The sequence below is a fragment of the Triticum aestivum genome, chromosome 1D, assembly GCF_018294505.1.
Source record: "Triticum aestivum cultivar Chinese Spring chromosome 1D, IWGSC CS RefSeq v2.1, whole genome shotgun sequence".
In the NCBI taxonomy this organism is placed as follows: Eukaryota; Viridiplantae; Streptophyta; class Magnoliopsida; order Poales; family Poaceae; genus Triticum; species Triticum aestivum.
Window position 1 is genome coordinate 52,600,236 of NC_057796.1, and position 72,089 is coordinate 52,672,324.

The 72,089-nt window shown below is 45.7% G+C and overlaps 2 protein-coding genes and 1 pseudogene across 2 annotated transcripts; 2 read left to right on the forward strand and 1 right to left on the reverse strand.

The window, feature by feature from the left end:
- The first annotated feature begins 24,356 nt into the window (after window positions 1–24,356).
- LOC123180226 (hydroxyproline O-galactosyltransferase GALT3) lies at window positions 24,357–29,960 on the forward strand. Its single transcript, XM_044592208.1, has 7 exons — window positions 24,357–25,053; window positions 26,990–27,239; window positions 27,324–27,599; window positions 28,568–28,696; window positions 29,018–29,194; window positions 29,271–29,378; window positions 29,474–29,960. The coding sequence occupies exons 1-7, from the start codon at window positions 24,422–24,424 to the stop codon at window positions 29,678–29,680; spliced, it is 1,779 nt and encodes a 592-aa protein (XP_044448143.1). The 5' UTR covers window positions 24,357–24,421; the 3' UTR covers window positions 29,681–29,960.
- Window positions 29,961–30,269: 309 nt separating this feature from the next.
- On the forward strand, window positions 30,270–34,213 carry LOC123180227 (dihydrolipoyl dehydrogenase 1, mitochondrial). The gene is made up of 2 exons (XM_044592209.1): window positions 30,270–30,639; window positions 32,750–34,213. The coding sequence occupies exons 1-2, from the start codon at window positions 30,373–30,375 to the stop codon at window positions 33,998–34,000; spliced, it is 1,518 nt and encodes a 505-aa protein (XP_044448144.1). The 5' UTR covers window positions 30,270–30,372; the 3' UTR covers window positions 34,001–34,213.
- A 617-nt stretch (window positions 34,214–34,830) lies between these two features.
- Window positions 34,831–38,175, reverse strand: LOC123157724 (protein Rf1, mitochondrial-like; annotated as a pseudogene).
- Between the last annotated feature and the right edge of the window lie 33,914 nt (window positions 38,176–72,089).

Genomic DNA, 72,089 nt, shown 5'->3' on the forward strand with positions numbered 1-72,089 from the left:
AGCATTCCTACGGTATCCGAGAGTTGCACAATCTCATGGTCTAAGGAAATGATACTTGACATTAGAAAAGCTCTTAGCAAGCGAACTACACGATCTTGTGCTAGGCTTAGGATTGGGTCTTGTCCATCACATCATTCTCCTAATGATGTGATCCCGTTATCAACGACATCCAATGTCCATGGTCAGGAAACCATAACCATCTATTGATCAACAAGCTAGTCAACTAGAGGCTTACTAGGGACATGGTGTTGTCTATGTATCCACACATGTATCTGAGTTTCCTATCAATACAATTTTAGCATGGATAATAAACGATTATCATGAACAAGGAAATATAATAATAACCAATTTATTATTGCCTCTAGGGCATATTTCCAACAGCAGGAATCAAAGCTTTCTTAAGTATTTCAAATGCTTCTACACAATCATCATCAAAGATAAATGGAACATCTTTTTGTAAAAGATAAGTCAGAGGCCTGGAAATTTAGAGAAGTCCTTAATGAACCTCCTATAAAAACCGGCATGACCAAGGAAACTTCTTATACCTTTAATGCCCTCGGGACACGACATCTTTTCAATAGCATCAACCTTAGCTTTATCAACCTCAATACCTCTTTCAGAAATTTTATGCCCCAAGACAATGCCTTCATTAACCATAAAGTGGCACTTGTCCCAATTCAAGACAAGATTAGTTTCTTCACATCTCTGCAAAACTCAACCAAGGTTGCTTAAGCAATCATCAAAAGAAGTTCCATAAACAGAGAAATCATCCATGAATACCTCAACAATCTTTTCACAAAAATCAGAGAATATAGCAGTCATACATCATTGAAAGGTAGCAGGTGCATTACATAAACCAAAAGGCATACGTCTATAAGCAAAGGTACCAAAAGGGCAACTAAAAGTTGTCTTTTCTTGACCCTCTTTTGACACAGGTATTTGAGAGAAATCAGAATAACCATCTAGAAAGCAAAAATGTGTATGTTTGGATAATCTCTCTAGCATTTGATCAATAAAAGGTAACGGGTAATGATCCTTTTTAGTAGCTTTATTTAGTTTACGGAAATCAATTACCGTTCTAGAACCTGTAACAATTCTTTGAGGGATCAATTCATCTTTATCATTAGGAACAACAGTAATACCTCCCTTCTTAGGGACACAATGGACATGACTTACCCACTGACTATCAGCAACGGGATAAATTATACCTGCCTCCAGAAGCTTTAGTATTTCTTTTCTTACCACTTCTTTCATCTTAGGATTTAACCGTCGTTGGTGATCAACAACTGGTTTAGCGTCTTTCTCCAATTTTATTTTGTGCTGACATAGAGTGGGACAAATGCCCTTAAGATCATCAAGAGTATATCCAATAGCAGCACGGTGCTTCTTCAGAGTTTTCAATAATTTCCCCTCTTCCTTCTCTGAAAGGTTAGCACTGATAATAACAGGATATATCTTCTTTTCATCAAAATAAGCATATTTAAGAGTATCAGGTAAAGGTTTAAGCTTAAACACGGGATCACCCTTGGGTGGAGGAGGATCCCCTAGAATTTCAACAGACAAGTTGTGTTTCAAAATACGTCCCTGATTAAAGAATACTTCATCTATTTCCCTTCTTCATTCATAAACATATCATTCTCACGGTATAGCAAATATTGTTCTAAAGGATCATTAGGAGGCCAGCAATAGAAGCAAGACCAATAATTTCATCTTTACTAGGCAATTCTTTATCATGGGGTTGTCTATGAAATTTAGCAAAATTAAACTCATGAGTCATATTGTCAGGACCCCGATTCCAAGTCACATCGATCTAGCCGGTAACACCTCATATCACTTTGCGGCCTCACGCACGGTATTCCCACGGGTGTCGCCTTACCATGGCCCAGGACCGTTTGCGCCTTTTGTCTCACGTATATGATAGTGTCACTAGCATCCATATGATAGAGAACCTGGGACGACATGACTAGTCGTGAACCCAAAGTGGCACTAACTTACGGGGACAGGCATACATGAATCAACATCGAGCATGTTAGTCAGTAGCGTGCGAATCCGGGCTATAGCACTGGGCTAACAGGACTCCGGTGAACCGGGCTGTAGCGGGCTAGGCAGGACTCTGGATGTCACCGCGTGACATTTCCCCGAAGGGACAGACACAGGAACGAAGTGAATCACATGTCGGCCAGACAAGTGTTCCGGAGCAGTAGTGCTGGGCTAGCAGGACTACGGTGAACCGGGTTGTAGCGGACTACTATGGCTCATGGAAGCATAAGACTACATTTCCCCATAAGAGAGGCTACCAAGGATAAACAACTAGGTTGTCGGATCCCACACATACCAAGCATTTCAATCATACACACAATATGCTCGATATGTGTAAATACAACATGGCATCACAACAAAACTCTACGACTCAAAGTATTTATTCATTAGGCTCCGAGGAGCGAGATATTACAAACATGGGTCTCATGACCCAACATTCAGAGCATACAAGGCAAAGCACATGCGGAAGCTTAACATGTCTGAGTATAGACATCTACAAATGAAAAAGGCTAAGAAGCCTGACTATCTACCAGATCCTGCCGAGGGCACAAGATCGTAGCTGAGGTATCAAGCTAAATGTCAAAGTCCACACGGAACTACTAGCGAGACTGACGTCTCTCTACAAAACATAAAATAGGCAAACGTGAGTACAAATGTACCCAGCAAGACTTACATCAGAACTATCTACATATGCATCGGTGTCAATAAAGGGGGTGGCGGAGTTTAACTGCAGCAAGCCAGCTTTGACTCAGTGGCTAACCTGAACTACGACTGCGAGTAACTCCTTTGAGGTGGCGCACACGAGTCCACATATTCACCATATCAAAACACCACTATGGATCCGCTCCCATCTACCTACGAGAACGCCATCCATAGCACTCACGCTTATCTTGCGAGTTTTAGAGTATCGACTTCAAGTTATCTATGAACTGTACAGGCAACCCAGAAGTCCTTTTCCGAGGACACGGCTATTCGAATAGATGATGTTAACCCTGCAGGGGTGTACTTCTTCACACACGCTCTCGCCACTTACCACCATGTACACATCGTGTATCTCGGCAACCTTCAAGCGGAAGCCTGGCGAGGGAGTCGGCCACGACCTGACTAACCACACAAGTCTCTAGTCCAGGTTTATCGCCTATTCGGGTTCCATCCGCAAGGAGATCCGGCCGGGGTGTCGCTCACGGCCCCAAACGATGTGTGCAGGGTTCCCAAGCCAACCTCGACGGATGGATCTACGCTTGGTACACCGTGCCACGGTGCCTAGTCTGTCCCAAGCCCACCTGTACCGGGTGCCACTTGGTAGACTACTAACACAACCTACAAACACCAGAAACTAGTTGCAACTCCTGGACAGAGATCAGGTTGATTAATAAGTCGAGAGAGCTTGGAGTGCTCGGAGCCCAATGTGTGGTAGTAGTTGTTCATGGATCATAAACACAGAACTCAGTTCCTGAGGACGGTTTCAATGATACAACCCACCATGTACTCCTACATGGCCTCTCCCCGCTACCTTTACCAAATCGTGTTCACACACTTAGCTCTCAACAGTAGTACATGTTCACAACTCTCCAATTCATCCCCGATGAATCAGACCTGACACAACTCTAAGCAATAGTAGGCATGACAAACAAGCATGAATGAGTAGGCACATCAGGGCTCAAACAACTCCTACTCATGCTAGTGGGTTTCATCTATTTACTGTGGCAATGACAGGTCATGCAGAGGAAAGGGGTTCAGCTACCGCAACATGTAACAGTTGAAGCGTTTTTGTCCTAATGCAGTAAAAGAGAGCAGGAGCGAGAGAGTGGGATTGTATCGGAATGAACAAGGGGGTTTTGCTTGCCTGGCACTTCTAAAGATAGTATAGCTCTTCATCGGTGTCGTCGATCACATCACCGGAACAACGTCTACTGAGAGGGAACAAACACCGGCAAACAAGAGGGAACACAATCAATGCGATGCGACAATATGATGCATGATCATGACATGGAAATATGCTGTTGATTGAGCTAATGCAACTAGCAACCAGATTAAATGAAGTTGGTTTGAACCAAAGGTTCAAATTCAAACTCCATATGTGGAAATTCAAATGCCATTTACATGATTTGTCCTAAACAGTAGCTATAAGTTGTTCTAACATGCATGAAAATGGTACAGATGGATAGATTGGATTTTTCTGATCATTTTTCATATATAATTTATCTTATTTGGAGTTACGGTTGAATTTCTATGAATTTTAGAAGTTTTAAGCATCTTCTGGAATTTCCTGGATTATTTTAAATCCAGAAAATCAATTACTGCATCAGCATTGCGTCTGGGTGACGTCAGCAGGGTCAACAGGCCGGTCCAGGTCAAACCTGACCAGTGTGTCCCACTGGTCAGAGACTCAGGACAGGTTAGTGTCACAAACAGGTGGGGTCCGGTCAACAGGTGACGTGGCCAGGTCAAACTGACCTGTGGGGCCCTTGTGGTTAGTTAAACCTAAACAGAAACTAAACCAGGTTAATTGGACAGTGGGGCCCGGCTGCCAGCGTCACTGGGTTAAACTAACCACGGGGTTAGTGGCTAACCTAATCTGCCACGTCACCTAACCGGCGTTTAGCCGCCGGTGCTAATCAGAACGCGACGGCGCTCCTCATCCGGCCATCTCCGGTGACGACAGCTCGCGTGGCTGGGCTCTACGGACGCGTCGTGGTGAGGCGCGTCATTTGGTAGCAGTGGGAGGTGCTGGGGTGGTCGGAATCTGCAACGGTGGCGAGCGAGGCGGCGGCGGGAGCTCGGGTGGGTGCGGGGTTAGCGCTGCGGCTTGCAAACGAGCTGGCTGTCGCGCTAGCGTTGCTCCACGGGGCGTTGCGAGTGCAACAGACGCACGCGCGGGGCCATTTGGTCACCGGGGCTTCGCCGGCGACGAGCCCGTGCGGCGATGGCTATGGTAAGCAAGGGGGCGACGACTACGGCGACCAAACGGGGGCAGGGTTAGGGGGAAATGACCGGGGGCTCACCGCGGTCACGAAGAGCTTCTCGCCGAGCTCGGGGAGGCACGGACGGCGACGGATTTGACGGTGGCGATGCACGGCCGTGCGCGGAGACGACGGGTCGATGGCGAGGCGACAGGGCATCCGGCGATGCTCGCGTTGAGGGGGAGCTTCAAGGCGTCGAGGCGGACATAGGGGACAGCACTGGGAGGCGATGGAATGGCTGTGGCTGCGCGTACGGCGGTCGGCGTCGACGACGCGCTCGGTGGATGCGCGTGAGAGAGACAGGGAAGGGGAGAGAGGGCGAGGAGTGCTCGAGGGGACTCTGCGGGGATGGCGTGGCGTCTCCAAGCGCATCGGGGCAGCGGTGGGAAGCAGGAGGTGGCGCAGCGCGTGTGCGCGCACGGCGGCCACACGCCCTCGTCCTTCTGGCGCAAGGAGGAGGAGGACTGGCATGGCCAGATGGGCCGGCTGGGCTGCACAGGTAAGTGGGCTGCCAGGTTAGGCCAGGTAACTCTCTCTCTCTTCTATTTCTATTTTTCTATTTTCTGTACTTGTGTTTGTCTTTATTAAAAATGCGAGAGCATTTCCAAAAATCATGCAACTGACTGTGGCCACTGTTTGGAATATTTCCAACAATAAACATTTCAGTTTGTGATTATTTGGGTAATTAATATATTTTATAGGATTTAAATGCCCAAATGCAAATACTATATGATTTAAGTCAGTGACCCCCAATTGACCTAGAAAAATGTGCAATATTTTTGGCAGAGGTCCAAGACCAATCCAAAGATGATGAACATTTTTGGGAAGGCATTTTGGGTTCATTGAAAATATTTTTATTTGAACCTAGTTGAATTCTTTCTGATGCTAGGGTTTGGTCAATCCCCATTTCAACTTAAATAGAATTTAAACATGATGCAACAAGATGCAAAACACCAGGCAGTACCAGAAGCTAGGGATGTGATAACTCACCCCCACTAAACAAGAATCTTGTCCCGAGATTCAAGACGTGAGGTAAGTAGAAAGAGGGGACACAAGGATAACACGATCTCATGATCCAAACTGTCCTTCTCGATGATGTTGATTCATTCCTTCAAATTGATCTTGACGTCCTTGCTTTTTAGATCTTCTTCCAACTATGATGACGGAACAGAGGAAACTCGACAGAATTCGATCTTCACAAAGATCAAGCGATACACGATCAACTCATGGAATGAGGCGAAAGAACGTCTCTTGAGCCGAGACACAAGTCACACATCAGGAGGGTGATGGAGAAGCAGATGGCGAAGGTTCAATTTGGTAGGCAACAATCCCACGCTTAAAGGATGGTGGATGCATTTCAAAGTAGCGAGGAGCTAAATTGCCATGATTCCATAACGGGGCACCTTAGAGTAGGTGGCTCGTTGAATTATTCCCCTAAGTGGCAAAAAGAATTACTTTTGATCCATAGACCATTGGAACTCTTCATACCAGCCCGAGGCAATTCACAATTGATCGTTTGGCGGAGTAAGAAGGGATGGCATACCCAGACTAGAATGGATGATGTGGACTACCTTGTTGAAGACAACGCAAGGGATTATTTTGCTTACGCGTGCTCTCAAGAACTTGAGCATTTCCATATTCATCAAGGTTCTACCAACATCCGTGCCGAGGATCCTGGCAACACATCTTACTACCATGATGAATAGTGATGGTCAATGCAGATACAAAGGAGGACAATACTTTCTTAGATTCACCCTAGCGATGCCAAGGAAACGAAATCTGGATGTTTGACCGAGAGACATTTAGCACTCCGCTTCTAATGTTCTCCTTGATGTGCTAGCGTAACCATTTATAGATATGGTTTGGTATCTAGAACATCAAGTAAAAGGTCGGACTTCGCGAGCACAAGAATCCATAAGGAATAACTATTGGAGTAAACCCTACGAAATCCTTATGGGGAGGTGGCCAACTTCCTCAATCAAGATACTACAATGATAGGTCTTCCGGCTGGGTGTGTTGGCCACGACATCCACCTTACCGGTTTAGAAAGACCAACATTATAATTCCTGGGAAAAGGTCCAACCATCATATCTGCCTGAGATTCAGATCTGGTTGGTGTCAGGATATTCCAGATTCATCAAGTCTAGAGAGAAAAATGAAAGTTTGCAACACAAGTCGACGAGATGACGTTGCAAGATTCTCGGGAAATGGACTACGGTGGTAAGCTCCAAAACATGAGATGGTTCTGCTACAAACATGTGCACACGCTGTCCCAGACAATCATGACCACGTAGTAGTCTTACAACGAAACACTACCGAGTTCAGGTGGGAACCATCATTGCGGATAACAAAGTCCTTGATTAAGCCCGGGTTAGCTCTTAAGAAGGAACTTCTTATCCTTGAACAAATCAATCAGTGGCTTGGTGTGCTAGGAACACCTATGGAGTGGAGGTAATTAATCTACCAAACCATAGAGTACTTCGCACGAATGCATGACTGACTTGGGACGATTCCAGGGGAAGCAAAACTAACTTTCTGAAATTCACAGCGGCAACTTGCACCTAATGCACGTGAACTTGGAGAAAGTCACTTCTTACACCAAACATGTATTTCATAAACGGGACATGAAGATAATGCTTACAAAAGTTTCCAACACTAGCTTGATGTTCAACATGAATCAAGGAGGAGACAAGATGCTGCTGATGGGCTCAATAGCAACTCATTGGAATTTGCATATCACTGGACTTTCACCATCATGTGAACACAGTGATAGTATTTGTCAGACCAAAAGATGTAATGGTGTATGCTTGAGGGATCAACCACGAGTAAGACAACATTACGAACATCGTTGGTTCTGATTTGACTTGACGATAGCCCATACTCAAGTCAAAGTTTTGACAAGACAATAGATCCAACAACTGATCACGAGGACCAATCGATGGAGATATCATCTTTCTTCAACACACACACAAAAAGATATCCCTTAACATGAACTAAGTCAGACAAGCTTTTATCTTCAACTCTCCAAGTTGTTGTTTGGCTTAACCAACTAGCTCAGGGGTATCCAACACAGATTCTTGGAGAATGGGTGGTTTGGAGGAAAACCAACATGATCACAAACTCAACATAGCGGTCAGGTGACAACCTTGTAATACTTTCGAGAAGATATTCGGAACATCACGAACCACCGATATGTTACTAAGCTCGAGAACAATCTTGCTTTTTAGAGCACGATATGATCAAATAAGCAAGGGATTGAATAATCCTAACTCATTGATCGAAGAGTGTACCAGAAATAAGGACTAGGTAGCACGATCAATCTTAGGATGATGATTCAATAACCAGCATGCTAAGAATGAGAGTATTGTCCATTTACTACCAAGCAACTAGTTGCTAGGAGTATTGATTTCACACATCACGCTTCACTTGTCGGTATTCCGGTTGCAACAACACGGAACCGAGGAGCGAATGATGATGGCAAGAAGTATCACTGCATCAATAATTCATAAGAGTTGGTGCAATTATCATGACATTCCTGACATCAAGAGGGCAATACTTCAGGGTAGAACAGAATCAAAGATGGATTGGCATTTGATCTGCGGAATACAACTACTTTGACCCAATCCTAGATATGGATAAGGTACCGGAGTTTGTTTCTCCTAGTCATTCCGGGATAGAATGGCTTCACGGAACGCAAGAGTAAAGGCAACGATGAACGAATGCACACATACTCTTGACTAACAATTGACAGACGAAGGTCAGATAACAACTAAAGAGGGAAAACTCAAAGGGACATATATCTTTCTGAGTTGTGGATGCATAGATTAGTATGTCGAGCAAAGCTCAACATTTCTTCCGGATAACCCATGCAGAAAGGTAGAACTGGCAGAATCACAATGTAGAATGGAGAACCCATTAAGAGCACTCTGATTGTGATCTTTTGGTTCGGAAGAACTTCTGCCATAAGCAGTTCATGGTATTTGGAAAAAGGAAATACCACAGACCTCGAGGACTACCGCAAAGGTTACTAATATCCTAAAGGAACTAGCAAACACTATCAACATGAATGAGTAGAGGGAATCTCGGGTTCAAGAACCCACGAATAGATTACCTACTAACTAATAACATCACGGGATGCTTTCGAGAATGATGGCCAGAATCATCACACTGGGAGTACAAAACATTGCTAGATTACTAGGTGACTCCCTAAGACACCTAGGGTCATAATAATAGCTCCAACATATATGTCGAGGCAATAGAGTACCTCAACTCACCGATTAGTGTGGTTGAACTGGCCCAAAGGAACAACGGGAACGGGAAGAAGGGATTTGCAAATGCATCAGACCAATTAGAAACCTGGGATTACTCGGACAACATAACGGCTGTAAATGCTCGAAATTATTTGAGACATCCAGCAAAATGGTGGCATAACCACTCAACATCACAATATCAAGGTTCTGAGACCAACTGTCAACACACAGAAGTACTAGTAACTGAACTGAGGCTTGAATCCATCAATCCTATAAGTCTACGGATTAGTAACACGTGATCCTGATAGAAAGACGAGAAGCCTAGTTCTTAACCCCCGTAGAAAAGAAGAGGTTGGCTCAGATCAGAAGGGCATAAGATAAAGGAGTAAAAAGAGCCTTACGTTCCCATCCACAATCAATTCCCTTATATAACTAAAGCATTTCTAGACTCAACTTCCACCTGTTTGGCTTGGTAATCCTACAGGCAGTCAGGCTCTGATACCAAAGCTGTCAGGACCTCGATTCCAAGTCACATCGATCTAGCCGGTAACACCTCATATCACTTTGCGGCCTCACGCACGGTATTCCCACGGGTGTCGCCTTACCATGGCCCGGGACCGTTTGCGCCTTTCGGCTCACGTATATGATAGTGTCGCTAGCATCCATATGATAGAGAACCCGGGCCGACATGACTAGTCGTGAACCCAAAGTGGCACTAACTTACGGGGACAGGCATACATGAATCAACATCGAGCATGTCGGTCAGCAGCGTGCGAATCCGGGCTGTAGCACTGGGCTAACAGGACTCCGGTGAACCGGGCTGTAGCGGGCTAGGCAGGACTCTGGATGTCACCGCGTGACATTTCCCCGAAGGGACAGACATAGGAATGAAGTGAATCACATGCCGGCCAGTCAAGTGTTCCGGAGCAGTAGTGCTGGGCTAGCAGGACTCCGGTGAACCGGGCTGTAGCGGACTACTATGGCTCATGGAAGCACAAGACTACATTTCCCCATAAGAGAGGCTACCAAGGATAAAAACCTAGGTTGTCGAATCCCACACATACCAAGCATTTCAATCATACACACAATATGCTCGATATGTGTAAATACAACATGGCATCACAACAAAACTCTACGACTCAAAGTATTTATTCATTAGGCTCCGAGGAGCGAGATATTACAAACATGGGTCTCATGACCCAACATTCAGAGCATACAAGGCTAAGCACATGCGGAAGCTTAACATGTCTGAGTACAGACATCTACAAATGAAAAAGGCTGAGAAGCCTAACTATCTACCAGATCCTGCCGAGGGCACAAGATCGTAGCTGAGGTATCAAGCTAAACGTCAAAGTCCACACGGAACTACTAACGAGACTGACGTCTCTCTGCAAAACAAAAAATAGGCAAACGTGAGTACAAATGTACCCAGCAAGACTTACATCAGAACTATCTACATATGCATCGGTATCAATAAAGGGGATGGTGGAGTTTAACTGCAGCAAGCTAGCTTTGACTCAGTGGCTAACCTGAACTACGACTGCAAGTAACTCTTTTGAGGTGGCGCACACGAGTCCACATATTCACCATATCAAAACACCACTATGCATCCGCTCCCGTCTACCTACGAGAACGCCATCCATAGCACTCACGCTTATCTTGCAAGTTTTCGAGTATCCACTTCAAGTTATCTATGAACTGTACAGGCAACCCAGAAGTCCTTTTCCGAGGACACGGCTATTCAAATAGATGATGTTAACCCTGCAGGGGTGTACTTCATCACACACGCTCTCGCCACTTACCACCATGTACACGTCGTGTATCTCGGCAACCTTCAAGCGGAAGCCTAGCGAGGGAGTCGGCCACGACCTGACTAACCACACAAGTCTCTAGTCCAGGTTAATCGCCTATTCGGGTTCCATCCGCAAGGAGATCCGACGGGGTTGTCGCTCACGGCCCCGAACGATGTGTGCAGGGTTCCCAAGCCCACCTCGACGGATGGATCTACGCTTGGTACACCGTGCCACGGTGCCTAGTCTGTCCCAAGCCCACCTGTACCGGGTGCCACTTGGTAGACTACTAATACAACCTACAAACACCAGAAACTAGTTGCAACTCCTGGACAGAGATCAGGTTGATTAATAAGTCGAGAGAGCTTGGAGTGCTCGGAGCCCAATGTGTGATAGTAGCTGTTCATGGATCATAAACACAGAACTCAGTTCCTGAGGACGGTTTCAATGATACAACCCACCATGTACTCCTACATGGCCTCTCACCGCTACCTTTACCAAATCGTGTTCACACACTTAGCTCTCAACAGTAGTACATGTTCACAACTCTCCAATTCATCCCCGATGAATCAGACCTGACACAACTCTAAGCAATATCAGGCATGACAAACAAGCATGAATGAGTAGGCACAACAGGGCTCAAACAACTCCTACCCATGCTAGTGGGTTTCATCTATTTGTTGTGGCAATGACAGGTCATGCAGAGGAAAGGGGTTCAGCTACCGCAACATGTAACAGTTGAAGCGTTGTTGTTCTAATGCAGTAAAAGAGTGCAGGAGCGAGAGGGTGGGATTGTATCGGAATGAACAAGGGGGTTTTGCTTGCCTGTCACTTCTGAAGATAGTATAGCTCTTCATCGGTGTCGTCGATCACATCACCGGAACAGCGTCTACTGAGAGGGAACAAACACCGGCAAACAAGAGGGAACACAATCAATGTGATGCAACAATATGATGGATGATCATGACATGGAAATATGTTGTTGATTGAGCTAATGCAACTAGCAACCAGATTAAATGAAGTTGGTTTGAACCAAAGGTTCAAATTCAAATTCCATATGTGGAAATTCAAATGCCATTTACATGATTTGTCCTAAACAATAGCTATAAGTTGTTCTAACATGCATGAAACTTGTACAGATGGATAGATTGGATTTTTCTAATAATTTTTCATATATAATTTATCTTATTTGGAGTTACGGTTGAATTTCTATGAATTTTAGAAGTTTTAAGCATCTTCTGGAATTTCCTGGATTATTTTAAATCCAGAAAATCAATTACTGCATCAGCATTGCTTCTAGGTGACGTCAGCAGGGTCAACAGGCCGGTCCAGGTCAAACCTGAACAGTGGGTCCCACTGGTCAGTGACTCAGGACGGGTTAGTGTCACAGACAGGTGGGGTCCGGTCAACAGGTGACGTGGCCAGGTCAAACTGACCTATGGGGCCCTTGTGATTAGTTAAACCTAAACAGAAACTAAACCAGGTTAATTGGACAGTGGGGCCCGGTTGTCAGCGTCACTGGGTTAAACTAACCACGGGGTTAGTGGCTAACCTAATCTGCCATGTCACCTAATCGGCGTTTAGCCGCCAGTGCTAATCAGAACGCGGCGGCGCTCCTCGTCCGGCCATCTCCGGCGACGAGAGCTCGCGTGGCTGGGCTCTACGGACGCGTCGTGGAGAGGCGCGTCGTTTGGTAGCAGCGGGAGGTGCTGGGGTGGTCGGAATCAGCAACGGCGGCGAGCGAGGCGGCGGCCGGAGCTCGGGTGGGTGCGGGGTTAACGCTGCGGCTTGCAAACGAGCTGGCTGTCGCGCTAGCGTTGCTCCACGGGACGTTGCAAGTGCAACGGACGCACGCGCGGGGCCATTTGGTCACTGGGGCTTCGCCGGCGATGAGCCCGTGCGGCGATGGCTACGATAAGCAAGGGGGCGACGGCTATGGCGACCAAACGGGGGCAAGGTTAGGGGGGAAATGACCGGGGGCTCACCGCGGTCACGAAGAGCTTCTCGCCGAGCTCGGGGAGGCACGGACGGCGACGGATTTGACGGCGGCGATGCACGGCCGTGCGCGGAGACGACGGGTCGATGGCGAGGCGACAGGGCGACCGGCGATGCTCGCGTTGAGGGGGAGCTTCAAGGCGTCGAGGCGGACGTAGGGGACAGCACGGGGAGGCGATGGAATGGCTATGGCTGCGCGTACGGCGGTCGGCGTCCACGACGCGCTCGGTGGACGCGCGTGAGAGAGACCGGGAAGGGGAGAGAGGGCGAGGAGTGCTTGAGGGGACTCTGCGGGGATGGCGTGGCGTCTCCAGGCGCATCGGGGCAGCGGTCGGAAGTAGGAGGTGGCACAGCGCGTGTGCGCGCACGGCGGCCACACGCCCTCATCCTTCTGGCGCAAGGAGGAGGACGACTGGCATGGCCAGATGGGCCGGCTGGGCTGCACAGGTAAGTGGGCTGCCAGGTTAGGCCATGTAACTCTCTCTCTCTCTTTTATTTCTGTTTTTCTATTTTCTGTACTTGTGTTTGGCTTTATTAAAAATGCCAGAGCATTTCAGAAAATCATGCAACTGACTGTGGCCACTGTTTGGAATATTTCCAACAGTAAACATTTCAGTTTGTGATTATTTGGGCATTTAATATATTTTATAGGATTTAAATGCCCAAATGCAAATACTATATGATTTAAGTCAGTGACCCCCAATTGACCTAGAAAAATGTGCAATATTTTTGGCAGAGGTCCAAGACCAATCCAAAGATGATGAACATTTTTGGGAAGGCATTTTGGGTTCATTGAAAATATTTTTATTTAAACCTAGTTGAATTCTTTCTGATGCTAGGGTTTGGTCAATCCCCATTTCAACTTAAATAGAATTTAAACATGATGCAACAAGATGCAAAACACCAGGCAGTACCAGAAGCTAGGGATGTGATAACTCAGTCCCACTAAACAAGAATCTCGTCCCGAGATTCAAGACGTGAGGTAAGTAGAAAGAGGGGACACAAGGATAACACGATCTCATGATCCAAACTGCCCTTCTCGATGATGTTGATTTATTCCTTCAAATTGATCTTGACGTCCTTGCTTTTGAGATCTTCATCCAGCTATGATGACGGAACAGATGAAACTCGACAGAATTCGATCTTCACAAAGATCAAGCGATAGACGATCAACTCATGGAATGAGGCGAAAGAACGTCTCTTGAGCCGAGACACAAGTCACACATCAGGAGGGTGATGGAGAAGCAGATGACGAAGGTTCAATTTGGTAGGCAACAATCCCACGCTTGAAAGGATGGTGGATGCATTTCAAAGTAGCGAGGAGCTAAATTGCCATGATTCCATAACGGGGCACCTTAGAGTAGGTGGCTCGTTGAATTATTCCCTTAAGTGGCAAAAAGAATTACTTTTGATCCATAGACCATTGGAACTCTTCATACCAGCCCGAGGCAATTCACAATTGATCGTTTGGCGGAGTAAGAAGGGATGGCATACCCAGACTAGAATGGATGATGTGGACTACCTTGTTGAAGACAATGCAAGGGATTATTTTGCTTGCGCGTGCTCTCAAGAACTTGAGCATTTCCATATTCATCAAGGTTCTACCAACATCCGTGCCGAAGATCCTGGCAACACATCTTACTACCATGATGAATAGTGATGGTCAATGCAGATACAAAGGAGGACAACACTTTCTCAGATTTCACCTTAGCGATGCCAAGGAAACGAAATCTGGATGTTCGACCGAGAGACATTTAGCACTCCGCTTCTAATGTTCTCCTTGATGTGCTAGCGTGACCCATTTATAGATATGGTTTGGCATCTAGAACATCAAGTAAAAGGTCGGACTTCGGGAGCACAAGAATCCATAAGGAATAACTACTGGAGTAAACCCTACGAAATCCTTATGGGGTGGTGGCCAACTTCCTCAATCAAGATACTACAATGATAGGTCTTCCGGCTGGGTGTGTTGGCCACGACATCCACCTTACCGGTTTAGAAAGACCAACATTATAATTCCTGGGAAAAGGTCCAACCATCATATCTGCCTGAGATTCAGATCTGGTTGGTGTCAGGATATTCCAGACTCATCAAGTCTAGAGAGAAAATTGGAAGTTTGCAACACAAGTCGACGAGATGACGTTGCAGGATTCTCGGGAAATGGACTATGGTGGTAAGCTCCAAAACATGAGACGGTTCTGCTACAAACATGTGAACACGCTGTCCCAGACAAGCATGACCACATAGTAGTCTTACAACGAAACACTACCGAGTTCAGGTGGGAACCATCATTGCGGATAACAAAGTCCTTGATTAAGCCCGGGTTAGCTCTTAAGAAGGAACTTCTTATCCTTGAACAAATCAATTAGTGGCTTGGTGTGCTAGGAACACCTATCAAGTGGAGGTAATTAATCTACCAAACCATAGAGTACTTCGCACGAATGCATGACTGACTTGGGACGATTCCAGGGGAAGCAAAACTAACTTTCTGAAATTCACGGCGGTAACTTGCACCTAATGCACGTGAACTCGGAGAAAGTCACTTCTTACACCAAACATGTATTTCATAAACGGGACATGAAGATAATGCTTACAAAAGTTTCCAACACTAGCTTGATGTTCAACATGAATCAAGGAGGAGACAAGATGCTGCTGATGGGCTCAATAGCAACTCATCGGAATTTCCATATCACTAGACTTCCACCATCATGTGAACACGGTGATAGTATTGGTCAGACCAAAAGATGTAATGGTGTATGCTCGAGGGATCAACCACGAGTAAGACAACATTACGAACATCGTTGGTTCTGATTTGACTTGACGATAGCCCATACTCAAGTCAAAGTTTTGACAAGACAATAGATCCAACAACTGATCACGAGGACCAATCGATGGAGATATCATCTTTCTTCAACACACACACAAAAAGATATCCCTTAACATGAACTAAGTCAGACAAGCTTTTATATTCCAACTCTCCACGTTGTTGTTTGGCTTAACCAACTAGCTCAGGGGTATCCAACACAGATTCTTGGAGAATGGGTGGTTTGGAGGAAAACCAACATGATCACGAACTCAACATAGCGGTTAGGTGACAACCTGGTAATACTTCCGAGAAGATATTCGGAACATCACGAACCACCGATATGTTACTAAGCTCGAGAACAATCTTGCTTTTCAGAGCAAGATGATATGATCAAATAAGCAAGGGATTGAATAATCCTAACTCATTGATCGAAGAGTGTACCAGAAATAAGGACTAGGTAGCACGATCAATCTTAGGATGATCATTCAGTAACCAGCACGCTAAGAATGAGAGTATTGTCCATTTACTACCAAGCAACTAGTTGCTAGGAGTATTGATTTCACACATCACGCTTCACTTGTCGGTATTCCGGTTGCAACAACACGGAACCGAGGAGCGAATGATGATGGCGAGAAGTATCACCGCATCAATAATTCATAAGAGTTGGTGCAATTATCATGACATTCCTGACATCAAGAGGGCAATACTTTAGGGTAGAACAGAATCAAAGCTGGATTGGCATTTGATCTGCGGAATACAACTACTTTGACCCAATCCTAGATATGGATAAGGTACCGGAGTATGTTTCTCCTAGTCATTCTGGGATAGAATGGCTTGACGGAACACAAGAGTAAAGGTAACGATGAACGAATGCACACATACTCTTGACTAACAATTGACAGACGAAGGTCAGATAACAACTAAAGAGGGACAACTCAAAGGGACATATATCTTTCTGAGTTGTGGATGCATAGATTAGTATGTCGAGCAAAGCTCAACATTTCTTCCGGATAACCCATGCAGAAAGGTAGAACTGGCAGAATCACAATGTGGAATGGAGAACCCATTAAGAGCACTCTGATTGTGATCTTTTGGTTCAGAAGAACTTCTGCCATAAGCAGTTCATGGTATTTGGAAGAAGGAAATACCACGGACCTTGAGGACTATCGCAAAGGTTACTAATATCCTAAAGTAACTAGCAAACGCTATCAACATGAATGAGTAGAGTGAATCCCGGGTTCAAGAACCCACGAATAGAATACCTACTAACTAATAACATCACGGGATGCTTTCGAGAATGATGGCCAGAATCATCACACTGGGAGTACAAAACATTGCTAGATTACTAGGTGACTCCCTAAGACACCTAGGGTCATAATAATAGCTCCAACATATATGTCGAGGCAATAGAGTACCTCAACTCACCGATTAGTGTGGTTGAACTGGCCCAAAGGAACAACGGGAACGGGAAGAAGGGATTTGCAAATGCATCAGACCAATTAGAAACCTGGGATTACTCGGACAGCATAACGGCTGTAAATGCTCGAAATTATTTGAGACATCCTGCAAAATGGTGGCATAACCACTCAACATCACAATATCAAGGTTCTGAGACCAACTGTCAACACACAGAAGTACTAGTAACTGAACTGAGGCTTGAATCCATCAATCCTATAAGTCTACGTATTAGTAACATGTGATCCTGATAGAAAGACGAGAAGCCTAGTTCTTAACCCCCGTAGAAAAGAAGAGGTTGGCTCAGATCAGAAGGGCATAAGATAAAGGAGTAAAAAGAGCCTTACGTTCCCATCCACAATCAATTCCCTTATATAACTAAAGCATTTCTAGACTCAACTTCGACCTGTTTGGCTTGGTAATCCTACAGGCAGTCAGGCTCTGATACCAAAGCTGTCAGGACCCCGATTCCAAGTCACATCGATCTAGCCGGTAACACCTCATATCACTTTGCGGCCTCACGCACGGTATTCCCACGGGTGTCGCCTTACCATGGCCCGGGACCGTTTGCGCCTTTCGGCTCACGTATATGATAGTGTCGCTAGCATCCATATGATAGAGAACCCGGGCCGACATGACTAGTCGTGAACCCAAAGTGGCACTAACTTACGGGGACAGGCATACATGAATCAACATCGAGCATGTCGGTCAGCAGCGTGCGAATCCGGGCTGTAGCACTGGGCTAACAGGACTCCGGTGAACCGGGCTGTAGCGGGCTAGGCAGGACTCTGGATGTCACCGCGTGACATTTCCTCGAAGGGACAGACACAGGAACGAAGTGAATCACATGCCGGCCAGTCAAGTGTTCCGGAGCAGTAGTGCTGGGCTAGCAGGACTCCGGTGAACCGGGATGTAGCGGACTACTATGGCTCATGGAAGCACAAGACTACATTTCCCCATAAGAGAGGCTACCAAGGATAAAAACCTAGGTTGTCGGATCCCACACATACCAAGCATTTCAATCATACACACAATATGCTCGATATGTGTAAATACAACACGGCATCACAACAAAACTCTACGACTCAAAGTATTTATTCATTAGGCTCCGAGGAGCGAGATATTACAAACATGGGTCTCATGACCCAACATTCAGAGCATACAAGGCAAAGCACATGCGGAAGCTTAACATGTCTGAGTACAGACATCTACAAATGAAAAAGGCTGAGAAGCCTGACTATCTACCAGATCCTGCCGAGGGCACAAGATCGTAGCTAAGGTATCAAGCTAAACGTCAAAGTCCACACGGAACTACTAGCGAGACTGACGTCTCTCTGCAAAACAAAAAATAGGCAAACGTGAGTACAAATGTACCTAGCAAGACTTACATCAGAACTATCTACATATGCATCGGTATCAATAAAGGGGGTGGTGGAGTTTAACTGCAGCAAGCCAGCTTTGACTCAGTGGCTAACCTGAACTACGACTGCAAGTAACTCTTTTGAGGTGGCGCACACGAGTCCGCATATTCACCATATCAAAACACCACTATGGATCCGCTCCCGTCTACCTACGAGAACGCCATCCATAGCACTCACGCTTATCTTGCGAGTTTTAGAGTATCCACTTCAAGTTATCTATGAACTGTGCAGGCAACCCAGAAGTCCTTTTTCGAGGACACGGCTATTCGAATAGATGATGTTAACCCTGCAGGGGTGTACTTCTTCACACACGCTCTCGCCACTTACCACCATGTACACGTCGTGTATCTCGGCAACCTTCAAGCGGAAGCCTGGCGAGGGAGTCGGCCACGACCTGACTAACCACACAAGTCTCTAGTCCAGGTTTATCGCCTATTCGGGTTCCATCCGCAAGGAGATCCGGCCGGGGTGTCGCTCACAGCCCCAAACGATGTGTGCAGGGTTCCCAAGCCCACCTCGACGGATGGATCTACGCTTGGTACACCGTGCCATGGTGCCTAGTCTGTCCCAAGCCCACCTATACCGGGTGCCACTTGGTAGACTACTAACACAACCTACAAACACCAGAAACTAGTTGCAACTCCTGGACAGAGATCAGGTTGATTAATAAGTCGAGAGAGCTTGGAGTGCCCGGAGCCCAATGTGTGGTAGTAGCTGTTCATGGATCACAAACACAGAACTCAGTTCCTGAGGACGGTTTCAATGATACAACCCACCATGTACTCCTACATAGCCTCTCACCGCTACCTTACCAAATCGTGTTCACACACTTAGCTCTCAACAGTAGTACATGTTCACAACTCTCCAATTCATCCCCGATGAATCAGACCTGACACAACTCTAAGCAATAGTAGGCATGACAAACAAGCATGAATGAGTAGGCACATCAGGGCTCAAACAACTCCTACTCATGCTAGTGGGTTTCATCTATTTACTGTGGCAATGACAGGTCATGCAGAGGAAAGGGGTTCAGCTACCGCAACATGTAACAGTTGAAGCGTTTTTGTCCTAATGCAGTAAAAGAGAGCAGGAGCGAGAGAGTGGGATTGTATCGGAATGAACAAGGGGGTTTTGCTTGCCTGGCACTTCTGAAGATAGTATAGCTCTTCATCGGTGTCGTCGATCACATCACCGGAACAACGTCTACTGAGAGGGAACAAACACCGGCAAACAAGAGGGAACACAATCAATGCGATGCGACAATATGATGCATGATCATGACATGGAAATATGCTGTTGATTGAGCTAATGCAACTAGCAACCAGATTAAATGAAGTTGGTTTGAACCAAAGGTTCAAATTCAAACTCCATATGTGGAAATTCAAATGCCATTTACATGATTTGTCCTAAACTGTACCTATAAGTTGTTCTAACATTCATGAAAATTGTATAGATGGATAGATTGGATTTTTCTGATCATTTTTCATATATAATTTATCTTATTTGGAGTTACGGTTGAATTTCTATGAATTTTAGAAGTTTTAAGCATCTTCTGGAATTTCCTGGATTATTTTAAATCCAGAAAATCAATTACTGCATCAGCATTGCGTCTGGGTGACGTCAGCAGGGTCAACAGGCCGGTCCAGGTCAAACCTGACCAGTGTGTCCCACTGGTCAGAGACTCAGGACAGGTTAGTGTCACAAACAGGTGGGGTCCGGTCAACAGGTGACGTGGCCAGGTCAAACTGACCTGTGGGGCCCTTGTGGTTAGTTAAACCTAAACAGAAACTAAACCAGGTTAATTGGACAGTGGGGCCCGGCTGCCAGCGTCACTGGGTTAAACTAACCACGGGGTTAGTGGCTAACCTAATCTGCCACGTCACCTAACCGGCGTTTAGCCGCCGGTGCTAATCAGAACGCGGCGGCGCTCCTCATCCGGCCATCTCCGGTGACGAGAGCTCGCGTGGCTGGGCTCTACGGACGCGTCGTGGTGAGGCGCGTCATTTGGTAGCAGCGGGAGGTGCTGGGGTGGTCGGAATCAGCAAGGGCGGCGAGCGAGGCGGCGGCCGGAGCTCGGGTGGGCGCGGGGTTAGCGCTGCGGCTTGCAAACGAGCTGGCTGTCGCGCTAGCGTTGCTCCACGGGGCGTTGCGAGTGCAACGGACGCACGCGCGGGGCCATTTGGTCACCGGGGCTTCGCCGGCAACGAGCCCGTGCGGCGACGGCTACGGTAAGCAAGGGGGCGACGGCTACGGTAAGCAAGGGGGCGACGGCTACGGCGACCAAACGGGGGCAGGGTTAGGGGGGAAATGACCGGGGGCTCACCGCGGTCACAAAGAGCTTCTCGGTGAGCTTGGGGAGGCACGGACGGCGACGGATTTGACGGCGGCGATGCACGGCCGTGCGCGGAGACGACGGGTCGATGGCGAGGCGACAGGGCGTCCGGCGATGCTGGCATTGAGGGGGAGCTTCAAGGCGTCGAGGCGGACGTAGGGGACAGCACGGGGAGGCGATGGAATGGTTGTGGCTGCGCGTACGGCAGTCGGCGTCGACGACGCACTCGGTGGACGCGCGTGAGAGAGACAGGGAAGGGGAGTGAGGGCGAGGAGTGCTCGAGGGGACTCTACGGGGATGGCGTGGTGTCTCCAGGCGCATCGGGGTAGCGGTGGGAAGCAGGAGGTGGCGCAGCGCGTGTGCGCGCACGGCGGCCACACGCCCTCGTCCTTCTGGCGCAAGGAGGAGGACGACTGGCATGGCCAGATGGGCCGGCTGGGCTGCACAGGTAAGTGGGCTGCCAGGTTAGGCCAGGTAACTCTCTCTCTCTCTTTTATTTCTGTTTTTCTATTTTCTGTACTTGTGTTTGGCTTTATTAAAAATGCCAGAGCATTTCCAAAAATCATGCAACTGACTGTGGCCACTGTTTGGAATATTTCCAATAGTAAACATTTCAGTTTGTGATTATTTGGGCATTTAATATATTTTATAGGATTTAAATGCCCAAATGCAAATACTATATGGTTTAATTCAGTGACCCCCAATTGACCTAGAAAAATGTGCAATATTTTTGGCAGAGGTCCAAGACCAATCCAAAGATGATGAACATTTTTGGGAAGGCATTTTGGGTTCATTGAAAATATTTTTATTTGAACCTAGTTGAATTCTTTCTGATGTTATGGTGTTGATGTAGAAGCCCTCCGTGATCGATGCCCCCTCCGGCGGAGCTCCAGAAAAGGCCCCAAGATGGGATCTCACGGGTACAGAAGGTTGCGGCGGTGGAATTAGGTTTTTGGCTCCGTTTCTGGTAGTTTGGGGGTACGTAGGTATATATAGGAGGAAGGAGTACGTCGGTGGAGCAACAGGGGGCCCACGAGGGTGGAGGGCGCGCCCAGGGGGGTAGGCGCGCCCCCCTACCTCGTGCCCTCCTGGTTGATGTCTTGACGTAGGGTCCAAGTCCTCTGGATCACGTTCGTTCCGAAAATCACATTCCCGAAGGTTTCATTCCGTTTGGACTCCGTTTGATATTCTTTTTCGGCGAAACTCTGAAATAGGCAAAAAAACAGCAATTCTGGGCTGGGCCTCCGGTTAATAGGTTAGTCCCAAAAATAATATAAAAGTGTATAATAAAGTCCAATAATGTCCAAAACAGAATATAATATAGCATGGAACAATCAAAAATTACAGATGCGTTGGAGACGTATCAGGGGGTGCCCCGAGGGGGGCACAACCCACCAGGGCGCGCCAGGAGGCCCAGGCGTGCCCTGGTGGGTTATGCCCACCTCGGGTGCCCCCGGACCGCCTCTTTGCTCTATAAATACCCAAATATTCCAGAAACCCTAGGGGAGTTGACGAAATATTCATCCAGCCGCCGCAGAGTCCAGAACAACCAGATCCAATCTAAACACCATCTCGGATGGGGTTCACCACCTCCATTGGTGCCTCTCCGATGATGCGTGAGTAGTTCTTTGTAGACCTTCGGGTCCGTAGTTAGTAGCTAGATGGCTCTCTCTCTCTCTCTCGCTGATTCTCAATACAATGGTCTCTTGGAGATCCATATGATGTAACTCTTTTGCGTGTGTTTGTTGGGATCGGTGAACTTTGAGTTTATGATCAGATCTATCTTTTATATCCATGAAAGTTATTTGAGTTTCTTTGATCTCTTATATGCATGATCTCTTATAGCCTCGTATTTCTTCTCCGATATTTGGGTTTTGTTTGGCCAACTTGATCTATTTATCTTGCAATGGGAAGAGGTGCCCGGTAGTGGGTTCGATCTTACGGTGCTTGATCCCAGTGACAGAAGGGGAACCGACACGTATGTATCGTTGCTACTAAGGATAAAAAGACGAGATCTATATCTACCGCCATATAGATAAACGGATCTTGTCTACATCATGTCATCGTTCTTATTGCATTACTCCGTTTTTTCATGAACTTAATACACTAGATGCATGCTGGATAGCGGTCGATGTGTGGAGTAATAGTAGTAGATGCAGGCAGGAGTCGGTCTACTAATCTTAGACGTGATGCCTATGTAATGATCATTGCCTTGATATCGTCATGATTATTTGAAGTTCTATCAATTGCCCAACAGTAATTTGTTTACCCGCCGTTTGCTATTTTTCTCGAGAGAAGCCACTAGTGAAACATAGGGCCTCCGGGTCTTCTTTGTCATATATTTGCCTTGTGATCTACTTTTCCTTTGCATTTTTATTCAGATCTATTAATCCAAAAATCAAAAAATACTTTGCTGCACTTTATTTTATTTGCGATCTATTTATTCAATCTACTACAATTTACCTCAAGTTCTTGCCAATTTCTGGTGCCGTTACCCGGAAGGGATTGACAACCCCTTTAACAACCTCTTTAACAACCCCTACAATTTACCCGGAAGGACTGTGGGGCTGTTGCTCTACAGTAAATAGTCAAAAAAAAACCCTTTAACACGTCGGGTTGTGAGGTGTTGTTATTTGTGTGCAGGTGCTGCTTACGTTGTGTTGCTTGGTTCTCCTACTGGTTCGATACCTTTGTTTCATAACTGAGGAAATACTCTACCGTCGCTGTGCTACATCATCCCTCCCTCTCCGGGGAAATATCGACATAGTTCTAGCTACCATCAATGGCGCATGAGTTAGCCATGGAATGCTCATCCTGGTGATCATGTTGGTGCTGAGAAACAACTCGATTGGTCAACAAGGGAGGGAAGGTGGCATGGCGCGCCCGTGCTATTTGCCACATGACTGCCTGAGGAAGAAGACGACATGCTTGAGGCTCTTCTGGTGTTGAGTTCGCCTTGCTGGGCTAGCTGGGTTGCAGTTAGGGTGGAGAAGAAGGATTAAAATTTGGTCATATACTATAGCGGTAAATTGACATTTCATGTGCCATTTAACAACATTAGCTAAAAAATGATGCAAGTGTTATATTTTAAACGAATTTCGGAATTGATGGTAAACCTAACTGTCAAAACGTTTTATATCTAGAAATAGAGGGTGTAGGTAAGAAATAATTTTCAGGGAAGCCACTATTTCGATGATGTGATTCTTTCTCTCTCTCTCTAATAAAACATCCATTTAATCCTATTTAAACTCACTTATCGGTCTAACAGTTTAACAGTTTAGAGCAGGCGCCGTTTATTACGCCGTTTACAACACGAGCTCAAACTATGGAGCGTGAGGTCTCCCCAAACTCTGTGGACTAGTCGCTCCGATGAGGAATTGCTCCGGCGTGATCCTCATCGTCTCCCTCGCCGCCCTGCTCTTCCTCCTCTCGCCGACCCCCCTCACCACCCACCAGCCCGCCACCTTCCCGGCCGGCTCAGTCGCCGACCTCCTGCCCTCCCTCCCCGGGCTCTCGGGCCTTTACCCGGCGCCCGCCAACTCCACCGCGCACCTCTCCTGGCGCCTCCTCCGCCCCATCCTGTCCCGCTCCGATGCGATCCCAGGCACCGCCGCCGGTGTCCTCGAGGCGGCCGCCGCCTGGCGCAACCTCACCGCCGCCGTCGCGGCGGCGGCAGCAGCCGGCAACAACCAAGAGACCGGCGACGCGAGCTGCCGGGCGTCCGTGGGCGGGGATCTGCGCGCCCGTGGGGTAAAGATCCCGTGCGGGCTCGCGGAGGGCGCCGCGGTGACGGTGGTCGGGGTGCCCAAGCAAGGAGCGGCCAGGTTCCAGGCGGAGTTGGTGGGGGGAGGCGGCGAGGTGGTGGCCTGCTTCAATGTGAGCCTCGGGCCTTCTGGGATGGTGGTGGAGCAGAGTTCTTGGACCCGCGAGGACGGCTGGGGGGAGTGGGAGCGGTGCCCGCCGCTTGGTCACATCGGCAGCAATAGCAGCTGGCAACTAAGGTGATACTTTTTTTTGTCAGCGTTGCTGAGATCTGCAAATTTGAACTCTTGAGGCACGGTCTTACCACCAGTTATCATGCTTTCAGTTGATGCGTCTAGAGATATCAGGATGTGTTGGTATATTGACAGTGTCAGTGTTCGATCTAGCCTGGCGCCATGGTTGATGGACAAGGATCCCTACATATAGATTGTCCCTGTGGCCTAACATAGATTGTTCCCTACATATAGATTGTCCCCTGTGGCCCTGTGTCTGATCATACAGTTACTGTTGCTTTGCAGCCAACTCAATGCAGAAATTATATCGTACTATTAAACATTGTGCTATGCTTGAATAGTGTTGTCCAGATGATTAACTCAGGTTGTCAATGAATACATTACATAAAAGACTGGTATCTTGCATCAGTTCATGTTTGGTTAGACTTTGACCGGGTATGCAAGAAGGCTAGATGATAATGCAGCATTTCTCTGTGGTATCAACCTGGAGTATGCGAGCACCACTTTTGATATATAATTGACTGCATTTAGGATTGCTGAGTTTAACGTTGTGTTGATCTTCAATTCATCATAACACAGATACACGATGATTATTTATGCTAACAATGAGAGCGACCGACAAATGGGCCATAATAACTCGGTTAGATGCCATATTGTGTCCTCAGCAAATTTATCACGACCAGCATCTAATGATGGTTGATGTCATTTTGAACAGACAATAGATCAGAATATTCTACTGCCAGCTTCCAAATGGACGGATTTAGTTGGTACCAGGCTACCAGTGAACAGTCTTTATTTTCATTGCTTGTTGGGGTTTTAGTTGTTGATGGTCGTGGTTAAGTATATCTATATCCAAAGAATTTTTGGGTAAAAGTAATATGTTAATTGCCCTTAGAACTTTGATTTGCTATTTGAGTAGCTGCAGTGGTGATGACCAAAAGGTGCAGTAATCCTATATGCCGAATGAACGTTATGGTTTTGTTAGCGTCCTTTTATGGCTCTATCATGGGTCTTATACTCTTATTATTAATAATGTTCTTGTTATGGAAACAACTTTTGGCTAGTGTATCCTTAGTAGGGTGGTTAGAGAAATGTAATTAGGGCTGTGTACAACGGCCTTATAGCGAAGGTCATTGTACACCGACAAAGTGACACGGCTATGTTTTTTAAATAGGTTCAGCCGCCTCGTGGGAGGGTGACCTACATCCTATGAAGAGAGCCGTTGGGAGAAGTGCTCTGCGCACGGAACATTTAGAACGTTGCCACTTCCGAAGTCCCACAACTCCCGACGGTCCGAGCCTTAAAAGGTCCCTCGGACTCGAAAACCTGGCCCTGGCCTCCTTCAACCTTGGTTCTGAGGGCTAAGTGTCTCTCCTCTTGAATTTATTCAAGTGTGAGTGAATGAGTTGCATGCCATGGGGGCTATTTATAGGCTAGGGGTCTTTGACAACTGACCGAGGTTACCATTGAACTAAGGAAGTGGAACCATGGAAGGGCAGAACTAGGTAACCTTTTGTCCATGAGTCCATGCGCTCATGGTGGGCTAGGAGGGGAATTGTGGCCCATGGGAGCCCATCACCATATAAAGGCTTTCCTCTTGGGCCTGGGCTCCTTTGCTTGTTTGCCTTCATTTTTTACCTGGTTTTTTATTTTTCTTCTCTTCCTTTGACTTGTTGACCACGAGGACTTGCTTGGACTTTTGTTGACTATATGGTTGCTTGCTTGGACCCATGGTAGATTGCATGGAGTTGTGTTGACAGTCTTGTACTTGCGTTGACCATCCATGTGGATGCCATGTAGGACTTAAGTGGGCCTCCGGTATAATTTAGCCATTCCCTCAACAAATAAAAATATATCTGTATGTATTATTTGAATTATGTAATATTTTTCTTGTTCTTATAGTTTCTGGTGGTTATGATAAAACAAAATTTCTTTTGATCAGTCCGGTCGATGCCCTTGTTCGTTGCAATCAGCAAGTGAGTGTGAATACCATTCAGGGGAGTAGCAACACCACACAGAATGTTAGTGCGAACCAGCCTGAAGATGAAAAGAGGCTCAAAGGACGTGCACATTTCAGTGGCAGCACTGCAATTGTCGAAGGAGAACCTTTTACAGCAACACTGTGGGCTGGTGCTGAGGGGTTCCATTTGACAGTAAATGGGAGGCACGAGACATCGTTTGCATACAGAGAGGTAAGCTTACGCTAAGTGACAAGACTGCATTCATAAATGTTCATGAGTATTGGATAATTATGAATGCTGTTAGGTTTTTGATAGAGGTTGGAGCCATGGTCAGTAGCAGAAGTCAAGGTCTCTGGGGATTTGGAGCTCCTATCAATCTTGGCTAATGGATTGCCAGTTTCAGAAGATGTAGACATGGCTAGTGTTGAGCTTCTGAAGGCCCCACCTGTTCCAAAGAAGCGGATTTTTCTTCTTGTTGGTGTTTTCTCTACTGGAAACAACTTCAAGCGCCGGATGGCTTTGAGACGAACATGGATGCAATATGAGTCTGTCCGCTCAGGCGAAGTAGCTGTGCGGTTTTTCACTGGCCTTGTAAGCTTACTTCAATCGCCTTGAGTGCAGTTACAGTTTTTCAGATTCTTTCTTTTGCATCAATATTTCTGTTCAGTTGTGATTGCTTATTGGATTGAGCGACACTTGCTTATTACTTGGATCTTCCTAATCCTAATTGCTTTTCCAGTTTCCTGTAGCAGTTATTATATCTACACAGACTAGCTTCTACGTAGTAGTATGTGAACACCAATTCCATTCAAGAGGGTACCATTTTGGGAGAGACTGACCATGTTTCTTCATAATATGAATATTAGATGAAGCAACATCACAGTGTATAACTTGCTAAATTTTTGTTTTGGATTGAGGAACATTTAGTTACTATATCCACACGTTTTGACAGATGGGTTTTCACTTAGTTGCTTACATAGTTACTGTGTGAAAAAGTTTTAAAGAAAGGGGAAGATAATGGAATAAGTTTTGGGAGTCAATCCTGTGTAGGAATGTTTTGGACCTAAGATGCAAATAGACCCTTACACTGCTTCTTATTGGACAACTACTTCTCGCCATACTAATACACCAATGAATAGATTATGCAATTTATATATTAATTACTTTCCATGTTAAAGAAATATATATTTCACTGTTTCCTACCTCTTACATTTGAAGTAGGCTTATATAGCCTTAACAATCCAGCTAGCACCTTGTTCAGTAGTTGTTGCAGATAAATTTTAAAATGCCGAAAGGTTACTAAAATTCCAGCTATATCCCAACAATGCAGATCTTCTTTTTCCTTGGTTTTGTTTTATTCATGGCAATCGTGAAGCTTAAATTAGCACTGGGTAATCAAGGTGAATTTCTGCGAAGAATAGCAAGACAATGTTAAATTGAAGGAACAAATATTTTTTAAGCTCTTTTTTCATCCATGACAAATAAGGTGCTCAAGTGTTACTATGACCTAGTACTAGTTTCATCCAATGTGATCGTCATTTTTTCGACCTCAAATGCAGCATAAGAATGAGCAGGTCAATATGGAATTATGGAGAGAAGCTCAGCTGTATGGTGATATCCAGTTTATGCCATTTGTTGACTACTATACCTTGATCACTCTAAAGACTGTTGCAATTTGTATGTTTGGGGTATGTATTCTCTTTCTGGTTTGCAGCTTATACGAACTTCATTTTCCTTGCTCTCTGTAGGGCATAACTAGATTTTTTTTAATACTCCAAAATTACCATGGTTTTTGGAAAACACACAGTTTATTAACTTATGGTATTTACTGGATACAAACACCTTTGTCATGGTTTGCTTATTATGCATGTTCTTGTATGTGTTAAGTAAACCTGAAATCACCATGGCTTTAGCACCTACTCAAATTCCAGATATGGGTTATAGGCTATATATAGTAATATATGCACATCCTGGCAACATAAACTTATATTTTGTCTACAAATTTGCAGACCAAAATTATGCCTGCAAAGTACATCATGAAAACAGATGACGATGCTTTTGTTAGGATTGATGAAGTCATCTCTAGCCTGAAGAAGGCCAACCCCCATGGTCTCTTGTATGGTCTTATGTCTTTCCAGTCTTCACCACACAGAGACAAGGATAGCAAGTGGTTTATCAGTCCAAAGGTATGGCATGTTTCCAGTTACCCTGCCCTGCACACGTTCATTCTCAGGCTGCTTTTCTTACCCTTGAGGAACACAGGAATGGCCTGTCGAAACATATCCGCCGTGGGCTCATGGTCCCGGATACGTAATTTCAAGGGACGTTGCTAAATTCGTGGTTCAAGGTCACCAAGAACGAACACTTCAGGTTCGAAGATAAATCAACTCGCAATACATTCGTAAACTTCTTTCTTGTGTTTACCCTTTGACAAATCTCTTGATTGATCTCGTTTGCTGCCTCAGCTATTTAGACTTGAAGACGTGGCCATGGGAATATGGATCCAGCAATACAAAGACAGTGGCCAGCAAGTGAACTATGCCAACGATGAGCGCTTCTACAACGAAGGATGCGACTCTGATTACGTCCTCGCCCACTACCAGAGCCCGAGGCTTATGATGTGCTTGTGGGAGAAGCTCCAGAAGGAATCTCAAGCAGTGTGCTGTGAATAACTCTGAATCAGTGTTAGCACGAGCCGTGCAAGGACGCGGTAGATCAGTTAGTCTTGTTGTTGTTGTTGTTGTTGGTGGTGGTGGTGGTGGTGGTATGCGTCCAGCATTTTTATGTGGGTGGGAAGTTTGTGTGTAACAGTTGTAACAACCGGCGATCATCGTTCTTTTGTTCCGATCAACGTTTTTGTTTCACGGAAGAGAGTGTTGATCCATGTATATGAATGTTGTTCTCAAATGAGACTTTGAGAGAGATTGCTAACTAGAGATCTCGAGCTTTTCATATGTTCGTTCCCAGCGATGAAGTTACGGTAAACAAACCATGCATAACTCAAGAAATTTAACTTGAACACGACAGATTTCTGAAAATGCCGTGTTTGAAACAGATTGATTGAATGAGAAGCATGCCTTGCTTTTTAGTGGTTCTGAAAGAGAAGTAGGGATAGCAAAATAAATTGACTTGTGAGGGCAGAGCCTCCCCAGGATCCCAGTGGTCTACAAGGCCATATCCATCCTCTGCAGGATTGGGTGTTCGCTGTGAGCCAGCAACATCCCTCTCGGCCCAACGTACGGCCGCACACATTCCCGCCACGTCCGGCCCCGGCCCCGGCCCGGTAGAGAACAAATAACTTTTATCGACCAGATGCCATAGGCGCTTCCCACCCTCTCCTGTCGAAGAAAGGAAACAGAGGAAGATGGCGCTGGCTATCCTGGCGAGGCGGAGGGCGGCGGAGGCGGTGGCGCGGCGGGCGCACGCCCCCGGGGCGGCGGCGCTGTCCGCGTGGAGGGCGTACGCGGCGGCGGCGGCGGCGGAGGAGAGCGACGTCGTGGTGGTCGGCGGCGGGCCGGGAGGGTACGTGGCGGCCATCAAGGCGGCCCAGCTGGGGCTCAAGACCACCTGCATCGAGAAGAGGGGCACCCTCGGCGGCACCTGCCTCAACGTCGGATGCATCCCCTCCAAGGTGATTGATTGACTGACGACGCCCTCTCCGTTTGTTTGCTGTCCCGTTCATTCGCGGCGCGATGCGAGGTGACGCCGCCGAGTGTTTCTAGATCTGTGATGCATGGCTATTAATTAGGTTCTCGTCGTTCGTTGTAGCTCATGTGTTGTTACTTTTATTAATTTATGATGTGATGATGAAGCGCCTTTTTGTGATGCATGAACTCTGGCCTTGCAGCGGGGTAGCATTTTGGGCTATATATGCAGCTAGGGTTTGAGTTCCCTTGATTAGAGGTCTTTTGCAATCTACCGCCATGATTAGAGGTCTTATGCATTATCTTTGTGGCCAAGAATTGAAATTATGTCAAATTCAGTTTTATTATGTGTTTGTAAATTTCTTGGACCGCGAGATTTGTTTGGTTTTCATTAAGCTTAGGCCACAAAGTTTGTTATTCCAACTTGCAAGCATCATCTGAGTAACTTATTTTTGTTTTTTTATAACCATTTTTTTTCCAGTTAGACTTTGTACCCTTATAATTTCTGTATACACTTGTAAGGATTTCATTTGATTTGCAATCAGTTAAATGTGTCTATTTTTAACCTTGCTAACAATATAGTACTCCCTCCATTCCACAATGTAGTGCGCATGGTTTTTTCTTGAAGTCAAACATCACAAAGTTTGACCAAGTTTATTGAGAAAATATCAACAATAATAATACAAAATAAATATAATACAGAAGTCTATCTTGTGCTTTATATATGTAGTGATATGAATTTGATAATATATACGTAGATACTTTTCTCTATAAACTTGGTTAAAGTTGATGAAGTTTGACTTCCTAAAAAATCTATATGCACCACATTATGGAACAGAGGGAATATGTCATAATTAGGTTCTTGTCGTTCGTTGTAGCTCATGTGTTGTTACCTTTCATTAATTAATGTGATGTGATTATGAGGCGCCTGTTTGTGATGCATCAACTCTGGTATTGCCGCGGGGTAGCATTTTGGACTATGCAGCTAGGCTTTGAGTTCCGTGATTATTAGAGGTCTTTTGCAATATACCGCCATGATTAGAGGTCTTTATGCGTTATCTTTGTGGCCCAGAATTGAAATTACGTCAAATTCGGTTTTATTATGTGTTTGTAAATTTCTTCCACTCTGAGATTTGGCTGGTTATCATTACCTTGGGTAATAAGGCTTATATTTGTTATTCCAACTTGTGAGCATCATCTGAGTAAATTATTTTTGTTTGCTTTATAGCTATTTTTGTTCCAGTTAGGCTTTGTACCCTTATAATTTCTGTTTACACTTGCGAGGACTTCATTTGCAATCAGTTAGATGGGTCTATTCATTTTTTTTACCTTGCTAACAATATAGTACTACTATCTGTCATAAATGGTGAAATGGGCAAAGGGTTTTCTGCAGTTTTTCCCCAAACAGTTTACCAGAATACTGTTCCTGCTAAAAAACAGTATCAAGTCTCATCTTTATGTGTGAGAGCGAAACATCTTTCTTACATGTTTATCCTTCCTATATCTTCAATATATGATTTAGGCTATATGATTCTCTCGAGTCTTATAAAATGCAAGCTAAACTTACTCTTGTTCGAGTTAAATATCTACACGGTAACTCAACTTCTCATAAGGTAGGAAGATTGGCTAGGAAGAGATGTAGTGGGGATAGATACAGAAGTTAGATGGGTAGGGATAGCAACTAGCCAACTAGAAGGGAAAGAGTTCATAAGGTAGGAACAGCAAGTCCAGTTTGTAACAGTTGGAATCATATCCTAACATACGAAGTCAACAACATAATTTGACTCCCGAGATAGGGACTCCTAATTGGGTACAAACATAGTTGGATACACTAATGCAAGGTTGGATATTACTAATATATGTCTACAACATCTTTCTTATAGGCCTATCGTTTGTATAGCTCCTACATGAAATTTATGTTGTAGCTTAGGATTCTCTTAGCATAAGATGAACATCTTTATCTGGAATCTAAGCATTTGATGTATTTCTTCTATGTGAACAAGTACACCTAGAGAATTATCTACGTTGGTGATATATCCTTGCAGATGTGCTTATTGGAAACACTTCTAACTTCCTTCAATGCTTCTGATCCACCAGGCTCTGTTGCACTCTTCTCATATGTACCATGAAGCAAAGACTTCTTTTGCACACCATGGAGTGAAAATCTCTAATCTGGAAGTGGATCTCCCAGCCATGATGGCGCAGAAAGACAAGGCCGTGGCCGGGTTAACAAAAGGAATCGAAGGCCTCTTTAAGAAGAACAAAGTGACATATGTCAAAGGCTTTGGGAAACTTACTTCCCCTTCAGAAGTTTCGGTTGATTTGGTCGATGGTGGTAACACTGTTGTCAAAGGAAAAAACATAATCATTGCCACTGGATCTGATGTAAAATCACTTCCTGGGATTACAATTGACGAGAAGAAGATTGTCTCATCCACTGGCGCCCTGTGCTTGTCAGGTATCCCAAAGAAAATGGTTGTCATTGGAGCTGGTTACATTGGCCTGGAAATGGGTTCAGTCTGGAACCGTCTTGGGACAGAGGTCACTGTTGTTGAATTTGCTCCAGACATAGTCCCATCAATGGATGGTGAAATCAGGAAGCAGTTCCAGCGCATGTTGCAGAAGCAGAAAATGAAGTTTATGCTCAAGACAAAGGTGGTCGGAGTTGATACCTCTGGAGACGGGGTGAAGCTAACACTTGAGCCTGCAGCTGGAGGTGAGCAGAGCATCCTTGAAGCAGACATCGTTCTCGTCTCTGCTGGAAGGACCCCATATACCGCCGGGCTCGGGCTGGATGCCATTGGGGTTGAGATGGACAAGGCTGGCAGGATCCTCGTCGATAAGCGGTTCATGACCAATGTGAGTGGAGTGTATGCGATCGGCGATGCCATCCCTGGGCCCATGCTTGCCCACAAAGCTGAGGAGGATGGTGTGGCATGTGTCGAGTTCCTTGCTGGCAAGGAAGGTCACGTTGACTATGATTTGGTGCCTGGTGTGGTCTACACACATCCGGAGGTGGCATCTGTCGGGAAGACGGAGGAGCAGGTGAAGGCCTCAGGAATTGCCTACCGAGTCGGCAAATTCCCGCTCATGGCAAACAGCCGTGCGAAGGCTATTGATGATGCCGAGGGGATGGTTAAGGTCGTGGCTGACAAGGAAACTGACAAGATTCTTGGTGTGCACATAATGGCGCAGAATGCTGGAGAGATCATCCATGAAGCTGTGCTTGCCCTGCAGTATGGAGCATCCAGCGAGGATGTTGCCCGAATATGCCATGCACATCCCACTGTGAGTGAGGCCCTCAAGGAGGCTTGCTTGCAAACCCATTCTAAGGCCATCCACATATGATTTCTCCTTTTTCTGTTATCACTTGTCTCAGGAAGTTCCAAAATTTTGTAATAATTTTGGATGTATGGGAACAAAAAGCATACGATTGTCATTTCGCCCTGTCGGCGATACTGTGAATTAACAGTTGCCAGTGCCACGGGTTCATTGTACATGCCATTGAATTTATGTTTCCTTCTTAGGCCCTACTACATCTGGAGTGAGGCGCTTTGGATATTTGAAGATGACCTTTTTTTTTTGCTATTTACAAGTTTTAGGAAAATTTCAATATTTTTTTGCAAGGATACATATAGATGTTTTTTTCATGCCTGTATGCAAAAAAGAAAAAATCGTGGCCCAGAAAGAACAAAAGGAGGTCCCATTTTTATACACATATTTGTCTTTTTTTGCTTACTTCACTTATGAAAATGTATGTTGCTGCACCCGCAAAAAAAATTTGCTGGAAATTCATAGACATATACTATACAATTATATGTACTAGCTCATTGCCTGGACGTTGCAACTGAGGTAAACATATTTCAGTGATTCAATATCAATTACAAGTGCCTCAACAGAGACATTGTGAGTTTTTTTTATGGTCCTTCCCACATCGAAGTCATCGGCTAAGATCGTGTTGTAGAATGTGAAGATGATGAAGAGGGAATGAGAGATTTTAGGAGGAGCCCACATAAATAATATTTTCCCTAATTAAGGTGATCCTCGCTTGACAGCGCCTGGGCCATTATGTGCCCAAGGAAGAAAAACTGAGAGTGCTTGGATGATGCAGGTGCAGAACTTGAGAGTCAACTATTATCCGTCAAATGAAGGGTGACATTTTACAGTACTTGATCGAATTCCAAATAAATATATATCATAAAAAAGAACAACACATGCGACACAATTTCATATGGAATGAATTGAAGGTTTTTAAGTGAGCTGCAACTTGAGTTGAGCAGAGAAGGAAATTACGAAATTCACTGACTGGATGGCCACATTTTCCCTCTAGCAAACACGAGGAAGAACAACATCAAGGCATGCCTGCAAGAGCTATTTCCAGATTATAAGACCATACATCATAGCATAAACACCTGCACCAAGAAAATGTATTGAGATTATTTGATATCCAACTTGATATTGAACACATGCAACTAACTATAAACATGAAGATCTTAAAACAGCAACAGTAGAATAAAAAAAATAAAAGGCCCTGGGGTACAAACACCCCTGGCATATTCAGGGAGAGGATGTGAACCTTGAGCATGGAAATGGCGTGCAGACTAGGGGCAATGTCCATAGGATGCACACCCAGCAGCCACACGCATTGGGCCAAAACACCATGGCCACCAACGCCAAGCTCGATCTTGGTGAGCACATGGAAGAGAACTCATATCAACATCATTGAGAGGGAGCTCCAAACCAGACCAATGGTTTTCTGTCTAGTGCTCAACTAACTCCATCGAAAAATTGGTACTTTACAGGGAGCAAATTTATTTGTCCCCGATATTTCCCTTCACTTGAAAAGAGACGTATCATCAACGAAGTAGTTGAAGCTTCAAGTGAGATGCTCCTGCCATCAACTTTAGACATATAGTTTCCAGCCTTGACAATCTCACCTTTCTTCAGTAATATTCTGATGATATCATTTATAAGACGAGAGTCCGGAGCACAACCGCTCTTCTCCATTAATGAGAACATATTTTCAGCTTTTTCCACTGATCCTTCTCTTAGAAGATTTTTTATCATTACACCATAGGTAGAAGCATTAGGTACCAATCCACTGGCTGATACTGCAGAAAACAAATCGTTAGCTTCTTCTCTTCTCTGAAGCTTGAACATTGCATTGATCATGGTATTGAGTATTGCAATATCCAACTTCACATTCATTGCTCCTAATTTCTGGAACAGGGTGATCGCTTCGTCCTCACAACTATTCCTGCAAAGTCCTCCAAGGACTGTCCTGTATGTGGAACTGCTCACTGTTATTCCACTTTCGATCATCTCATGGAACATTTTCATTGCAGCAACTGTTTTCCCAGCACAAAATAACCCACCCAGTATGATGTTATATGTAACAGTTGTAGGTTTAACTTTCTTCAGCATTTCTCGGAATATGGTAAATCCATCATCGATCCTTCCATTTTTAAAACAGCCATTAATGATTGCACTATATGAAATATCATCAGGCTCAATGCCTACTGATGCCATGGTATCAAGTACTCCGAAAGCTTTCTTCATCTTGCCAACTAAGCAATACCCGTCAATCAGCAAATTAAATGTACTGATGCTAGGCCTCACACCAAAGTGTATAACGAAGTCAAGGATACTGTGTGTATCTGTAACCCTTCCTTCTTTGCATAGACTAGTCATTATTGAATTAAAGAACACAATGTCAGGAGGAGGAATACCTCTGTTCATCATTTCAGAAACCAAAACCTTTGCTTTCACCAAATCACCAACTGTACAATAACCCTGAATTAGAGCTTGATAAACAACTGCGTCTGGTTGTATGCCAATAGAAATCATCTGACTGAATCTATCCATGGCATCCGCCAGCCTACCGTTCTGCTAAGTGCAGATATAAGAGTTGAATAGGTGCATACATCTGGACTCAGTCCTTGTCCCCGCATTTCAGTAAATATAAGCATAGCTTCATCCGTCATTCCACGCTTAGCATATGCATCAATTAATATGTTGAAAACCTGGCGATTGGGTACAATACCATTGCTTGACATTGAATTATAGAGATCAACCATATCTGCAAAGCACCCTTCTGTAGCATACCCTTGGAGCAGAACACGATACGAGACGACATCAGGCTTGTGGCCCTTCGCAGCCATGGAATGAAAAATTTCTGCAGCTTCTTTGCTTCTTCCATGCTTGCAGAGGGAGGCCATGGATGAGTTCCAAGTGACAGTATTTGGTACAAGACCGAGGCTTGTCATTTCTCTAAACATTTTAGCCGCCTTTTTCCACTGGCCCAAAGTGGAATATCCATGGATTACTGCAGTATATGTCACGTTATCTGGTCGAACACCGTTATCAACCATCTGCCTTAGGAACAACTCTGCCTTGCCCATAGCTCTGGCCTTTTGCACAGCGCATCAATAATCGAGTTATACGTCACCACATCAGGCACAACCCCTTGCTGCATCATTTCATGGTATAGATTGCATGCCTTGCTTACTTGTCCTTCCTTGAAGAAGCCGTGGATGACCGTGTTATATGTGACCAGACTAGGGGAGCAGGCACCTCCTTCTTTTGCCATCATCCGGAGCAGGTCGAGCGCTTGCTGGCTCCTGCTATCTTCGCACAAGCTCTTTAGAACTATGCCGTGTGAGATGCAGTTAGGCACACAGCCGAGGTCGGACATCCTATGAAGCAGCACGCCGACAGCCTCGTCGGTCCGTTTTGCGCGGCAGAGGCACTTGAGGAGGTTGTTGGCGGCGATCTGGTTTGTCTTGAGGCCCGTCCTTAGGAGGCGGCCGAAGAAGGCAAGCCCCAGGTCCGGGCGACGCGCGCGGCAGCAGCAGTCCATGAGGATGCCGTAGGTGCAGATCGTGGGCGTGGCCACCCGCAGGCCGGCTTCTTCCCGGGAGACGCGGTTGAAGATGGCGAGGACGAGGGCGGGGCCGTCTTTGCACGCGGAGGAGTCCGGCGCGCGCGAGGGCGGCAAGGAATCCGTTCAGGGAGCGCTCGGGGACCGGAGTGGCCTGCCGAAGCAATTTGTCGAACAGGTGGTGCGCGTGTTCCGGACTGAGCGTGCCGGCGCGGACACGCTCTGTGGCAGCGGCGAAGGCGGCATGGGGACACCAGGACGGTGACGGCGAAGAGGTGGTGGTGGAGGAGGAGGGCAGCCGGCGGCGGAGGCGGATGTGGGACATGGGCCTGGTGGAGTGGAGGCGAGGCATCAGGTTCCGCCGGCCGAGATGAGGCAGCCAGGCCGCCCCCGAGGCGGAGGCGGCGAGCTCCCTACTGGCGAGACGGCGAGAAGATTTCGTCGTCCAAGCGCCGCCTCCGCGCTCAGTTACCTCCGCCGCGTCGGAATCCCTCTCCACCGGTCCGCCCCCACCCCTGCGCCGTCTACTTCGACGGCCTGTTTCTATCGACAGGTTCAGTTTCAGGAAGTGAATACTGTGCCCGGGGTTCAGTGTCAAATCTTCTTCTTCTTTTGGGTTGGCAAATGCAACACAAGACCACATAGCCTTGAAGGGGTTGTTTGGATACGGTGATTTTACTAAACCAGTTTGGCCTACACATGTTTTTGGTTATAACAAACTAAAATTCTGTTTGGTTAACGTGACAAATCCATGGATAAGGAGATCTCTTCATCTGCCGCCGCGATCGGTGTATGGCTCAGCTGGCACGCATGTTGAGTCTTTCCCGAGCAACAACTCGTCTCGCATCGCCCATGACCATCACTCCCGCGTCGCCGGCGGCCGCCGCTGGTGCCGTCGACCACTGGTCTTCTCCTTCCCCAGCGACAAATCATCTCACGACGCTCATCATGACCATTGCCATCGTCGGGCCGTCGTTGTTGACCTCTGATCCTTCCCCGGCGAGCACTCATCCCGCGGCGCAGGCGGCCGTCGCATCACAGTCGACCACCCGGTCCTTCCCGAGCGGGCACTCCTCCCGCGTCTTCCTCGCTGATTCCTCTGGGCGGCAGCGACTCACGTCAAGAATGCTTCCAAGTCGGCACTACATCATCAACGTCTTTCGGGGCTTGGTTCCGCGTGCTAGATGCTTGTCTCAACAATTTGATCTTGAGTTGTGCAGCCGCAGCAGATTCCTTGTATGCTAATTTTTGTTCTTCAATGGTTGGTCATTTGCATGTCTGTCACACGAGTGTTATTTTTTCTGCTAAGATTCATGTTCGTGAGCATCGAGGCGACGGCCTACCGCAGCATCCATGCTGGACACGATCATCTCTTACGCTGATGCGAGGACACGGCGGCGACGGTGCAGTCCTTCAGTGCCTCGTACTTAAACATGTTTTACCGTCCAAACAAGGTTTTGTGCATGCTTATTCTTAACCCAATTATTAGTAAAACTAGTTTTCCAAAAAACTCCTACTAAAATGCGTTTTGTTAAAACTAGGCGTTAATTTTGTTTATCCAAACAACCACGAAAGAAACAGAGGAATACCACATGGTCATCGGATCCATTTCCAAGCCCGGACTCATTTGCACATGGTTAAGAGAAAATTCAAAACAAATACTAAACAATTCAACAAAATTCATTTTTTCTGCATGGTCCGTTCCAAATTTTAGATCATTTGGACATATGAGTGACTCTTAACAAAAAAGATAAATTGGGTCGAAACAGTAGATGAGTAGCAAACTGTTTCAAGGACCCCAAATTTGTCTTTTCAGATGTTCAAATGAGCTGAAATTTGGAGCAGACCTCACGCACTTAAGCGTCTTCCATGCAAAAAAAAAACTCGGATGTTTTTGAATTTCCTAGATTTTTTTTGAATTTACTATTTACCGTGGGAGCAGATGAGCTCGGGAGCCATATAGCCCTATCCCATGGTCATTCCTTTTTTGCAAATATTAATAGGACCTCCAACCATACATACAATAGGAACGCGGTTGAGTATTAAATCAAGTTTTCTCGTTAAAAAGAGTCTTGAGGCAAGTAGAACCTTGTCACAGACTCCATGGCCACCATCTTCAACGTCAACCTTGCCAATGATGGGCAAGGGGATGAAGATGCCACATCAGAAACAATTCCTTTGCTGATCTGAGGTTTAAAGAATGCGTTTAATCCATAAGTCAGCTCGACGGAGGCAGAAAACAGAACCGCCTTTTTTTTCTCTAGCCGGCACCAATCCAGTGAAGAAAAAGAGGGAGAGCGGGTCCAGATTTGGCCACCAGAGAGTTCTTCCGAACTTATTAAAGAACTCAAAGGAGACTTAATCTTTAGAGAGATGTGAGGATGAGCACTACCCAACGGGAGTGGAAGCTATAGGAGGTCGCGCATAAGAAGAGAAAGAGAGAAGATAGAGCTTAGCATCGTCTGCGAGGTAGCGGCTGTGACCGAGAGTCCGCATGCCCAAGAGATGTGATCAAATGGCAACAACATGGGTTCGTCTGCGGGCATGAGAGAGATGCCAATCTATCATGCTTACATGTGATTTCAATTTTTTTACTACACTCCTGCAACAAAAAAATACTAATAACACAACAAAGGATTTTGCCACAACATCTGTCTCACCTCTGTTACAACCGAAAAAAAATCATTCGCAACAACGAATAAAACACTCACACCTTGCATGCATTGCCTTGTCCTTGGAAAAAAAAAGTAAAATGCACTCGTGGTCATTAAACTTATCGTATAAGCTTACTTTGGTCACTGTACTTAAAATACAGTCAACATGGTCACTATATACGTGTTGAGATGATTATACGATCACTGCAGATCGTATAGCTCTGTATTGCCTCTATTTGACTGGTCAAACTATCCACGTGCTGCCTCGTCAGCTCATTTTCTCCGCGGGTATTACCTGTCAGTGGGTGGAGAAAGAAGTAGAGCCAAAAAATAAAATGATGCACAAGCGTGGATTCGAACCTAACCAGCTGCACCAGCGTCGCTTTGTTGATATCTAGCTTTAAGTTCCCTTTCAACGTGTACATGTATGCTCGCATCGATCAATAGACCACCGGCCGGACCGGCGGAGCTTAGTTAGATGCCGATCCACCGATGGCGGCTATCTAGCATTAGCATGGACGACGATTTACAGTTTGGATGGATCGGCTCGCACCTCACGCAGGAGCCTAAACAAGTGAAATAGTACTTATGAACCGATTAACAGCTAGCTCTTCTTATTAAGTAGCAGTATCTCCTAATCTGAGACGGAGCGCGTCCGTCGACCCTCCATTGATCCATCTCGTTCGTCACATGCCATGCGCATAGGTGCTTCCCAATGCCTCGCATGTTTTCCTTGTTGAAATGGAATCTCGTTAAGTAGAGCTAGCTAGCTGCATCGCTGCACGACCGATCCACACATGCATCACGCGCTTAACCGCGGTACTTATTTCACTACTCAACTACTTCAACAGAAGCTGGAAGTTGTCATGTGAGTAGTGAACTACTGGGAACATTTAACTCAACACGTATTATAAAAAAAAAACCTCCACACCTATATACTGGAAGCTTTTAACTCAACACGTATATATTTGAACTACTGGAAGCTTTTAACTCACGTGACAGTTTCCAAGCAATAGGTAAAAGTTTCCACTAGATAAAGCACAACGCGAGAGCAGTGCAGCTGGTTAGGCGGCTCGCACATACGCGAGAGCTCTGGGCTCGAGCGTAATTTTATTTTCGCTGACAGGTAGGACCCACATAGGCAAAGAGAAAAAAAATGAGCTGACAAGATTGTTTGACCGGTCAAATAGATGAAATACTGAACTATACGATTTGGCAGTGACCGTATAATCACCTCAACATGTATATAGTGACCGTATTGACCGTATTCCTGAGTACAGTGACCAAAGTGAGCGTATACAATAAGTCCAATGACCAGGAGTGCATTTTACTAAAAAAAAATGTTGGGGCTAGGGCCCTATCTCTAGTCGATTTCAGTATGAGAATTGTCAGGGCAGGAGCCCTTGCCATGGAGTACCTGCATAATATGTATATTTTCCTTACTTAGTCTGCCCTATTCCATAACCATGACAGTATATCCTCGTCAAGAAAAGAACCCCAACGGACTAAATAATCCATTCGTTCAAAACCACAACCAACTAAGAGCATCTTCAATCAAATAGGATTAATTTGACCTCTATATTCGCAGACACGTCCGAATAGTGTTCACGGACATACCGTGGGAATCTCATTTGTTCGTGCACACAACATTTAGGCCCCATTTGTCCCCAAATTGCCCGGACAAATGCCTTGGTGGGGATAAAAAAGATTGAGAAGAAAAAGAAAAAAAAGAAAGAGAAAAGTGGCCTGAATCCGACGTAGCGGCGACACATCCAGTCACCCTAAATTTCCTCCTCATGTGTGGGTTGGGTTGCGGTTTACGGGCAACCGAACATATGAGGACAATTAGAGGCCTCCTAAGCTTTTTTGTCCGAACATTGTCCAGGATGTCCGTAGGGATGTACGAGGGCGATTGGAGGTTCGGTTGAAGATGCTCTAAGAAGCTAATTACCGAGCAAGTGTAACATTAATTTTGTTCTAGCATGTTCTTCCAATATTTTATTTGAAAAAAGGTCCCGCCTCTTCATCAACTGATGCATGCAACCATCTTTATACAATGTTTTAGTCATCCATAAAAATGAGCAGATCCAAAAACTTATTGAAGCCTGGGCCAACCATATACTCTAAGTTAAAGTATTTACAACAGATAACATCATGTTCTTTTTATACACCTCATTGTAAAATATCACAGCCAGCAAGACGCTAGATCTGTCCATGCATAGCACGCTCGAGAATGGGCCTTTCTTGTGGGACTCGCAACGAAATCATCTCTCTTGACTAATAAGCACTAGAATAAAAGCAAGGACAACTCACAATGAAATAATCTAATATCTCCATAGTGAAAAGATAACTTTAGGTTCGGGAATCGATTATCATTCGGAATATATGCCGTAGGAAAAGAAGGTGCTGGTGAGGCGACGACCGTGTATGTATGAGTACTTTGATTTGATTTGAAAGTAGTAGCTGTAGTCAGATGGCCCTGGATCGCGCGAGCTGCTCGTAGAGGACGGCGTTGGCGTGCATGCACCTGCGCATCGCCTCCACGGCCTTGGCGCACGCCTCCATGTCCCGCGGCCGGCCCCAGTCGGGGTCGCACGCCCTCGTGAACTTCTTCACGCATCCGCCGCTGCCGTAGATGTGCGTCTTCACCAGCCCGTCGATGGCCGGATCAACAGCAGCCGAGGGCGAGGATGCCGTCATCACCACGGCCCCAGCAAGAACAGCACAACGTCAGTCAATACTGGAGTATATAAGATTGTAACAACAGCGATGGTTTTCGTAGGTAGGCGTCACTTCTGCCTCGAATTTATAGAGACGTTGCTAACAGTAGGACTGGGAACTAATAATGGTGAGAGATTAACCCACACTAACCCAGTCGGTCCAGTCCAGAAGAAACTGAAGAGCACCACCAACCCCAAACCAAACCACAGCCAAAACCCGAATTCACCACTATCTATCAGCCTGCCAACCACATCTCTGTTTTTTCATCAACCCCCAAACAAACAATTTCACCATAACTACTGCCTGCACTCACTCAGCCATAACTGACTTTCCAGAAGCGCAACAACAACTATACTGTAATTTTGTACCCCCTCGGTCCCATAATGTAAGACGTTTTTTAACACTACACTAGAATCAAAAAATGTGTTTTTTAACACTACACTAGAGTCAAAAAACGTCTTACATTATGGAACGGAGAGAGTACATTAAAATGGAAGAAACTGACTGGTCCAAGTTCTTACTAAACAAAAGCCTGAACCACCATGAACAAAAGCCATTTCATGGCTGAGGCCCAGCAAACGCAAAGCTTCGTCATCTTCACAGTAGAGAGCTTTCTGTGTAACCAAACAAGTCAGAGACCTGGGAGGAGGCATGTAAGGCAAAACAGGCACATGGACTCCACGACTTGTACATTGGTGAAATATGAAGCATTTTTCATGCTTCAAGATTGAGAAGAAGATGGCACCAAAGAGGAATGGAGCCAGGGGAGGTCACAGTTGCGAACATCGCCGTCTCAACGTTTTTTGGAGTGCCCCTTAAGGGATCTGGTAAGAAACGTGGAGTCTGCTCCTGCCACTGCTACGTACAACGAGGAAATCCATGTGTTGGGTGTTTATTAAACTGGTAGCATAAACGTGTGGTTGATTGATTGGCAGCAATGTCAGAGCCATAAGTGAGAATACAAATGCAATAGCAAAGCTCCATGATTAGCAATTCTCAGTCATCGATCCTTCTTTTTTTTGTAGATGAAAATTTGTAGTGAAGCAATCAATCAAATTGTTCAACAGCATTTTCCTCGGTATATTCCTTTTGAGCCTCTATGTACAGACCGTTCACTGTATCTCTCTTTAAGGAAAACCAACACCTTTGTGCCATATTATTAGTCCCTTCTGGATTTCTAAATGTATTTCGCTAAATAGATACCTAGCCACTATACTATACAATGCATGTTATGCTAGTAAATTATCTATTTTGTACTAGCATAACATGCATTGTATTGACATACTTATCCCTGCAATGCATGTTTAGTTATGAAATAATTCATGATGGTATTTGAAGGTACAATATCGATGGCTGCAACATATTGTAGCAGACTGAGTTTGAATTCGTGGAGAATAGAATCCAGATCCACAGAGTAAGCACACAATGGGATTTTCTCTTAGCAAATGCAGAAACTCACCTTGCGGAGCGGAATGAGCCATCATCTGCGTATCCAAAACACCAACAATCGTCTGAAATAACATCAAACACTGAACCTTCAGAAAGTTCTGTCATGGCCAAAACTGTAAAAGCATTCAAATTCATGACCTAGCGACAGCAGCCAAGAACTTCCGCTTTGATCTGCAAGGGGCAGCTTGAAAAAGCCAAAATATATACAATAGCGCCTTAATTATAGAATCGATCTAATGATAACCATAAAGTCTTGCTGGCTTGCAACAAATTGCTCAATGCTTCAATTATTTTTCTGATGCTACAGCTTGTAGCTGTCAAGCAACTAGACCTTAACTGATGTCAAGGCTACATAGTTCGCAGTCAAGGTCTTGATGCTCAGCTTCTTGCATCATCCAAACTTGGTGAGCTTAGCAGGATACTGCGCAGATCAAAGGCTACTGGTGTATCATGTATGAGTACATGACCGTTGGTTCACGTGTAGACTACCTGCTAAATTAACAGAAACCCCTATGCATTGAAACCACTATGTTCAGCGTAAAACCCTATAGAAGGTACTTGGACAACATTATATCATCATTTCCTAACCCTGTCATCATCACCACATTTAGTTACTAGATGCAACAAGACTTTATAAGTTCAACTTGCACCATTGTGGATAAACTTCTGATCAAATACCACTCAGCTGGTGCTTTCTTTCTTACCCGAAGAAAGAAACGGCAAACTCGCCAGCTGCCTAGAGAATTTCTTCCGCCGCCGTCCTCCGGCGGCTCCCCTCCACCGACGACCTCAGTCATCAAGGGTGAGGGGGGTCGCCAGATCAACGCGTATGGATCGTGTTGCTTTAGGTTTATGCCCTAGTAGCTTAGGTTTTTGGGCCGTTCATCGTCTTGGCAGCGGCAGTGGCGGTGGCGGCGCTGAATAAAGAGGCTTCAGATTCTTCCCCACTGAGGCCATCGGTCCTATGGTTGGGGATGGATTTGGAAACTAGCCTGTTCAAGCAAGTATGATGTGGCGGCGGTGGCATCCTCGTGGTGGACTTGTGTCCTTGGGCTCTTCCGTTGCGACGATGTTTGCTCCAGCGCCGGTGCGGAGCTTGGGAGGTAGTCCAGGAGCGGTTGCAGATTGTGGTCTGCATCGGCGACATCTAGAACATGGTGGATCGTGTCTTGGGTTCGTGGTTCATAGTTCGTGGCTGGCAGGTATGGTTTCCTCCTCCGGCGCCTTAGTCATGTAGGAATGCCAGATCTGGAGTTCGATGGCGTATCCGGGTGTTGCCCCGGTCTGATTCGTTCAACGGCAATGGCTTCGCCTTTGGTGAGCCACGAAGGTCTGCAAAACTGCATATCAGCGATAGAGCCGCGTCAAGCTCGGGTGAGGAGGTAATCATCATTTTTTCCTTTGGTGGCTGCAGTGGTGGTGCCAGAGGGAGGTGACGGGTGTGGGTGTCAAGCTCAGGGATACTTCAGTCTTGGTTGTAATTTTCCTTCTTGTCTGGTGTTTCTTTGTGCAAAGGCTAGCATTTTGCTGTCTTTTCAGTTTTGTTCGGCTGGTGTCTACGTGGCTTGTACTATGATCTTTATGATATAATTAGACACGTATTACCATGCAAAAAAAAATTCCACTCAGCTGGCATATCAGGATGAAGCAGCTGGTCATCTACCAAGGTCTCTAGTCTCCTGCTACCCATCTTTCTTGATGTGAAATATAACCATAAACTCGCAGACTTTGGGCTGCCAAATCTCGGCCCGGTTGGGGACAAGACATACATCTCAAATTGAGTGATGGGCGCATATGGGTACTGCACTCCAGAAATATATTTCCCTGTATAGGATGTTTAGTAGTTTTCTTTTGTTTGGAAAATATGCCTGGACAAGATTTCTTTCTGACTGCTAAGCTAAATTCATGTTTGATCAACAGGCAAAGTCCAAGATCACGGATAGGAGGAGATACCATTAGTTAGCGAACCCTTTTCTTAGACGCGAATACCCTGGGAGAGACTCGAGATGGGCTGAGAGCGTGACGAAGCTTTGGCATGAAAAACAAACTGAATAGTGAATCAAATGCGACAATGTGTCAAGTGTTCGTATAATAGCAACAAGTTTAACGATACTGAATAGAACCAGATAGTACACAAAAGAATATTGATGTTTACTTGCAAGTGTGTTGGATATATTACAAAAGAATGAGAAGGTTTGATAGAATATCGTCAAAAGGGTGAAACTCGGGGACATTTCGGTACTGTTTTAGACTTACTCAGTTAGCAATATGCACCGACACCTGACTGCCGAAAGAATAGTCTCAGTCCTCTTTGAGCAGCTGACGTCCAATTATCATTTTTATCTCGCTAGTGCCAGCTCCAACCTCAAACAGTTTTGCATCTTTCAGGAAAAGGCCAGCCGAGTACTAATTTATGTATTCATACCACCTAGACAATGAATTGCCTGCCATAGGGAAAGGTTTAAGATTAATTACTGGACGAAATACATACTGTAACTCACTATAGCCTAAAGAAGTTACAGATAGATAGTAAATCATTTCAGAGTACTTGGATGACACAAGTGCATAATGTACCAAAATCTTGGCCCAAGGAAGATAAAAGGAGAGTGCTTGGATGCCACAAGTGAAAAAATTGAAGTCAACTGTTATCTGGCCAATAAAGGGTGGCATTCTACGATACTTGATCGAATTCCAAATAATTAAAACAAAAAAAAAACATGTGATACAAATTCATATGCAATTAATTGAATTCTGCGTCATGTGCAACTCAAGATGCACTGAGAAGAGAAGAAAATTACAAAATTCACCGATTGGATGGCCACATTGCTCCCTCTAGCAAACATAAGGAAGAACAACATCAAGGCATGTCTGCATGAGGGTAATGGGACCCGCAGCTAATACAAGTCTTTCCAGATTAAGAACATGCATCATAACATAAACATCTGCAACAAGAAAATGTATTGAAAATATTTAATATTGGTATCTTGCTCAGGAACTAAATTTTTAATTGAGGTTCCTGAAGTCCTTTAGGGTGATATGGCAGTATCTTGTTCAGGAACTCCTACAGTATTCTGGTGTATAATGACACGTGCAACTAAGTATAAACATGAAGATCTCAAAACAGCAACCGAAGAGTAAAAAGAGAAAAGCCCCTGGGGTGCTAACAACCCTTGCACATTCATAGGGGGAAGAGAGGATTCAAACCTTAAGCTTGGGAATGAGGCGCAAATTAGTGAAGATGTCCATAGGATGCGCACTCAGCAGTCACACACATCGGGCCAAAACACCCTAGTGACACCAACACCCAGCTCAATATTGGTGGGCGCACGAACTCATGTCGACATCGTTGAAAGCGAGCACCAAACCATGCCAATGTGTATCCGCCGAGTCCAGTACATCAACTGACTCCTTCGAAAAATCGGTACTTTACAGGGAGTAAATTTATCTGTTCCTGATATTTCCCTTTACTTGCAAAGAGATGTATCAACAACGAAGTAGTTGAAGCTTCAAGTGAGATGCTCTTGCCATCAACTTTAGACATATAATTTCCAGCCTTGACAATCTCACCTTTTTCCAATAATATTCTGATGATACAGTTTATAAGACGAGAGTCCGGAGCACAACTGCTCTTCTCCATTAATAAGAACATATTTTCAGCTTCTTCCACTGATCCTTCTTTTATTAGATTTGTTATCATTATGCAATAGGTATAAGCATTAGGTACCAATCCACTGGCTGATACTGCAGCAAACAAATTGTTAGCTTCTTCTCTTCTCTGAACCTTGAACAGTGCATTGATCATGGTATTGAGTATTGTAATATCCAACTTGACATTCATTGCTCCTAATTTCTGGAACAGGGTGATCGCTTCATCATCACAACTATTCCTGCAAAGTCCACCAAGGATTATCCTGTATGTGGAAATGCTCACTGTTATTCCACTTTCGATCATCTCATGGAACGTTTTCTTCGCAGCAACTGTTTTCCCAGCACCAAATAACCCATCCAGTATGATGTTATATGTAACAGTTGTAGGTTTAACTTTCTTCAGCATTTCTCGGAATAAGGCCAATCCATCATCAATCCTATCATTTTTAAAATATCCATTAACAATTGTATTATATGAAATACTATCAGGCTCAATCCCACCTGATGCCATGGTATCAAGTACTCCGAAAGCCTTCTCCATCTCACCAACTAAGCAATATCCGTCAATCAGCGAGTTAAATGTAAAGATGTCGGGCCTCTCACCAAAGTATGTAACCAAGTCAAAGATATCTTGTGCATCTGTAACCCTTCCTTCTTTGCATAGACTATTTATTACTGAATTAAAGAACACAATGTCTGGAGGAGGAATACCTCTGTTAATCATTTCAGAAACCAATCTCATTGCTTTCACCAAATCACCATGTGTACAATAACCCTGAATTAGAGTTTTTTTTAACCATGTGTACAATCACCATGTGTACAATAATCATGTCTGGAGGAGGAGGAGCGGCGGCGCAGGCCGAGGAGGCACATCGGCGTGGAGGTCATTGCCAAGGCAACGGCCGTGTTTGTTTTTTTTCGAGCCAATGAAATGTACGGCTCCTCCCTTCATTTTGTAGATCGATCTATGTCTGATTTAAAGCGAAAGTGCTTTCCAGAGCTCAAGCTCGTATGATCCGAGTGAACAGTCAAATCTAGAAAAAGGAAAATTATTCAAAAAAAATCTGAATTTGTTTTTAGCAAACATTCACAAATGTTTTCATTGCTTGCAAGTTTCATCACGTAATGACATTCGTGAAAGACATTGGGGAAAAATGTCGCTCCAAAATGCTTTCGAAAATAACCTTTTGGAGCATCTTTTGTTGCCACATTTTTCACGAATGTCATCCAATGTTGAAATTTTGCAAGCAATCGAATGATTTGTCAATTTTGCTAACAAAAGAAATTAACGAAAAAAAGTATTGATTTTACTGTTCACACCCGCTCGAGCTCAGTTTAACCGCATCCGATTTAAACATATAATGGTTATTTTTTAGCGGAATATAATTAATGGTCTAGTTTTATACTTTGGCTCACAGGAAATATGAGGGTCAAAATATCGTGTTCTAGTCTTAACATACTTGATGACCTATTTGCCTATTGGCGCAGAAACCAACTACAGTTTGTAAGTTAAGCAAACTATATGAAATAGAAAATGAAATCAAGTGAACTATTTAAAAAGACCAAATAAGCAACTATAACTTGAAAGCTAAATGCACTATTTGAAATATAAAATGGAAACTAAGGAAACCGTTTGAAAAGACCAACTACAAACCAGAACATAAGCAGACTATTTGAAGGATTTTATTCACAACTGTCTAAAAATAATTATGCTCAGACTTTGTTTCTATTCGCTTTGACAATAATCATTACCCATAGCATTCTTTGGCGATTTGTTGCCCACTACAACCAAGAAGAGAAGCAACTAATACAACTGATTTTTTTGCTAACTATTCAAAGCATGTTTAACCCATTGCGCCAATTGACACGGAGACCAACTACAACCTAAAAGAAAAGCGACATATATGAAACTTAAAATGAAAGTCAAGTAAACTATTTGAAAAAACCAACTAACCAATTAAAACTCGGAAGTTGAAGAGGACCAACTAACCAATTAAAACTCGGAAGTTGAAGAGGACCAACTAACAAACTACTACTGGGAAGTTAAATGAACTATTACACTTGGTTATACATGCTACGTGTTTGGAAGTGGCTCTAAGGGTTAAAGTCACCAGGTTGGAATTGGTCAAGGTAAGGCAGGGACACAGAGTCTCGGATCGTGCCCAACTCCAACCTGCAGGCTAAGAGAACTATATTGGAACTACCAAATAAAAACTAATTTCAGAATAAACATTGCTGTTATCTCGGCAGTTCAATTAAATGGACGTCTTCTTGGGTCTGCGCTCAATCTATATCTATATCTATATCTATTAATAAAAGAAATAGGTATTCTTAGTCCGTCATGCTATTTTATGGAACCCCCCTCCCCTCGATGTTTCTGTCATTAAACCCGTAGTATATATCAAATGTTTTTTAAAATACTTATATCTTCTAAACCCTAACTCCAAATTTAACATGTTATATGGAATTTGATTAGAAAAATATGTAAAATCTGAATATGATGTTATTTTACATGTTAACCATTTAAAAAAAAATACTATCTAGGGTGCAATCCTAAAGTGCATTATCCGCGTTTCTTTCATATCGGTACTGATCCGGATTGTGGATGAACATCTCAGCAAAATCAGGATTGGGGGCGAAATTGAAGGTCACTTGCCCATTTCTTTGCCCGTTTATTTGTACGTATTAAATCTACATGCAAATTGTGTTTAATTAGAAGACATGTGGAATCTTGAACTTGCGCTTTTGTAGGCAAAGGCCATCTTTGTCTGGGCCGTAGCTAACTCAGATTATAGACAATTTTTTGTAAATTAAGAGTGTGGGGTATTCTTTTCTCCCGTTGCAACGCACGGACCCTTTTACTAGTGTACTACCCAATTACGGCAATGAGGGTGGAACAAGAGGGAGGAAGAGGCGGTACTGTGGATTAATTTCAGTGAGGAATAAGTTCATTGAAAACTTGCAAACGTTGGTTGAAGAACATCTCAGAGCGCAAGTAGGGGTAAGTTCTAGAGTGCAGAGGAGCGATGCTGCAAGCTTAGGGATACTTGTGGTTCTGATTCTATCCTATTCAGATTGGAGAATGTGTTCTCGGCCCGCCCTCTCATTGCCAGATTATCAGTGATTAGAGATTTTACATAGATATATGGAGATTGTGCATGAATAAACTTATATATACCTCGGCCAAAATGGGATACAAAATTTCACCATTGCACATTTGGAGATCCTCTCTGGGACTTTGTATTTGACATGCCCCCATTTGGGATACCCGCGCATGGTTTTTTTTTTGGGAAAGGGGGAGAGGGGGCTCCCCGGCCTCTACATCAGAACGATGCATACGGCAAATTTTATAAACAAGCAAATAGGTTCAACAAAGGTCTTAAAGTCACAATGAAAGTAAAGAAAAGCTCACGCAGAGCCTAAAAAGTAGTCATAAAGCCACAACCGGCTGGCATAAGAAAGATAGGGAAACTAATTGACTATCCTATTACATGACCGCCATCCAAACCGGTTGAACATATCCCGTGCTACCATCTCCCAACGGATAGATCCAGTAACCAAACGCTCCTTGGCCTCCATCGAAGTGAGTAGCGACCACATACGGATCAACGCAGTGGCTCGGAAGATAACCTGCAAAAGATGAAAATTTGTTGTTCTGTGAAAAACCAAGTCATTTCTGCAGTTCCAGACTGCCCACAATAAAGCACATACTCCTACGCGAATGTGTCTCGCTGTTTCGGCCTCTACCCCGTTAAGCCACGTTCCAAATAACGTGCTAACAGAATTCGGAGGAGTAATATTAAAGGCTATGTGCATCGTCCGCCATAGCACTTTTGCCAGCGGGCAGTCAAGAAAAAGGTGTTTGACAGTTTCATCCCGATCAACAAAACTACATCTAGTAGGTCCTGTCCAGTTACGCTTTGCCAGATTGTCCTTGGTTAAGATGACTTGTTTATGTACAAACCACATAAACACTTTAATTTTCAAAGGAACTTTGACTTTTCAAACGTGTTTAGAACTAGGAATGGAGCTAGAGTTGATAACATCGAGATACATTGACTTAACTGTAAACTCCCCAGTCCTAGTAAGCTTCCAGCGCAACTGATCGGGTTGTTGAGACAACTGGACCTCCATCAGTCTACTCGCTAAATGGAGCCAAGCTTCCCAACGATTACCGGCTAGCGTCCTCTGAATTGAATATTGAGGGGGATGGACTGAAGTACTGTTGCAACGTACGCGTCGCGTCGTTGAACAATACTATAAAGAGACGGGTATTGAAGCGCGAGTGGTGTCTCACCTAGCCAAGTATCCTCCCAGAATCGCGTATTGGTGCCATTTCCGATTATAAAGTTTGTCCTAATGAAAAAGGCTGATTTAACTCTCATCAGCCCTTTCCAAAAAGGCAAGTCCGTCGGCCTTGCTGTCACCTGGGACAAAGTTTTGGAGTGAAGATACTTACTACGGAGAATCTGCGCCCATGTGGCCTCTGTCTCTACAGATAACTTAGACAACCACTTGCTGAGAAGACATTTGTTCTTGACTTCAAGATTTTCAATGCCAAGACCCCCTTGGTCTTTTGGTCGACAAATAATATCCCATTGGCGAGTCTATATTTTCTTTTTAGCTCATCACTCTGCCAGAAGAATCGGGATTGATAGAAGTCCAGCCTTTTCCTAACTCCAACTGGAACTTCAAAAAAAATATAAGAGAAACATAGGCATACTCGTGAGAACCGAATTAATAAGAATTAATCGGCTTCCGTATGACATGAGCTTGCCCTTCCAGCAACTCAGTTTCTTCTCAAATCGATCCTCAATGCACTTCCATTCTCTGTTTGTCAGCTTACGATGGTGAATTGGTATACCTAGATACATAAAAGGTAAAGCCCCCAATTCGCACCCAAACAATTGCCTATAAGCCTCTTGTTCCTCATTGGCTCTTCCAAAACAGAACAATTCGCTTTTATGAAAGTTAATCTTTAACCCGGTCAATTGTTCAAATAAGCATAACACCAGCTTCATATTTCTCGCTTTTGCCAAGTCATGCTCCATAAAGATGATAGTATCATCGGCGTACTGTAGGATAGGCACACCTCCATCCACTAGATGAGGCACCAAGCCACCCACCTGACCAGCCTCCTTAGCCCTTCCTATTAGAATTGCCAACATATCAACTACAATGTTGAACAAAATAGGAGACATCGGATCACCTTGTCTCAGGCCCTTATGTGTCTGGAAATAATGACCTATGTCGTCATTCACTTTAATTCCAACACTCCCTTTTTGCGTGAAAGATTCTACATGTCGTCGCCAGGCTTCATCAAAACCTTTCATACGCAAGGCCTGTTGAAGGAAAGGCCATTTGACTTTATCGTACGCTTTCTCGAAATCTACCTTGAAAACAACTCCATCTAGTTTTTTCGTGTGAATTTCGTGGAGCGTTTCATGAAGGACCACAACCCTTTCTAGGATGTTTCTGTTTGGCATGAAAGCAGTTTGGGAGTGCTGCACCATAGAATGCGCAATCTGTGTGAGCCTATTAGTCCCGACCTTGGTGAAATTTTTGAAACTAACGTTAAGAAGACAGATCGGCCTGAACTGCTCAATTCTCATAGCCTCTGTTTTCTTAGGAAGCAGGGTTATCGTTCCAAAATTCAGGTGAAATAACTGAAGCTGTCCAGAGAATAAATCATGGAACATCGGTATCAAATCCCCCTTAATAATATGCGAGCACTTTTTATAGAACTCCGCCGGAAATCCATCCGGCCCTGGAGCCTTATTATTTTTCATCTGTGAAATGGCTTCAAACACCTGTTTCTCCGAAAATGGGGCAGTCAAAATATCATTCTCATCCGCAGCCAGTTGAGGAACATCCTCAATCCTAGACTCATCCAGGGATACACAATTATCCTCCGGAGGCCCAAACAACTGCTTGTAGTATTCGGTTATGTATAATTTTAGGTTTTCCTGTCCTAAAATCGTTCCTTCGTCTTGTTCAAGCTGAAAGATTCTTTTCTTTCTGTGCTTGCCATTAGCAATCATGTGAAAGAATTGAGTGTTCGCGTCCCCCTGGACCACTTTGCGAACCTTAGCCCGCAGCGCCCACTTCAATTCCTCTTCACGGAGAAGCTCTTTCAATCTCATCTCCGCCTCTAGTTTAGCATTAAGCTCCGTGGTCTGTAGGATTGTGGACTCGACTTTTAAATCTAGGGACTGAATAAGGGTAAGGAGCTTTTCCTTTTCAACCTTATAAATCCCACTAAGATGCTTAGCCCACCCAAGCAAAAAACTCCTCAAGTGCCTTATCTTATTCTGCCAGCGCTCAACCGAAGTCCTACCTCCTGCATCCTTAGCCCATTCCCTGGCTATCAGATCCAAGAAGCCTTCTCTTTCAAACCACGCCAGTTCGAACAAAAAAGAGTTTTTGTTCCCCATGTGGGTTGCCTCACCGGAGTCCACCAGTAAAGGCGTGTGGTCAGAAATTCCGCGCGAAAGCGCTTGGACCATTACCAAGGGAAACCATTCGACGCTCGCGAGGACTCGATCCAACTTCTCGAACGTCTGGTTTGGCAAGGTATTAGCCCAGGTGAATTTTCTACCCGAAAGCTCTATCTCTCTCAGATCCAAGCTTTCAATAATGGTATTAAATATGAACAACCACCTGCCATCGAAATTATCATTGTTCTTTTCCTCTCTCCTTCTAATAATATTGAAACCACCCCCAACCAAGATTGGAAGCTGCTCGGAACCGCAAATTCGAACAAGATCTGCCAAAAACTCCGGTTTGAGTTCGGGCTGCGCGGCACCATATACCGCCACCAATGCCCAATTAAACCCATCGGCCTTCGACCTAACCCGAAACTTAACTGCGAAATCTCCCATCACTACACTTCGCACTTCCAGCGATTCGCATCTAACTCCAAGTAAGATCCCACCCGATCTTCCCCTCGGAGGAAGGCAGTGCCAATCAAAATCGACACCTCCCGATAAAGTACTGAGAAACTGTGGAGAAAAATTATCTCTACCAGTTTCCAAGAGAGCAATGAAATCCAACCTATACTCGATGGAAGCATCCGCAAGAAACCTTCTTTTAGCCAAGTCTTTCAGACCTCTGCTATTCCAAAAGATTCCTCTCATATTTTGTCATGAATTTTTTTTAGAAGTACGGATCCTAGCACTCCTGCGCACCGCCGAAGTAGGGTAAATCTTCCGCTTCCACTTGCGTTTAGGTTTGTTTTGATCCTCCACCCGGTCCTCACAACCGGGCTCTGTGGATCTAACAACTTCAGCCTCGAAAGTGTCATCCTCTTCCTCAGACTCAAGAAGGGATGGTGCAAGATCCGCACAAAAAATATCTAGCACCCTAACTCCCAACGCATCTATATCGGAGTCATTCATGGGTTTGACCGCTGCTAAGTTTCGAATCATTTCTAAAGCGCGTTTCGCTTCTAAATCCAGGATATCATTAACAGAGTTAGAGATTTCACTATCATTACTACCTAGTGAAACTCCTAAATGATTTGCACTATTAATAATCTCATTATTAGAAAAATGCAAAATGGAATTAGATGTGTTGACCAACATACCAGTAGTGACCTCAATGTCACGAAGCTTGGTCGCCCTCATGGCGCACCGCTGCTGCATGTCGTCAACCTCCGGATGATCCTGGAGGCAACAGCTCATCCGTCGCCCCACAGATAACGGATCCGGAATCCCTCCAAACGCGATGACCTCCTCCCGAGTGGCCCCGCACGAAGTAAGGCCTCCAGCCTCAGCCCCAACGCACTGCGGGGCTGCACCCCTCGAAGAAGCTGCAGGAGCTGCCGTGAGCAGCGGTGAGGAACTCCAAGGCCCCGTCGATGTCGGCCTCAAACCGACGCCCTGGGACGCAGGCGCGCAGGGGGAGGAGAGTGTGTGGGCCGCCTGCCCATACTCCCCGCCCGCCCCGGCCCTCTGGCTAGAGGGAGTTGTGGGCGCCACAGGTGGTGCAGCCACCCTAGCCGTTGGAGGAGAAGAAGGAGCCGAGGCCACCTGCCCAGGCCCCCTTCCCCTAGGCACAGCCGCCGTCGTCGGATCCGTCGCCCGGGATGAGACAACGGTCAGAGCAGGAGAAAGAGGGGCCACCTGCCCAAGCTCCTCCCCCCTCCCTCGACCGGGTCATCACAGGGACAAACACCTCTGAGCCCTCGAGCACGGGACCATCAGCATCATCAAAGTCCAGAGAAGGTAGCGTGCGCTCAAGCACGTCATCAGACTCCATCCGGTCACTCCAGAGTCTGGGAGGAGCAGACGCTGGCTCAAACGACCCAAATCTCAGAGTGTTCATTGGCACCGAAGAGGCTGGTGCCATTCCGTCCCCGGGCGTATGAGAAACGGACCCCGATCTGTTGGACAACTCACGTCCAACATCATCCACTGGCGCCACCTTAGCACCAGAACTATCATCTCCCTCGTGCATGTCTACATCAGTCCCATTGATGGCCTCAGCGAAAAGATCAGTATCCTCAAACTCAATCTCGTGGCTGAATATTTCGCCTCTATATGTCCACTTAACCACATCAGGCACGAACTCAATATCCAGAACACTCACCAGCAATCGGGCCACCCCGTGAGCTCGGGTAAAGGCCATATCCACTCTCTCAGTTTTCCCAACCAAGATACCCAAGCTAGCAATGACCCGAGCATCCCGCATCGGCTTCGAGGGAGCCCCGGAAAAACGTAACCAGACCTGCGTAAGAGGCTTGCTCTGCGGCTCAACCTTCTTCCACTCATGGAACTCCAGGATACATTCTGTGCCAGGCACTCTGCACAACCCGAAACTCAGAAGTCTCTGCAAGTCCTCAACAGAAGGGAAGTCAACCTTATACATGTTGGCCTCAAGACTGACAAGCTCCCACTGGAAGTCACCTGGAACTAACTCCTTAAGCCTCTGCACAATCTGAGTCTCAGAGACATCAGTTTTGGTAACTTTCACAATCCCAGTGGTCATACTCTGGGTCTCCTCTGGGATCTCCCTCGCACTAGGAGACTCAAAGAACATCAACTCAGCACAATACACTCCATAAATGGTAATAGTTGGCATCTGTTCACGCAAAATGGGGCAATCCCCCATATCATGTGCTGGCTTGAGGCAGGTATCACAAAGCTCAGTCACGCATTCCGCAATAAAGTGGCCCTTCTCACCACAACGATAGCACAACATCTTCTCCTTCTTGCGAGCCCACTTGGACGCTCTATCATATTCTGCCTTTTCTGCAGCCTCTACCAAACCCGTCGCTGTGGTCTCAGTCCCAGGTAACTCCACTACAAAAAAATACACTTCCGTGATGATACGTGTTTGTCACAGTAGGTCGCATTTTTTGTCATGCATGTACATCCATGACAACTTTATGACAGAATCAAGATAGTCATACCTGTGCTGTCGTAGAAGTGTTCCATGACATTACCAAAATTATCATCAGGAAGTGTCCACTTCCATGACGATAATGTGACAGCCTGGTTTTTGCCCTTTCTTATTTGCTTGAAATTTCATTTGAAAGTTTTTGAAACTTGGAGTTTCTGAATCTTTTCATTTGGACTTAAACACTTGGGCATCCTTGGCTTTCACCCAAGTGTTCACTTCTCTCCCAAACCATCACTTCACTTCTGATCCACCACAAAATAATCTTTGGAATATTTTTCTTAAATGAAAAATATTCATTTTCTCTCAAAAACCCTAAGCCAGATCTGTTTGCTTCAAGGCAACCCTAATTTTTATGGCTCAGAAAATTCTAAGATAATTCACAAATATTCTAGGGACCCTAGGGCACCTCCCTGAGCAAAAATATTTCATCACTTTTTGGAATATTTTTGCTACAGAAAATCTTTTCTGTTCTGGACAGAAATGGTGGTTTCTACAGCAACTACCATTTTACTTGCTCCATTTAACCTAAACTTTCTTGTGCATCTTTACCTTAGTAACTTATAACTAGCCTCCAAAGCACAGCCCCAAACTCCCAGCCATTTGACCACAGTAACATCACAAAGTTACTGACCAGAAACTTACCTGGCTTGTAAAATCTTCTCTACTACACCTGGATTCAAACCAAACCATGGTAAACTTCAAAACTACCACGAACAACATGCCAGACATGATTTTTGGACGAAGGCTGGCCTGAGGAGAGAGTTCGCGCGGTGACCATGCGTGTCCACGATGCCAGGCATGCGTGTCGATGCGCTCTGGGTGACGCCGAGCGCTCTGTTCGAGCGTGCTCGCTTCCCCCGCCTGCCCAACCATGCCAAACCCCGCCACCATCATCGTCTCGACGTCCTTAACTCCTCCCTGGCACTCGCCGACGCCGGAGCTCACCGCAGCGAGCACGGGCAAGGTCCGGCCAGCCCAATAGTGCGGAGCGCACTGTGCTCGTCGCCATCCCCTTAATCCTGTGCTCGTCTCCGCTCGCCCACAGTGGCCGCGTGACCTCCGTCGCCTTCTCCCCCTCTCACTGACGCAGCTCGTCGCCGGGCGCCGTGGACAGGTGTCCACCGGCGGAGCCCGAAGCACCCTCGCCGCTCGCCTATAAATAGAGCCACCCCCAGCCTCCTCGAGCACCATCCAGCACTCACACACACCCCACGATCGAGTAGGAAGCCGTAGCCCGGCTAGGCAGGCCTCGGGCCGCCGTCCCCGAGCTCGAGCTCGCCGGCGATCCCCTCTGGTCGCCGTGGTAGCTCCAGCCCCTCCCAGGCCTAGGCGACCCCTCCAAGGCCTCCGCCTCTCTCCGGTGAGGCCATCTCGCCCGCGTGGAGCCTCTGGAGTGACCTCTGCTCGCCGTCTTCCTCAACTCCGGGGACCTCCACATTCTGCCTCCGGTTGCGAGCTAGTTTCCGACGCCGTCCGACCACCCCTAGCCATGCTACGGGTACGGGCAGGTGCGCCATCGTCCCCTCTCTCAATCCCTCCCTCTCATTTGGGCCAAGGAGCCCTCGTCGCCGGCGAGAGCTCCGGCGAAGCCGCGGCCTCTCTGTTTCTCTCTCCCTCTTCCCCCACCTGACTAGCGGGGCCCGCTAGTCAGCCACTCAGTACATGCGCGAAGCGGTACGAGTGGTGGCGCCCCTGGGCTTTACGCCTTCGACGTCACCCCCCAGCTGTTTCTTTTTATTCAAATTCATTTATATTCCAGAGAGCTTCAAACAATTTTAACTTTTTAACCATAAGTCCAAATGAGATGATTCTTTTTGCATTGTGTTCTTTGAAAGGAAATCTAACAGCTCACCAAAGATGAGATTTTTCTGAGCTGTTTAGAATTTCTGGTGAATTTCAGAAGTGTTCTTGATATTTTCTTTTTGTGTTTAAAATTATTTTCAGAAGGTGAGGTTTGTCTTGAGGATCACCAGGAGGCTTGTGAACCTCATCTGCACTAAGGCAAGCCACAACAACATTTTTATGATGCCATTTCAATATTTGTGATTTTCTGACTTAAATGAAATGATTAACCCATGCATTTAAATAATTATTGAATTATTTGTATTCTGTTAAGTATTGGTCAGTTGTTATGCTTGATTTACAGAATAGTTGAAACTAGTTTAAGTGGGTAAAGCAAGTTAAAATTTATTTGAGGTGATGTTAGAAATAATTTTGTTATGCATGTTAGTAATTATTTAAAGCTTTGTGTTTGCATTCTTAAATTGATAAAAATTTGTTAGAAAATATTCTGTTAAATACTTGTTTAATCATATTACTTGTCTTACAGAATGTTTGAACCCAACTTAGTGATAAAGAAATTAAGAGTTGTTGATAATGATATCTTTTGGTCAAGCATATGAAAGATTTATCGGAGTTACTTTCTTGCGTAGGAAATTAATAAAACTTGTTGCAAAATATTTTGGTTAAGTTGTGAGTCATTTTGAGCAAGTAGAGTAAAATGAGTTTTGACGTTTATGCTTGGTGTGCATATGGATGACGTCGGTCATTTTTATCAATATGTGATGCATGTGTTGTTTTGCATTTCATGGCATGCTATGACACCGGTCATTTTTAGTTTAAAGTTAATCCTGAATATAACTCAACTTGAATATACCGTTGACTGGGTCATGGTGCCGCTGAATCGAGTTTCTTTCCAGTGCAACCACATTTGCCTTGTGGGAAGGCCTTGATTCAGTCCATTGACACGGCCTCTGGTCGGTGCCTCCATCTAGGGAAGATTATGTCGTGTTTACCCTGGCCCGGTAAGCACACATAATCTTGTGTGCTCGTTGATGAGATTATGGTACCGAGTCCCCGAGTGGGAGTGTTTTGACCACGACGGTGGTCCGGGTGTCTTTGGTAGACACGGGGCCACCCAGGACCAGCCCGTTGGGGATTTGGGTCGGAGGGGCCGGGAGAGTGTTGTGGCAATGGAGGGGTTTTGTCGGAATGCCGTTGGTCCACCCGAATGGGAATGCAAGGCCATGGGTTCCGTGGTGTGGGTACAGTGTGCTACCTCTGCAGAGTGTATAATCTATCGATAGCCGAGTCCACGGTCACGGACACCTCGTACTAGGTCCCACCATGAGTCAACATTTAATAAAAATTGCACACTAAGCTATGAACTTTGCATTGTCAATGGATGGCAGAAAGGCCATCGAGGTATTTGGGACCAAATGATGGTCGTGGTTGTGATCGCCGCAAGGATCACGAGTTGTTCTTGAGAAAGACCACTATGGTGGTGTGTTTGTGGTCCAGAGATGATCACAGTTGGTAAGCTGTCCTGAGGGACGTTCGGGCTTGATCACAGCATGTTGACATATAATGTTGCATTATTAATAATTGGTTAAATATCATGATATTGTTTGTCATTATGATTATGCTTGTTGTGAGCTTGCAAGTACATTCAATGTACTGACCTGGCGTGTCATGCCAGATTTCAGGAAAGTCTCGTTGGAAAGGAGCATTGTTCGAGTCTAGATCGTGTCCACATCAGTGTCCCTGTGATATGGAGCTTCCGCTACGATGTTATTCCGCTGCCACGTAGTTGTTCGAGTTCAGGCCCCTTTATGTTCACTAAATAATGTACATATTGTTCCGCCGCACCGAGTGTGCCGCTTGGCCTCGACCACTGTTGTAATATGAACTCTGTTCCGCTAGCATCAATAAGGCGGTTGTTTTCTGTACCAATATGTTGTGTGTTGCCAGAAGACATGATCGCTGGGCTGGCAATGCAGGGTAAACCGGTCGCTCTGAGCCGGGGTGCCACAACGGTTGGTATCAGAGCCGCGCTGACTATAGGCCACGCTAGACTACGACGTGTTAACTGGACGCTAGACACGAGTAAATGTGAGTGTCGGTAGCAGTTATAGCTGGTTGATGCATTTTAGTCATTTGATTATTATTTTTATGCTAACCTGTTAATGGTTGTGAGTGTAGATGGCTCCGGTGCCGTATCCGTGCCAGTTGCAGTTGATGCCGTACACGTCACCGCACCTTCTCCGCAACGTGTGGCGTCAGCTGTACCCTCACGGAGACGAACCAGTCCATCGTGTGTACCGGGAGCGTCTAGCAGACTCAGTGTATGAGTATCACGCAGTGGTTACTCTGCACACCAGTTCCGATTCCGGCTCTTACACTCGCACTTCTCGGAGCGGTTACGCCTCCACCGCTTCTCAGGCTGTCCAGTTTGCCGCATTTGAGGTCCTTGTCGAGCTTCGTTATACCGAGGTTCGAATGCAGCATCACCCAGGATTCTATTACTACCCATCTCTGCACGACAACGGTCGTGTCCGTTTTCCTCTCGTTAACCCGGAGTCTGATAGTGTTGCTAGTCATCTTGCTCGCTATATCACTGCTAGCTATCTGATGATCCACGAGCTGGCTCGAGAGCTGACTCGTGCCCGTACTGCTTTAGCCGCTACCTTGGTCACTACTAGATCCACCACTACTCCATCCTCACTGGGATTTACCCCTTTTGTCCCAGTTAGCTCTAGCTCCCCTATTTCGCCGGTTACTCCCCCAAGTAGCACAGGCGCTCCGGCCGTGAACCCTCTCAGTACTCCTGCCGAGTGGGTCTCACTTCTTGCTACTCCTGCAGCCCTGATGCTTCATCCTACCCCTGCCCCTGAGGGAGAGCCCTCGAGGCAGCGTCGTCAGTTACCTTTAACCCAGAGGTTTCCGTTAACCACGTCAGTTCGGGATCTGAGACCGCTTCAGGGGAGGAGACCGCAGCACCAGCAGAGCAGTAGTGTCTTTGAGTATTCACAGTCGTCTAGATGGTGTACGGATGTAGTTGTACGAGTCATGATGCTTCATGTATGAGAGTAGTGGAACCAGTCAGGTTGTTAAATTTTCATGTATGAGTCTATGTATAATTATGATGGGACTTTAATCGCCGTATTCTCTTCGCTCTTTTATCTTTTTCGAGAATTGTTGCTGGCTTTTCCCCAATTTTATTCTTGGATGTCTCTCATCTCGATTTCGTTGCCTTGGGAAAAATACTCAATAGGATGACGCGGGGAGGCGGCAGTAGTAACGTTCGTGAGGGAACTCCTGTTCGTCGTTCCGCACGATAGGCAGGATATTCTCCCGAGCCGTACGTTCAGCCACCACCTCCTCCGCCTGATCCTCCCTCCACCGAGCAAGTTCTGCGTATGTTTGAAGAAAAAAGGAACAATGATCTGATTGAAATATTGAGAAGTGTGCAAGCTATAGTTGGACATAATGGAAATCAGAATGGTCATCACTCAAAGCTGTCAGATTTTCAGAGGACCAATCCACCCAATTTCAGTCAGGTTGTTGACCCATTGGATGCAGACGATTGGTTGCGCACCATGGAGAAAAAGCTTGAGATCGCCCGTACTGAAGGAAATGATAAAGTCCCATTTGCAACCCATTACCTTGAAGGCGCAGCTGCCATATGGTGGGAAAATACAAAAGCCATGTGGCCGATTGATGAGGAAGTCACCTGGGAAAAACTCAAGGATAAGTTCCGCAAATATCACATCCCTACTGGAGTTATGAAGGCCAATCAGCGTGAATTTCTCGCGCTTGTCCAAGCAAATCAATCTGTGGCCGAGTATCTGCAAAAATTCAATCATCTGGCCCGTTACTCTCTGTATGACATAGCCACTGAAGAAAGGAAGATGGACAGATTTCTTGGAGGTTTAAATCCGCAACTTCAGTGTGCTCTTAGTATGTTTGATTTCACGGATTTCCAAACTCTGGTAGACAAGGCATTCATTGCTGAATGGAACACAAGCTTATATCAGATAATAGGCCTGTTAACGACAACAAGCGCAAGTTTGAGCCAAAGAAGGATGGGCAACCTATGCAAAAGGCTCGTACCTGGCAGCAGATCAGGTGGAATACCGGCCAAATTGGCAGCAAAATGTTAACAAGACCACCACTCAAGTCAAGAATGTTGTGGCCAATCCAATGCATGAGGAGCGGCAGCGCAATAATTCTTGTTTCACTTGCGGGAAGCCCGGACATTATGCCAAACAGTGCCCCAAGAACCACAAGGTGAATGCGCTGAGCACGCCACAAGTCAACTTTATGGAGTCAGGGCCAACCCAGCAAAACTTCACTGGGCACATGAATCATATCTCCACCGATGAATCCCAAGAGAAGCCAGAAGTCGTCATTTGTATGTTTTCTGTTAATGACATACCTGCAGTAATTTTATTTGACTCTGGGGCTTCCCATTCTTTTATTTCTTGGAGTTTTGCCGCCCAAAACAATTTTCCTTGCACAATTTTGGGCAAAAATATGCTAGTACAAACCCCGGGATCTATAATCAAGAGCAATCTAGTCTGCCGTGATCTGGAGATCAATATCAACGGGGTCCACTTTCCAACATCTCTGATAATCATTGAGTCTGAACAGTTGGATATTATATTGGGAATGAATTGGCTGACCAAATATCAAGTTTGTATAAACTGCGCAACCCGAGAAGTCAATTTAACCAGTCTGAATGGGCATCTCACCAAATTCTATGCTCGCAATCATATACCCAAGCCAGAACTAGTGTGCACTGCTGTGGTCGAATTGGAATTTATTCCTGTGGTCAGTGAGTACCCTGATGTGTTTCCAGAAGAACTGCTAGGCATGCCACCAGATCGGGAACTGGAATTTTCCATAGATCTTGTGCCCGGAACTGCACCATTATACAAGAAGTATTACCGGATGCCCTCATCAGAATTAGTGGAACTAAAGAAACAGCTTGACGAATTACTCCGGAAAGGTTATATTCGTCCCAGCTCTTCACCGTGGGGGTCATCTGCAATCTTCGTGGGTAAAAAGGATGGCAGTTTCCGTTTGTGCATAGATTATCGCCAGCTGAATGAGGTCACCATCAAAAATAAATACCCACTGCCAAGGATTGATGATCTGTTCGATCATCTCAGTGGGGCTAAAGTATTCTCAAAAATCGATTTACGGACCGGGTATCATCAGCTCAAGATTAAAAGGGAAGATATTCCTAAGACCGCATTCACTACACGATACGGTCTTTACAAATATACTGTGATGTCCTTTGGTCTCACCAATGCCCCTGCCTTCTTCATGCATATGATGAACAAGGTGTTCATGGACTTCCTCGACAAATTTGTGGTAGTCTTTATCGACGACATCCTCATTTACTCCAAGAGTGAAGAAGAGCATAAGGATCACCTCCAGGGAGTGCTACAACGGCTCCGCAACCATCAGCTATACGCCAAGTTCAGTAAGTGCGAATTTTGGCTCAAGCAAGTTGGCTTTCTCGGGCATGTACTATCCGCCGAAGGCATAGCCATGGACCCGAGCAAAGTAAAGGATGTGCTCGATTGGGTACCGCCCACGACTGTAACACAGATCCGGAGTTTCCTTGGATTAGCTGGATACTATCGTCGTTTCATGAAGGGTTTTCCAAAATTGCTAAACCTATGATGGAACTTCTAAAAAAGGATACAAAGTTTGAGTGGACCAAGGACTATGAGAAGAGTTTTTATGAGCTAAAGACGCGTCTGACAACCGCACCCATATTGACTCTTCCAGACATTTATCGCAGCTTCGACGTGTACTGCGATGCCTCCAGACAAGGTATTGGTTGTGTATTGATGCAAGACGGCAAGGTAGTAGCCTTTGCATCACAACAACTACGACCACATGAGGGAAATTATCCTACTCATGATTTGGAATTGGCTGCAGTGGTTCATGCATTAAAAATTTGGAGACACTATCTCATTGGAAAAAGGTGCCAAATTTTTACCGACCACAAAAGCTTCAAGTACATCTTCACTCAGCCAGATTTAAATCTCCGTCAGCGAAGATGGTTAGAGTTGGTCAAGGATTATGACCTTGGAATAAATTACCATCCAGGCAAGGCCAACGTCGTTGCCGATGCGCTCAGTCGAAAGCTCGTCAGCTTAAATGTCATGTTAAAATCATTGCCTACCGAACTTCAGGAGGAGATCGCTCAGCTCAACTTGGTCATCGTGGATGCTGGCCTCACTAATATTTTGGAAGTTACCCCCACACTTGAGATGGAAATCCGCAAGGCCCAGCCAGATGACGCCAAGCTACAAAAACATGCAAGGCAGCCCCCAGATTTCTTCAAGGACAACTTCGGTACCCTCCGATTTCGTGGACGAATTTGTGTACCAAATCAACCGGACTTGAAGAGGAAAATCTTGTCAGAAGCACACGAATCCTCGTATTCCATTCATCCGGGAAGTACGAAAATGTATGAAGACCTTAAACAAATATTCTGGTGGAATGGGATGAAGAAAGACATTGCCTATTTTCTAGCCTGTTGCGACATATGTAACAAGGCGAAAGCAGAGCATCAGAAGCCAGCCGGACTTCTCCAACCACTGCCAGTTTCACAATGGAAATGGGATGATGTTTGCATGGACTTCATCACCGGATTGCCTAGGACTCAGCGAGGCAAAGACGCAATCTGGGTTATAGTGGACACCCTAACCAAGGTTGCTCATTTCATCCCGGTCAGCACCAGATACAGAGCAAATGAACCGGCGCAACTGTATGTATCCAGAATCGTCAGTCTGCATGGGGTACCCCAGACTATCACTTCCGACCGAGGTTCTTTGTTTACCTCCTCTTTCTGGTCCCGCCTCCATCAAGCCTTGGGGACAACACTAAAATATAGTACTGCTTATCACCCCCAGACGGACGGTCAGACAGAGCGAGTAAATCAAATACTCGAAGATATGTTGCGAGCCTGTGTGCCGGCCAACGGGGCGAACTGGGAAGATTGCTTGCCATACACCGAGTTCTCGTATAACAACAGTTTCCAGACCAGTCTAAAGATGTCACCCTATGAAGCTCTATATGGTCGTAAGTGTTGCACTCCTCTAAATTGGTCTCAAGCTAGAGGTAGCCATATCTTCAGAACCGATCTCATGATGGAAGCCGAGAAACAAGTCAGGGAAATCAGGGACCGACTGCAATCGGCCAAATCCCGTCAGAAGAGTTATTATGATGCAAAGCACCGGCAGGTCAGTTTTGAACCCGGAGAACATGTGTACCTCGGAGTCACTCCTATGAAAGGAGTTAAGCGATTTCAGACTCGTGGAAACCTGGCACCCAAATTCATTGGTGCATTCTCAATTATGTCTCGAGTGGGTACGGTTGCATACCAACTGGAACTACCCCCGGAGTTGTCAGAAATACACAATGTGTTCCATGTTTCGCAATTGAGACGATGCATATCCCCGCCTGAGAAAAGGACTGCAATGGCTGAGATAGAATTGGCAAAGGATTTAACTTATGAAGAAAGACCGTCCAAAATTTTGGATCAAGTGGAAAGGGTCACTCGCAGCAAAGTCAGAAATTTTTTCAAAGTTCAGTGGGAGCATCACACCGAGTCAGAAGCAACTTGGGAGCAGGAAGAGTTCCTTAAGAGTCAGTATCCAGAGTGGTTTTCCCAAGCAACCGAATCTCGAGGACGAGATTCATTCTAAGTGGGGGGAGGTTTGTGACAGCCTGGTTTTTTCCCTTTTTTATTTGCTTGAAATTTCATTTGAAAGTTTTTGAAACTTGGAGTTTCTGAATCGTTTCATTTGGACTTAAACACTTGGGCATCCTTGGCTTTCAACCAAGTGTTCACTTCTCTCTCAAACCATCACTTCACTTCTGATCCACCACAAAATAACCTTTGGAATATTTTTCTTAAATGAAAAATATTCATTTTCTCTCAAAAACCCTAAGCCAGATCTGTTTGCTTCAAGGCAACCCTAATTTTTATGGCTCAGAAAATTCTGAGATAATTCACAAATATTCTAGGGACCCTAGGGCACCTCCTTGAGCAAAAATATTTCATCACTTTTTGGAATATTTTTGCTACAGAAAATCTTTTCTGTTCTGGACAAAAATGGTGGTTTCTACAGCAACTACCATTTTACTTGCTCCATTTGACCTGAACTTTCTTGTGCATGTTTACCTTAGTAACTTATAACTAGCCTCCAAAGCACAGCCCCAAACTCCCAGCCATTTGACCACAGTAACATCACAAAGTTACTGACCAGAAACTTACCTGGCTTGTAAAATCTTCTCTACTGCACCTGGATCCAAACCGAACCGTGGTAAACTTCAAAACTACCACGAACAACATGCCAGACATGATTTTTGGATGAAGGCTGGCCTGAGGAGAGAGTTCGCGCGGTGACCACGCGTGTCCACGATGCCAGGCATGCGTGTGGACGCGCTCTGGGTGACGCCGAGCGCTCTGTTCGAGCGTGCTTGCTTCCCCCGCCTGCCCAACCATGCCAAACCCCGCCACCATCATCGTCTCGACGTCCTTAACTCCTCCCTGGCACTCGCCGACGCCGGAGCTCGCCACAGCGAGCACGGGCATGGTCCGGCCAGCCCAAAAGTGCGGAGCGCACTGTGCTCGTCGCCATCCCCTTGATCCTGTGCTCGTCTCCGCTCGTCCACAGTGGCCGCGTGACCTCCGTCGCCTTCTCCCCTTCTCACTGATGCCGCTCGTCGCCGGGCGCCGTGGACAGGTGTCCACCGGCGGAGCCCGACGCACCCTCGCCGCTCGCCTATAAATAGAGCCACCCCCAGCCTCCACGAGCACCATCCAGCACTCACACACACCCCACGATCGAGTAGGAAGCCGTAGCCCGGCCGGGCAGGCCTCGGGCCGCCATCCCCGAGCTCGAGCTCGCCGGCGATCCCCTCTGGTCGCCGCAATAGCTCCAGCCCCTCCCAGGCCTGGGCGACCCCTCCAAGGCCTCCGCCTCTCTCCGGTGAGGCCATCTCGCCCGCTTGGAGCCTCTGGAGTGACCGCTGCTCGCCGTCTTCCTCAACTCCGGCGACCTCCATGTTCTGCCTCCGCTTGCAAGCTAGTTTCCGACGCCGTTCGACCACCCCTAGCCACGCTACGGGTACGGGCAGGTGCGCCATCGTCCCCTCTCTCAATCCCTCCCTCTCATTTGGGCCAAGGAGCCCTCGTCGCCGGCGAGAGCTCCGGCGAAGCCGCAGCCCTCTCTGTTTCTCTCTCCCTCTTCCCCACCTGACTAGCGGGGCCCGCTAGTCAGCCACTCAGTACACGCGCGAAGCGGTACGAGTGGTGGCGCCCCTGGGCTTTACGCCTTCGACGTCACCCCCAGCTGTTTCTTTTTATTCAAATTCATTTATATTCCTGAGAGCTTCAAACAATTTTAACTTTTTAACCATAAGTCCAAATGAGATGATTCTTTTTGCATTGTGTTCTTTGAAAGGAAATCTAACAGCTCACCAAAGATGAGATTTTTCTGAGCTGTTTAGAATTTCTGGTGAATTTCAGAAGTGTTCTTGATATTTTCTTTTTGTGTTTAAAATTATTTTTAGAAGGTGAGGCTTGTTTTGAGGATCACCAGGAGGCTTGTGAACCTCATCTGCACTAAGGCAAGCCACATCAACATTTTTATGATGCCATTTCAATATTTGTGATTTTCTGACTTAAATGAAATGATTAACCCATGCATTTAAATAATTATTGAATTATTTGTATTCTGTTAAGTATTGGTCAGTTGTTATGCTTGATTTACAGAATAGTTGAAACTAGTTTAAGTGGGTAAAGCAAGTTAAAATTTATTTGAGGTGATGTTAGAAATAATTTTGTTATGAATGTTAGTAATTATTTAAAGCTTTGTGTTTGCATTCTTAAATTGATAAAAATTTGTTAGAAAATATTCTGTTAAATACTTGTTTAATCATATTACTTGTCTTACAGAATGTTTGAACCCAACTTAGTGATAAAGAAATTAAGAGTTGTTCATAATGATATCTTTTGGTCAAGCATATGAAAGATTTATCGGAGTTATTTTCTAGCGTAGGAAATTAATAAAACTTGTTGCAAAATATTTTGGTTAAGTTGTGAGTCATTTTGAGCAAGTAGAGTAATATGAGTTGTTGACGTTTATGTTGGTGTGCATATGGATGACGTCGGTCATTTTTATCAATATGTGATGCATGTGTTGTTTTGCATTTCATGGCATGCTATGACACCGGTCATTTTTAGTTTAAAGTTAATCCTGAATATAACTCAACTTGAATATACCGTTGACTGGGTCATGGTGCCGCTGAATCGAGTTTCTTTCCAGTGCAACCACATTTGCCTTGTGGGAAGGCCTTGATTCGGTCCATTGACACGGCCTCTGGTCGGTGCCTCCATCTAGGGAAGATTATGTCGTGTTTGCCCTGGCCCGGTAAGCACACATAATCTTGTGTGCTCGTTGATGAGATTATGGTACCGAGTCCCCGAGTGGGAGTGTTTTGACCACGACGGTGGTCCGGGTGTCTTTGGTAGACACGGGGCCACCCAGGACCAGCCCGTTGGGGATTTGGGTCGGAGTGGCCGGGAGAGTGCTGTGGCAATGGAGGGGTTTTGTTGGAATGCCGTTGGTCCACCCGAATGGGAATGCAAGGCCATGGGTTCCGTGGTGTGGGTATAGTGTGCTATCTCTGCAGAGTGTATAATCTATCGATAGCCGAGTCCACGGTCACGGACACCTTGTACTAGGTCCCACCATGAGTCAACGTTTAATAAAAATTGCACACTAAGCTATGAACTTTGCATTGTCAATGGATGGCAGAAAGGCCATCGAGGTATTTGGGACCAAATGATGGTCGTGGTTGTGATCGCCGCAAGGATCACGAGTTGTTCTTGAGAAAGACCACTATGGTGGTGTGTTTGTGGTCCAGAGATGATCACAGTTGGTAAGCTGTCCTGAGGGACGTTCGGGCTTGATCACAGCATGTTGACATATAATGTTGCATCATTAATAATTGGTTAAATATCATGATATTGTTTGTCATTATGATTATGCTTGTTGTGAGCTTGCAAGTACATTCAATGTACTGACCTGGCGTGTCATGCCAGATTTCAAGAAAGTCTCGTTGGAAAGGAGCGTTGTTCGAGTCTAGATCGTGTCCACATCAGTGTCCCTGTGATATGGAGCTTCCGCTACGACGTTATTCCGCTGCCATGTAGTTGTTTGAGTCGAGGCCCCTTTATGTTCACTAAATAATGTACATATTGTTCCGCCGCACCGAGTGTGCCGCTTGGCCTCGACCACTGTTGTAATATGAACTCTGTTCTGCTAGCATCAATAAAGCGGTTGTTTTCTATATCAATATGTTGTGTGTTGCCAGAAGACATGATCTCTGGGCTGGCAATGCAGGGTAAACCGGTCGCTCTGAGCCGGGGTGCCACAGATAAATCGCGCGTCACAGAAGTGCTTTCGTCAAGGGTGACCGACACGTGGCATCCACCGTAACGGAACGCCGTTAAGCTATCGGGTCGGGTTTTGGATCCGATAACCCGTTAACAGCCCCGACCAATGGGGATTTTCCACGTGTAAAATCATCATTGGCTGGAGGAAACACGTGTCGGCTCATCGCTGGGACAGATGTCATCCACTCATTGGACAGAAGGCGCCTATGATACGTCGACACGTGGCACGGCCCAACAGTGGCCTATTCCTGTGAAAAGGCCGGCTCATTTGACTTGGTCAAAAGCTGGCGGGCCGGCCCATGGAAAGCCTGTTAACGGCCTGGTCGCATATAGCCCATTTATAGCCCGCTAACCCAAGGCCCGTTACGCCCTATTCGAATTAGGCCCAGTAGCGTCATCTGGGCCATCCAATATGATTCCAGCCCGTTTTCACTTCTGGCCCATGCATGGCCCATGACGTCTTTCGGCCCATATGAGGCCCTATGTAACTCTTGGCCTATTAACGGCCCGTGCTGAAACTGGCCCGTAATGAACAGTGTATTACTTTACACCCATTAATGGCCCGTGGTGAAACTGGCCCGTAAGGAACAGTGTATCACTTTATACCCATTAACGGCCCGTTATTCCGTTGGGCCGTTTTCAGCCCATGTTATCTTTCGGCCTTCTCAGAGCCCATTTATTCTTGGGCTATTTTCCAGCATTCGTTTACTTACGGCCCGTTACTGTCATTTTCTGCTTGTGGGCCAAATTCAGCCCGTCGTTACAGTCGGCCTGTTTGTGGTCCGTTAATACGTTGGGCCGTTTTCATAGCGTCGTCAAATACGGCCTATTAACGATGGCCCGTTATGGTCGGCCCATGAACGGACAATTCCAACTCTAGCCCGTTTACAGCCAGAATGCGGTCTGTTTGGCCCATGTTTGGCCAATCGATCATAAGGCCCGTATAAGGCCCATTGATGATGCGGCCCGTAGAAGGCCCATTGTTCTATGGCCCGTAGAAGGCCCATTGTTTCTACGGCCCGTAGAAGGCCCACTATTTCTACGGCCCGTAGAAGGCCCACTGTTTATACGGCCCGTAGAAGGCCCACTGTTTCTACGGCCCGTAGGAGGCCCAGTGTCACTACAGTAAATATTAGCCCATGGTTATTGTGGCCTAGTTTTAAAAAATAGGTTATTGCAGCCACTAGCAAACCGCAGAAAAAGAACTGCATTGACCACAAGCAAACAAATAAACAAGACAACAAGGAAATAAATAAGCAAGCAACTTACACTAGGTTATCACGGCTATTACACATATTACATCCACTGGGCATCAAAGTTCGCCACCAATGCAAATATAGGGAACACATCAGCATATAAACGCCGCAGCAAAACAAGTCCAGAACTGAAACCACTTTAGAAGAGCTCAAGAAA

Coding starts and splice junctions, on each gene's coding strand:
- LOC123180226 (XM_044592208.1), top strand. CDS start 24,422: ATGAGGAATTGCTCCGGCGTGATCCTCATCGTCTCCCTCGCCGCCCTG. Junction 25,054..26,989: donor AATAGCAGCTGGCAACTAAG/GTGATACTTTTT, acceptor TCTTTTGATCAG/TCCGGTCGATGCCCTTGTTC. Junction 27,240..27,323: donor CATCGTTTGCATACAGAGAG/GTAAGCTTACGC, acceptor GGTTTTTGATAG/AGGTTGGAGCCATGGTCAGT.
- LOC123180227 (XM_044592209.1), top strand. CDS start 30,373: ATGGCGCTGGCTATCCTGGCGAGGCGGAGGGCGGCGGAGGCGGTGGCG. Junction 30,640..32,749: donor TCGGATGCATCCCCTCCAAG/GTGATTGATTGA, acceptor CTGATCCACCAG/GCTCTGTTGCACTCTTCTCA.